The sequence below is a fragment of the Silene latifolia genome, chromosome 9 (genome assembly GCF_048544455.1).
Source record: "Silene latifolia isolate original U9 population chromosome 9, ASM4854445v1, whole genome shotgun sequence".
In the NCBI taxonomy this organism is placed as follows: Eukaryota; Viridiplantae; Streptophyta; class Magnoliopsida; order Caryophyllales; family Caryophyllaceae; genus Silene; species Silene latifolia.
Window position 1 is genome coordinate 39,003,756 of NC_133534.1, and position 72,089 is coordinate 39,075,844.

General features: G+C 36.8%; 4 protein-coding genes across 4 annotated transcripts; 3 read left to right on the forward strand and 1 right to left on the reverse strand.

The window, feature by feature from the left end:
• The first annotated feature begins 15,870 nt into the window (after nt 1–15,870).
• On the forward strand, nt 15,871–19,669 carry LOC141599621 (guanosine nucleotide diphosphate dissociation inhibitor At5g09550-like). Its single transcript, XM_074419692.1, has 13 exons — nt 15,871–16,059; nt 16,431–16,493; nt 16,584–16,667; nt 17,052–17,159; nt 17,271–17,443; nt 17,547–17,658; nt 17,928–18,008; nt 18,086–18,148; nt 18,266–18,367; nt 18,444–18,568; nt 18,672–18,882; nt 19,160–19,234; nt 19,352–19,669. The coding sequence occupies exons 1-13, from the start codon at nt 15,973–15,975 to the stop codon at nt 19,403–19,405; spliced, it is 1,338 nt and encodes a 445-aa protein (XP_074275793.1). The 5' UTR covers nt 15,871–15,972; the 3' UTR covers nt 19,406–19,669.
• A 1,796-nt stretch (nt 19,670–21,465) lies between these two features.
• LOC141599619 (uncharacterized) lies at nt 21,466–24,137 on the forward strand. Its single transcript, XM_074419691.1, has 4 exons — nt 21,466–21,878; nt 22,921–23,092; nt 23,468–23,584; nt 23,759–24,137. Exons 1-4 carry the CDS (start codon nt 21,769–21,771, stop codon nt 23,891–23,893), a joined length of 534 nt encoding a protein of 177 aa, XP_074275792.1. The 5' UTR covers nt 21,466–21,768; the 3' UTR covers nt 23,894–24,137.
• Nucleotides 24,138–24,516: 379 nt separating this feature from the next.
• On the reverse strand, nt 24,517–28,868 carry LOC141599622 (uncharacterized protein At4g38062-like). The gene is made up of 2 exons (XM_074419693.1): nt 28,768–28,868; nt 24,517–27,707 (listed from the first exon to the last, which is right to left on the reverse strand). The coding sequence occupies exon 2, from the start codon at nt 27,643–27,645 to the stop codon at nt 24,697–24,699; it is 2,949 nt and encodes a 982-aa protein (XP_074275794.1). The 5' UTR covers nt 27,646–27,707; nt 28,768–28,868; the 3' UTR covers nt 24,517–24,696.
• Nucleotides 28,869–52,144: 23,276 nt separating this feature from the next.
• On the forward strand, nt 52,145–52,573 carry LOC141600901 (protein FAR1-RELATED SEQUENCE 5-like). The gene has a single exon (XM_074421160.1). The coding sequence runs from the start codon at nt 52,145–52,147 to the stop codon at nt 52,571–52,573; it is 429 nt and encodes a 142-aa protein (XP_074277261.1).
• The last annotated feature ends 19,516 nt before the right edge of the window (nt 52,574–72,089 follow it).

The following is a 72,089-nucleotide window of genomic DNA, read 5'->3' on the forward strand; positions in this document are numbered from 1 at the left end:
TATCGACGAGTTTTAATGAAAGTTAGAATATCTCTTTGATGCATTCGATCCGTCTTGGTGCTCATGCTATTGGGTAGTCTTAATGCTTTATTTGTAGCTAGTTCATCTCGATCAAGTGACAACTTATTGAGGAGCTTAAGGTGACTAAGAAATTAGTCTTAAACCCTTGACCACTATTATTACCCTTTTCTTGTTAGACCTTGTTTCTCCCCCTAATTGCCCTTTGTGAACCCAAAGACCTTAGCCTTCCATCAATTGAATACAATCCCATTTAGTTTAATTTAACTTGTTTGCATCTTAATTTAGATAAATCAACATCTTATTTTGTTTGACTAAACTAAAGACTTAAACAAACCAAGTATCTAACCCCCGCCATCTTCGTGTTCGACACCCGAATAAATACTACTTTTATTTGGTTTTATAAATTGTTTTTGATGGGGCATATTCTGCACCGCTGACCAAGTCAACACATTGAGCAAGGTCAAGGATATCCACAGCAAAGTCAACGACTTAGACAGCCTAGCCGATGCAACCCATCGGCCTGTCACCTGGGTCTCGGCCTGGCAACAAGCCAGCCGGGTCACATATCCGCGTACTCATATCCAAGACCCTCGGCCGGCCTGCCATTGGTCCATCGGCCGAGGGTAGAACGGTCTTTCCACCTGCTAGCCACTTGGCCACTACGTGACAAAAGGTGAAAGTCTATAAATACTCCTCAACCTTCATTGAGGAAAGGATCCATAAATTAACCTAAGAATCACTATTCATCTGGTAATATCTTCCTTATCTCTCTACAATACATCCTTAGACAAGTAACAACAACTTACCCCTCTAAGTTTACTGACTTGAGCGTCGGAGTGAGTACGCTTGGCATAAAGCCAAGCCCTCAGTTCGTTCATTGTTGCAGGAGAGGCCGAGAGGAACGATAGAGACGAGGGATCCAACTCAAGACATCATTCTACAAGCCACGGGTGGTAACAATACTTGCTCTGGAATTACACCCGGAACAATTGGCGCCGTCTGTTGGGAAAGACACTAGAAGCTAGTCACATTCATTCCCAAACAAAAAATATACACACAAAAAACCCACCCCAAAAGCCAAGAAGATGTCGAAACAACAAGAGGTATCCGTGACTGACGAAACCGAATTCTACCAAGATGATACCGTCCACAAACGGAGTTGTGCAACCCTCCACGGTCAAGTGATTCAACCGAGTACGGGATGCCAATAATACCGGACACTCCGCTACTGCCGACCAGGTCACCATCATGGGACATGTGGTTGACGCAAAGAAAACCGAAGATGCTCCTGGAGCTAATTGGGAGTACGCCGGCTCACACTGTCAAGCCGACAAGAGCGGCGGAAACCGTCCAGGAGACCAGGGCCCAAAATGTGACCCCAAGAAACTTGAACGGAGCATTAGGAGAAGCTGACCCTGCCAAGACACCGGAGGAGCCCAAAGTGGTCGTGGTAGGCCTAAGTCCTTCTCGCACTCGTGAGAAGACAGCGTCGCCGCGGCACAAACGAGGCACACCCCGGAGGAGCGAAAGAAGCCCAACTCGTCAGAGTTGGAGAAGAAGCCCGACTCACCAGAGTCGGAGGAGAAGTCCTTCTCGCTACGAGGAGAGAAGCCGGACTAGGAATGCGAGGAGCCGATCGCCGCGTGCCGTTCGACATGTGGTCAGACAGCCCCTCAACGCCTACGTCCTAGATACCCCGGTGCCAACTAAGCTGAAGTTACCACCTATAGCATACAAAGGGGAAGGTGACCCGACCGACCACGTCGAGGCTTACGAATCTCACATGTCAGTATGGGAGCAACCCGATGAGGTTTGGTGCCGAATCTTCCCAACGACACTGCACGGGATGGCACAGAGTTGGTACAAGGGGCTACCCGACGGGTCGGTATCTTTATTACGCCCGACCTAAAGGACGCGTTCCTAACCCAGTATTCCTGCAACAAGAGGAGGGCCGTGGAGACGTCGGACCTCCTGACTATCAGACAGGAGGGAGGCGAGTCTCTCCGAAGTTATGTGAAGAGGTTCGACGCCAAGGTTCAGCAAATTCGTGAGCTAAACAATGAAATGGCAGCCTTCAGCGGCTGATGAAAGGCCTCCCAAGGGGAGACCTAAAAACGAGCTCATCAAAAGCGGCGGCCCGACCTTGACGCCGCCAGAAATTGGCGATCAAGCCATTAAAGTGGAGGACTATCACAAAACCTGGGTAGGCCCTAGCGAGGCCAAACCCTCGAAAAGAAGAGCGCCGGGAGGACAACCCGGATGAAGGACGCCGTGACAATAATCGTTCACGGTGCGGTGAAAGACGCCGCGACAATAATAGGTCACGGTCCGACAAGCCCGCCAGAAAACGAGCTCGGCGGGCGCCGGGGAGCTCGGCACCGTACTACCGAAAGCGATACAATAATCACACCCCTCACGGTCGTATCCGCGCCGAGGTCTTCGCCCGAGCAAAAACGAAGGTCAAAAGTGGGAAAGGCCCCCTAGGGCGAGGAGTGACGGTGACACGAGCCAGTACTGTGAGTACCACGGCCACACCGGCCACTTAACAAACGACTGCCGGCATTTGAAAAATGCCATTGAAGATCTCATCCGAACGGGGAGTCTCGGCAAATACATAGCCGGAGGCCGAAAAACAGATGCCGACGGGTCAAATAAGAAATCCGTTTTTGAGCGGGTAGGAGTAGTCAATGTCGTCGTCAGGGACAACGAGAATGGTGGGTCCGCTCATGGGCACAAACGGCACCTGAATGAGCTATGTCAGGAAATCAACTTTGTGCCCAACACAACAACCCCCGCTTCCAACATCCCCGATATGACCATTGGGAAGAAAGACTACGAGGGAGTCATCGCTCCTCACAGCGACCCACTTGTGGTCCACCTGGACGTAGCCAACCACTTGGTGAAGAGATGCCTGATTGACACGGGCGCCTACACAAACATTATGTACAGAGAATGTTTCCTCGGCCTCGGTCTGAAGGTTGAAGACTTGAGCCCCTACACCAAACCGTTGTACAGTTTTTCTGGGGCCGGCCTGGTACCCCTGGGATCAATCAAGCTGCCAGTAACGTTCGGCGAGGGAAGTGCGGCCAAGAATGTTACGTCCGAGTTCGTGGTTATTGACGGCTCGTCTGCCTACAACGTCCTCATAGGCCGGGTCACTTTGAGCGAAGCCGACGCTGTGATGTCCATCCGGGCCCTGACATTAATGTATGTCTCGGACCGGGGGGAAGCTCATAAGCTCGTCTCGAAGAACGAGGAGGATCCCGGCGTATGGGAGGTTTACACTAACGGCCCTTCCACGACGAATAGCTCGAAGGCCGGCATCGTTATTATCAGCCCAAACGGAGACGTGTTTGAGCACGCCTTGAAGCTTACCTCATTGGCCCCAAACAATGAATCCAAGTACGAGGCGGTGATAACCGGAGTTGAGCTAGCTAAAGCCGCCGGGGCAGAGCGTGTCATGGTGAAAACAGATTCACTCTTAGTGACCAACCAGATCAGAGGAGAGTACGAGGCTCGGGACTACGGGACAATAAAGTACCTAGAGAGGGTGAGAGCTGGCGCTTCAAAATTAAAATCCTTCCAGATACAGTACACCCCCAGATCCGGAAACGACCGGACCATCGGCATGGTCGAAGGAGCAGAGACCGAGGAGGTAGAGATTGATCCGGCCGCACCAGAATCGTTTCGGTGTCAACTCGGAACCAAAATTCGAGCCGACCTCCGGACTCCGCCGAGGAAGAATAAAGATGTTTTCGCCTACTCTCGGCCGAGATGCCGGCGTGAGCCGGGAGGTGATTGTTCACAAGTGAACGTACTCTCCACCGCCGCCCGGTCAAGCGAGAGAATGAGGAACTCCTCGGCCGAGAAGGATGAGGCCATCAAAGCCGAAGTAGATAAATTACTAGCGGCGGGCTTCATCATGCCTTGTACTTATCCTGAGTGGTTAGCCAATGTTGTAATGGTGAAGAAGTCATCGGGGGCATGGAGAATGTGTGTAGACTTTACCAACCTTAATAAAGCATGCCCCAAAGATTGTTATCCCTTGCCTCGAATAGATAGTTTAATTGACGCCACGGCAGGCTACACCATGCTAAGCCTGCTGGACGCCTTCTCGGGGTATCACCAGGTATTCATGGCCGAGGAAGACATGCCTAAATGCGCAGTTATCACTGCTAACGGCACATACATGTACAAAATGATGCCGTTTGGTTTGAAGAACGCCGGAGCAACGTACACAAGGCTGGCGGACAAAGTGTTCCAAAATCAAAAAGGACGAAACATTGAGGCTTACGTCGACGATGCTATTGTAAAAAGCAAGTCTGACAGCGAGCACTTGGCCGATTTACACGAGACATTTTGTTCACTAAGGAAATACAAGATGAAGCTCAACCCAATGAAATGCAACGGTGTCCGGGCGGGTAAATTCCTAGGTGTACTTGTCGGTGCGAGGCATAGATGCCAATCCGGACAAAGTCCGAGCAATCCTAGACTGCGGAACCAAGGAATCGAAAAGAGATTATGATGATGCTGACCGGGAGAATGGCGGCTCTCGCCCGTTTCATCTCTCGGTCAGCCGACAAAAGCACCCCATTCTTCAAAGTGTTGAAGGGGAATAAAGACTTCAGCCGGGGGGAGGAACAGAGCACGGCTTTCAAGCAATCGAAAGCTCATCTTCGACTCTCCCAACTCGTCTGTGTAGGTCTTTGGGGAGACGCTATACCTATATATAGCGATTACCTCGGCCACGGTCGATCTTTGTGATCATCGGGAAGAGAACAAACAAGCAACACCCAATCTACTTTGTCACCATACGCTGTTGCCCGCCGAGAGAAATTACCCACTAATTGAAAAAGCAGCTTTCGCCGTCGTCGTTGCCACGAGGAAGTTAAAACCCTACTTCGACGCACACCCCGTGACGGTCCTAACCGATCAGCCATTGGAGAAAGCTTTAGAAAAATTCGAACAATCCGGTAGGCTCATCAAATGGGCGGTGGAACTCTCGGCTTCGGCATTCAAGTACAAACCAAGGCCTTCGATAAAGGGGCAAGCACTTGCAGATTTCTTGGCCGAATGCACATATCAAGAAGAGCCAAACCTGTGTATGGGAGGTTTACACCGACGGCTCCTCCACGACGAACGGCTCGGGAGCCGGCATCCTTATCATCAGCCCAAACGGGGACGAGTTTGAGTATGCCTTGAAATTCACCTTCTCGGCCTCGAACAACGAATCCGAATACGAGGCGGTGATAACCGGAGTCGAGCTAGCTAGGGTCTTTGGAGCAGAACACATTGTGTTGAAGACAGACTCACTGTTGGTTACTAACCAAATCAGAGGGGAGTTTGAGGCTCGGGACGACGGAATGGTAAGGTACCTAGAAAGGGTAAAAGCCGACATAGCAAAATTGAAATCTTTCCAAATCCAATGCGTTCCCAGATCTGAGAACAACCGGGCCGACGCTCTCTCGAAACTTGCCAGCTCAACCATCAAGAATGTCAGCCGAACCGTGCTGGTAGATATCAGGAATGCAAAGAGCATCACTGAGACCGTCGGCATGGTGGGCAACATGGAGACCGAGACAACGTGGATGACTCCGATAATGAAATACAAACTTACAAATGAGTTGCCGGAGGACCGCAATCTCTCGGCCAAGATAAAAAGGATCGCCGCCAGGTACTTGGTGTTCGAAGGGGAACTGTACAGAAGGTCCGTAATAAGACCACTCTTGAAATGTGTCGGTCCAGCCGACGCAGAGCTGATACTGACAGAGATTCACGAAGGCATCTGTGGACACCACATGGGGGCAAGAACACTAGCCCACAAAGCTCTCCGAGCCGGCTACTTCTGGCCCACCATGCTTCAAGATTCCAGAACAAAGACCAAGAAGTGCACGAACTGTTAGATGCATTCCCCGGTGATACACGCTCCCTCCCGGGACCTACAACCGGTGCTTAGTCCCCTTCCTTTCGCACAGTGGGGGATGGACATGCTAGGGCCGTTCCCAACGGCCTCCGGAGGAAGGAAGTTCTTGATCGTCGTCGTTGATTACTTCACCAAATGGGTTGAAGCTGTAGCAGTACCGGCAAAGACCACAGCGGCCGTCAGAAAGGTAATCTGGGAAAATGTTGTAACTCGTTTCGGATTACCCCAAGTTATGGTATTTGACCACGACCGAGAGTTTTGGAGTGACCTGATAATGAACTGGTTAGAAGAGCTTGGCATCAAGTTCGCATACTCCTCCGTCTGCCACCCACAGAGCAATGGGCAGGCGAAGGCAGCCAACAAAACAATCCTCAACGGTTTGAAGAAGACAGTTGAAGACCTTAAGGGAAGGTGGGCCGATGAATTACCCGGTGTCCTGTGGTCCCTTCGGACCACGGAGAAAGAAGCAACGGGGTACACCCCCTTCCACTTAGTCTACGGTTCCGAAGCAGTCCTACCAATTGAAGCGACGGTGCCAACATTCGTAACGGCTACCTTTACTTGATTGAAAACGAGGATGGCCTGAGAGCTTCCCTAGACCTGGTCGAAGAAAGCCGAGATACAACACGCCTCAACTTGGCAGTATATCAAAACCGGATGAAAAGAGCCTACAACCGAAGAGTCCACAAAAGGGACTTAAAAGTAGGAGACCTAGTCCTAAGGAAGTCGGCTGCCACCAACAAAGGAAATATTCATGGTAAACTGACGGCCAACTGGGAGGGTCCCTACAAAGTGGTTGAAGAGATGAGGCCGGGCACATACCGGCTGGCAGACATGGGGGGCGTGCCCTTGATGAGCCACTGGAACACTGACAACCTAAGAAAGTACTTTGTGTAAGCGGCGGAGGTGTCCAAAACCAATGTCGGCACCCCGGCGCGTGTTTATATCTAATGAAGAAACATCTAAGTTTTCCGTCAGTGTTTATCCCCTCCGTGGTTGAGACGCAAGAAGAAACGTATACTCAGTGCAATTGAGACGCAAATCTAGCGATCAATATGCCCACACAGTTACGAACGCTGTCGCGCCGCAACCCCGATTACCTTGGCCAAAGCCGAGAGCGACGGGGATACGTCGGTCGATACGCTAGAAGAAACGTATACTCAGTGCAATTGAGACGCAAATCTAGCGATCAATATGCCTACACAGTTACGAACGCTGTCGAGCCGCAACCCCGATTACCTCGGCCAAAGCCGAGAGCGACGGGGATACGTCGGTCGATACGCTAGAAGAAACGTATACTCAGTGCAATTGAGACGCAAATCTAGCGATCAATATGCCCACACAGTTACGAACGCTGTCGCGCCGCAACCCCGATTACCTTGGCCAAAGCCGAGAGCGACGGGGATACGTCGGTCGATACGCTAGAAGAAACGTATACTCGGTGCAATTGAGACGCAAATCTAGCGATCAATATGCCTACACCGAGCTATTTAACGCGTCGAGCCGCAACCCGATTACCTCGGCCAAAGCCGAGAGCGACGGGATACGCGGTCGATACGCTAGAAGAAACGTATACTCGGTGCAATTGAGACGCAAATCTAGCGATCAATATGCCTACACAGCGATTTAACATATTGTCGAGCCGCAACCCGATTACCTCGGCCAAAGCCGAGAGCGACGGGATACGTCGGTCGATACGCTAGAAGAAACGTATACTCAGTGCAATTGAGACGCAAATCTAGCGATCAATATGCCTACACAGTTACGAACGCTGTCGCGCCGCAACCCCGATTACCTCGGCCAAAGCCGAGAGCGACGGGGACACATCGGTCGACACGCTAAAGACGTTAAACACAGTTGGGATATGCATTCAAACTGCCTCGGTCATACCGAAGGTAAAAACGAAGGCACTCAATTAATAACGCAAGAAGACAGGTGAAAGATTGTGATCAAAGCCCCGGCCAAGCCAAAGGCCAATAAGACGAACTTTATTGAAAACAACTACAAGGAGAGTACAGACGACGGCCGTCCCCATAGGGATAAGCCTAAACACAACCTACCAAGAGTTTTACAACAAAACAAGGGAAAGAAAAGCAAAAGATTACAAACATATCATTTGAAGCGCCAAAAAATGGCAGGGAGGAAAGGCTCAATAGTTGGCCCCGAGCATTTGAAGCTATCCGAGATGCCGGGTGAGTCGGTGACGACCGCCCGTCTCCCTATGCCTGTTCTCGCCCTCCATCGCAGCAAGCAGCGGCGTCTTGGTGGCCGGCTCAAAAGAGGGCTCGACGTTTTCAAGTGCCTTTAGCCTCTCAGCCTCCTTCACCTTTGCATCATAGGCCGCCTTGGCCTCGCCCTATCCGAGCCGCCTTCGCCGCCTCCGCCTTCTCCGCAGCCCTGCGCGCTTCCGCAAAGATCGCCCATCTCATCCAGAAGCTGGTCAAATTTATCCCACGGGAAGGAGCCGTCGGGGATGAGCTTTTTGATTGCCTCCCTGGTCGCCTCCTCGGCCTGGTCCCGGAATTGGGCGCACATTTTAGGGAGGAGATCATCTTGAAGCATTTCAATATCCTTCTCCTTTTGAGCAAGGGAGGCTGCGTGTCCCCGAGCGCTCCGCCTGGTTATGGAACAGATCCTTCCACTCTTCCCTCTTGGCAACCACGGCGTCATAAGCGCCCTTATACCGGTCCCGCTCCTCCATCATCTTGGCGGTGGCGGCATCAAGCATCTCAACTCGGCCCTCTCGGCCCCTAGCAGCCTTCTCGGCTTCCTCCACACGCTTCTTGGCAAAGCAAGGAGATCCAGCTTAGCCTTCCGGCTTCCCCCTTTGCAGCAGAGAGATCAAGCTTAAGCTTTGCGATCAGTGGCCCAGCTTGGGCCATGGCCTTCTCCTGCTCCATGATGTGGGAGCCGGCTAGTTGGGTCCACTTCGCCAGCCTCTTATATATTTTCACACCCTCTGCCACAAGCTCGGTGGGAGGAATCTTCTGAGCTGAGGAGTCAACGGTGACATTTCTATCACCCGCCTTCTCAATAGCCTTCTCGGTCGCTTTCCTAATTGCCGTTCGGTGAGAACGGCGACCGCCGAAGGTGGATCTACAAAAAATTTACACAGAGCATCCACGTTAACATGCATCGACACATCAGAGAGTCGGTCATCGGGAATGTCCAACGAACCAGCTAAGTCTGAACCGCAAGTTAGATCCGTACCAGTCTGGACCCTCTTAAGCGGAGGGCCGGTTGGGGCAGTCTTCTCCTCGACAACGGTGGAAGCAGACGGTGGCACTTTTCTCTTCTTCAGAGGAGAAGGGTCCTTAGCAACGGTCACCACCCCCTCAGTGATATCGATGACCTCCAAATGATCCTTCTGGACCACTGGAGTCGAAGAGGGGGTTGGCACCGACGCCGCCGCCAATTTGACGCCGCCTTCTTTGTTCTCTTCGCACGCCTCCGAGAACCCGTGCTCGGGCCGCCTCCGGATCCAATGCCTTGTTTGCTTGTCCATCAGTTCGTTGGGAGCCAGTCTCCGATCACGCGCGTCAGCCGTAGGATGCCGTTGAACAATCTTCCCGTCCTTATCAAGCCCTAACCTCTCTAAGGTCCTCTCAGACAGATCCTGGCCAAACCGGTCTGCAAGAAATCAAACAAGAGTTACATAAAGGAAGTAAAACAAAGCTCTAAAACAGGAATACAACAGGCAAAGATGGGCCTCACACCGACCCCACTCACCCTGATTGAGGGCCGGTATGAGGCCGACGCGGCAAAGCAGCTCATTCTGAAGGATAACCGAGTCGGGGCAGCCATCCCTTCTCATCAAACACAGACGCCCGTTTCTCCTCCGCAGTAAGAGGAACCATCGAAGCGTCCATCTTAACCTTACCCCGGGAAATACATTTCTCATATTCTTCCCGGTTCTCACACCGCAAGTAAACAGGGCTCTGGAAGGACCGAGGCAATGGGTAGTCCTCCGACACTTGGACGTACACCCATCGTCGTTGCCAGTCCTTACAAGAAGTAAGCTTGGACACGGAGACGAAGCCTGGCTCCGTCTGCACGCTGTACCACCCCACTTTACCGGTGATTGACGGTCGTAGATGATGAAGGCGGCGGAATAAGTTAACTGTCGGGATCTCCCCCCTAAAGAGACAGAGCCACACAAAGCCGACTATCGTCCTCATGGCCAACGGATGCAGTTGGGCCACAGCGACGTTCATAGCTTTGATGATAGCCATGACGTATTCATTCAAAGGAAACCGGAGCCCATACTCCAGGTGCCTGATATACACGCCGATGTGACCCGGGGGAGGGCAACAGACCGCCTGACCCTCCTCAGGGATAACGATCTTGTACCCCTCACCGAAGGAGAAATGGCCTCCGAAAAGAGTCCCACCGGAACAGCTGGCGAATTTATTAGTCCAGACACGGTCAAGACCAGTCGTGCAGGCCTCGCCATGATCCGGGATAGACGGCCTCTCACCATCAGAAGGAGTCCTCTCACCATCAGAAAGAGTCCTCTCATCATCATCAACATCATCATCCTCATCCTCATCCTCCCACTCCTCCAAAATTGGTGGATCAACCACGGGAGAAGGAGACCTGGGACCCCCAAACCTTATCGGGATGGCATCTAGTATCCCCTCCCCATCAAGACGCGACGGGGAACCCCCCGGCGCAGAAGTGCCAGTCCCAGCGTCAGCAGAAGACATGATAGCAATGATTATTTAACAAAATAAGAAGTGAGGAAATTTGTTTGTTTACCTTGAAGAAAAACACTCGCCGGAGTAACAACTCTGAAAATTAGAAGACAAAGAAGCCCTTGAAAGTTTAGAGAGAAGAAAATTTTGGAGAGAATGAAATTGGTGGCCAATTTCACGGAATAACTGCCCTATTTATAGGGAAAAGCCCATGAAGAAGGACCAATAAGAGAAATGACCCATGAAGCGCCAATCGGCAATCAAAGAAAAAGACACGTGTCAGACATGCAACCATGGAATGTCAATCGTTGCAACAGTTGAACGTCAATCAATGCAACAGTGACCAAGCGTCTTCAACACGCCCATTCACATCTCTTCACCTATTCATCTTCCTCAACAAATTCCTAGGTATCTGCTCTCCGCCGGCCACATGATCAACCAAGCTACATAGCACCGGCCGGGGGCAATCAAAAACAACCGGCACTCTCAACCCTGGTCTCGGCCAGCGTCACTTTCTCTTCCACATCGGATGTCCTTTACACATCCATGCGGAGGGGGGATATATATGGTACGGCCTAAAAAGAACCAGGCCGAGGTAGAAGAAGCCGATGCGGAACATTTTTCACAAATTACTTGCGCAGAATATACGCTCAACATACATCGAAGCCCATACCACGGCATAGACTACGCTGGGGGCAAATTGATGGGGCATATTCTGCACCGCTGACCAAGTCAACACATTGAGCAAGGTCAAGGATATCCACAGCAAAGTAAACGACTTAGACAGCCTAGCCGATGCAACCCATCGGCCTGTCACCTGGGTCTCGGCCTGGCAACTAGCCAGCCGGGTCACATATCCGCGTACTCATATCCAAGACCCTCGGCCGGCCTGCCATTGGTCCATCGGCCGAGGGTAGAACGGTCTTTCCACCTGCTAGCCACTTGGCCACTTGGCCACTACGTGACAAAGGGTGAAAGTCTATAAATACTCCTTAACCTTCATTGAGGAAAGGATCCATAAATTAACCTAAGAATCACTATTCATCTGGTAATATCTTCCTTATCTCTCTACAATACATCCTTAGCCAAGTAACAACAACTTACCCCTCTAAGTTTACTGACTTGAGCGTCGGAGTGAGTACGCTTGGCATAAAGCCAAGCCCTCAGTTCGTTCATTGTTGCAGAAGAGGCCGAGAGGAACGATAGAGACGAGGGATCCAACTCAAGACATCATTCTACAAGCCACGGGTGGTAACAATACTTGCTCTGGAATTACACCCGGAACAGTTTTTGATTGGGAAGTGACGGCAAATCCCTATATCACGTATCTGGTATTATTGGCATCCCGTACTCCGGTTGAATTACCCGACCGGTGGAGGGCTGCGCAACTCCAGAATTGTGGACGGTATCGTCCTGGTAGAATTCGGTTTCGTCAGTCACGAATACCTCTTGTTGTTTTGACATCTTCTTAGCTTTTTGGGTGGTTTTTGTTTCTTTTTTTTTTCTTTTTTTTTTTTTGGGAATGAATGTGACTAGCTTCTAGTATCTTTCCCCACAGACAGTGCCAATTGTTCCGGGTGTAATTCCAGAGCAGTTATTTGTTACCACCCGTGCTTGTAGAATGTCGTCCTTGATTGAATCCTCCTTTCGGTCTCCTGAAACAGTGAACAAACTGAGGGCTCGGCTTTGGACCGAGCGAACTCACTCCGACGCTCAAGTCAGTAAACTTAGAAAGATAAGTTGTTGTTACTTGGCGAAGTATATATTGTAGAGAGATAAGGAAGATAATACCAGATGAATAGTGATTCTTAGGTTAAATTGTGGATCTCCTCCTCAATGAGAGTTGAGGAGTATTTATAGACTTTCACCTTTTGTCACGTAGTGGCCAAGTGGCTAGCGGGTGGAAAGACTGATCTACCCTCGGCCGAGGGACCCATGGCAGGCCGGCGGGCCCTATTGACTCGCCGCCGAGGGGTCTTGGATATGAGTTCGCGGATGTGTGCCCCGGCTGGCTAGTTGCCCCAGCCGGGACCCAAGAGACAGGCCGACAGGCTGCGTCGGTTAGGCTGTCTAAGCCGTTGACTTGCTGTGGATATCTTTGACCTTGCTCAATATGTTGACTTGGTCAGCGGGTGTAGAATATGCCCCATCAATTCCTACGATCGATTATGACCCCTTTGATGGATACTCAAAGCATGAGAGTAAGAGCACAAAATGCAAGGTATAGGTGTAAAAACCGTCTCTAAACGGGTCAAAATGCATGGCAAAGAAGGGGAAAACGCTACCATGCATGTAATTTAGTTTGTCTTTTGTCTCAGAGAACTTCAGTTCCTTGAGAGACCGTTCTAATGTTTTGCATCGAGTTTCTACAGGGTAAAGATGAGAACTTTCATGATTACATGCATAGATGGAAAGATTGGATTCCTTCTCATAACTGTGAATGCATACTCCCAGAACTCAGTGTGTGCCTTACCATCATAAGAGGTATGAACAAAGAAACTGAAGCATAGATTGACTCCATATGTAAGGGAGAGTTTGGTGGTAAAAATACTAAAGATGTCATTTGTTTCTTTAAATGGCTTGCTCTTAAATGCATTAAACCCACTTTTTCGCTGCAGACGGACATGGGTGAACGTGTGGGTGAGACCATAGAACCTATTTGCAAGGAAACAAATGATATTGACGGAAGCATAGAGGAGGAGACCATATACTCAGTTGATAACTCCTTCTTTGCGGTTAATTTAGATCCCCTCTACGACAAATTAAATTTACAAAAATTTATAACTTGAGGCTGTTATGGAGTTAATTATCTTTGTAAGATCTAATCAATCCAACAAAAAAATCATGTTTTTTGACGAAAAAATAACATTGATGTTTTTCGACCAAAAAAAATGTGCTATAAATATTAGGTATTTAGGTAAAAAGAAAATTCATGTGCTTTTTGCAGATGATCTATATATTAAAAATGCATCCCGACAAAAAAAAATCTCTTTCTTCGGATATAAAATAAGGGTGGTGCTCATTCATGGACGGATTTTACTCTTTTATGGACGGAAATGACAATTTTACCCCTTTTATTTCAACTCTCAAAATTTCAATTTTCTCTCCCTATATTCAATTGTCCTCTTGAATTCCGTACTCGCCTCTAACCCCAATCACCCCCGCGTTACTTGTTACAACTCTTCGAGTTATGTACTGTATCACTCATTTCATTCAATTTGAGATTACCTTTCGTTTGTATAAATGATAAATTTATCCTATAAATGATACGCTATTGCATAATATCGTACGATATTGACATTCCGATTTTATACTTTAATTGGTAATAAATGAATCCATGAAGTGAGTTGAGGTGACGAATTTTCCAGTTGTTATGAAATTCCTTGCTTTCTTTGATCTTATGAGGGATCGTAGCGATGGCATGATGGGAATTCCATGGCTTAAAGCTGGATCAAAGTCTGCAAGCCATTGGCAGTGTGTTCATGAGTACTAGTAAATACAATTTTTTCGAGTATATAATTCGATATACCAGTAAAAACGCTTCATTATCTAGTTACAGGTTTAAACAACCCTAATTTAATTAGTGTAAATAAATTGCTTAATTTGATATAATATAATTAATAAAATTAAGAATTAAAACTATTAGTTGATCGATACGAGAATTAGTATCCATAATAATTGTGTAAATTGACGGATTGGATTAATTTTGTAGATTTGATTAATTTTATGAGGGAGAGAATTAGAGAGAATTAGGCAAAGGGCATACTATGGAAACATAATGAAAAAAAAGTCCAGGAAAGAGTAAAACCCGTCCATGAATGAGCAACTACGTAAAATAAATATAAACTACTTATATTAGCTTAAGACGGATAAAATAATTAGCAAATCTCTCTTACTTAACCCGTCGCAAGGTTGCGATATATATACACGTCACAAATAAGAATTTGCACGTAAAATAATAACTAAAACGGATGAAGTCTTACCGTTTTACTTTTTAATAACCCGTGGTAAGAAGACATTAGACCATTCCCAAACAGTGGTCGCGTTAACTAGGTCGCGACCCGATTTTACTCTTAATCTCACCTTATTAACCTTAACCTATTTTCACCCTCCCAAACAAAAGGTCGCGACCTAGGTCATCAATCCAATCATTATCCACTTTACAACATTCTCAATCATTTTCCACATTCTCTACCTCACTTTTCTCTCTCTTACTTTTACAATTATTTTCCCTACATTTTATAAATATACTCCGTAGTTATTTTTCTATTATTGTAAATATCTTAATAAAAAAAACTACCCCAATATTTTACGACTATATTAATCTTATGGTATATTTTACGGAAAAAATACTCCCTCTTATTCACTATATTCTTCCCCTTTCCTTTTTGCACAAGGAATAAGAAACCGATTTTGGACCACACAAAACACACTACCCCACATGTAATTTAATTTGGACCACACAAATCAACCCAAAAAAGGAAATAGAGAAGAAAACCCGAATAATCCGAATAAGAAAATAGGGAAGAAAATGGTGAATAGGAGGGAGTATTAAATAACAACGCTATAATTTTGAAAAGTGATTAGACGATTTCATTAACAATTAAAAAAAATTATTGAAAAACATGATTCGACATATAAAATACCGCATACATTTTTTAAAAAAACATTAAATACTACAAAATGATAAAATGCATTAAAAGCAAATTCTAGTTACGAAAGTTTTCCCAAATTCTAGTTACGAAAGTAGAGTAGAGTAGAGTAATGTAGAGTAGTTTTTTTATTGTTTTATAATTGTTCAACTAATAAGAAATTGACACATAGAAGGTCAATAAGACCACCACTATTGACCAACCTTGGCCACAAATTGACCATTTCTTGTTTTTGGTCACAAATTAACCACCTTTGGTCATACATTAACAAAGCTAATTACTTGATTAACCATGACCAAGCAAGGTCATGACCATGCAATTGACCTTGTTTAGTTGTTTGGGGATGGTCTTAGAAAGGCAAGGAAAAAATGAAGAATATTCGAAATTACACGTGGGGTGAAAACATCAAAAAGTGAGATTAAAAAAAGGTGGAGGAGATACATCACCTAATTCAAGGCACGAGCTTAGAAAATGTTGTGACATTGCAAATAAGAAACGCCAAAATCGTTACACCCTTCACTAATTTTCCTATTCCTACACTTTCGCTATATTTTTGTGTTTCTTGTCAAACACCCAAATTACTTCCATTCATTTAATTCAATTCAAAAACAACAATTTAAACTAATATTACATTTTAAAGATTCAATTGAGGTGTAAACTATTAGATTGTCAAGTTGTTGCCATGGATGAAGAGTACGATGTAATTGTCCTTGGGACTGGCCTTAAAGAATGCATTATTAGTGGCCTTCTTTCCGTTGACGGTCTCAAAGTAATGTTTTTCTCGTTAAATCTTGATTTCATACGATGGTTCATATATGTTGATCACGAAAATATATTTGGTTTGATGGCATGCCATTTGGTCATGTTGACGGTCTGAAAGTAATGCGTCCCTCATAAATCTTGATTTCATACGATGGTTCATATATGTTGATCACGAAAATATATTTGGTTTGATCGCATGTCAATATGTTATGGGGTCATGCTTTCTACGTAGTTTAAATGGTAACTATTTTATGAAATGGATATTATTGTTTATTATCAATATTTTTTTGTTTGTTAAAAAGAATAAAAGATATTGACGTTTTAAGCGATCCCAAATGATATTTGACGTTTTAGTTCATGAACCACGCCATTGTACAGGTATTGCACATGGACAGGAATGACTATTATGGAGGAGCCTCTACTTCTCTTAATCTTAATCAGGTGCCCTTATCATTTTCCTTTATGTGACGAAACGACTTATTATTAGTTACTTAATGACTTATGCTTGTTTTTCTGTGCTTGTATGTATAGCTTTGGAAGCGCTTTAGGGGCGACGAACAGCCTCCAGAAAGCTTGGGTCTCAGCAAGGAGTATAATGTTGATATGATACCCAAGGTACCAACATCTGTACAACATGAAATACTGAAATGTGGTGCAGTGACATATTTGCCTGATCTTTTTCTCTCATTGCCTCCATTCTCAACACTTAACTTATTAACTATGTGCGCGCTTCTTTGATTGTGGAGTAATAGTTGATCGATGTAATTCTAGACGTAAATTGAGGCGAAATGTTTTGAGAAATTGGACGAATATTGTTATTTTGAATTGGATCCAACCCTCGTTCCCTCCGTGTTTTGAACACATGGCTACTCACTTACCTTGTCATAGCCTATAGGCGTAAATTGAGGCACAGGAGTAATGTTGTCAGCTCGAACCAGCAATCACCAAAAAACTGTCTGTTTGCAGCTTTTTCTAACAGTATTTAGCTATTCTTCGCAGTTCATGATGGCCAACGAAGTATTAGTTCGTATTCTCATCCATACAGATGTGACTAAGTATCTAAATTTCAAGGCTGTTGACGGTAGTTTTGTTTACAACAAGGGCAAGGTGAACTTTCATACATCAATCTCCTAGAGCAATTGATATATAATTTTTCCAACCAAAATTCTTTCTTCTGTGACTATAAGTTGTTCAACTTGGTATCGAATTGTGTTTCAGATCTACAAGGTGCCTGCTACGGATGTTGAAGCCTTAAAATCTCCATTGATGGGACTTTTTGAAAAAAGAAGAGCTCGAAAATTCTTCATTTACGTACAAGATTACGAAGATAATGACCCAAAATCTCACGAAGGCCTGGATTTGAACAAAATTACTGCTAGAGATCTTATCAAGTAGATTTTCATCCTTGTTTCAAAATCTATTTCCTACCCTGATGTATGATTATGCTCACTGAATCATGGATAAACTCTGAACTTTTGTTCTCTTTGCGTCTAGGAAATACGGGCTAGAGGATGATACGATTGATTTCATTGGTCATGCCTTGGCCCTTTATCTGGATGACAGTTACTTGGATCAACCAGCTTTGGATTTTGTTAAGAGAATGAAGGTGAATTTTGATCCCCCTTTTCTCCAATGATCACAATTATATATATATATATATATATATATATATATATTGTTTTTATTTTGGGCCGTTCAAAAACAGACTCCGGTGTTTTTAACATGAGGCAAGACTGCATACATCAAACCCCTCCTGTCTTCTTATCGTGTCAAAGACGGTAGTATGTGAGGCACTAGGTTAACGTTGTCGTTTACCACTATTGTACAGTCTTCCTGTAAGACATTCTATCTGATCACATTCCTTCTGTACTAAAGCTATATGCAGAGTCTTTGGCTCGCTTTCAAGGAGGATCACCTTACATATATCCACTGTATGGACTTGGAGAATTGCCTCAGGCAAGAAACTTTACATCTAATTATTTCCTTGATCATTTTTGACCCGCCTCTCACTGTTTAAGTACGTCCTTTGTTAGGGATTCGCTCGTTTAAGTGCTGTGTATGGTGGAACCTACATGCTCAGCAAGCCAGATTGTGCAGTAAGTGGCTTCAATCTTCCGATTTTCTGAAATCATTAAATAGCAAAGCTGTAGGAAACCTGTGTGTACACTTGCAAGTTGCGGATTTGTACTTAGATATCGAGAAACTGTGTACAGGTAGTCTTTGATGATGATGGAAAAGCCATTGGTGTTTCTTCAGAAGGAGAAACTGCAAAATGCAAGAAAGTTGTTTGTGACCCGGGATATTTACCTGATAAAGTGAGTTCAGTAACAAAAATTCAAGTAACTGCTACAATAGTAGAGTTAATATTATTTACTTTTACTGATACAACAGGTACAAAAGGTTGGTAGAGTGACTCGCGCTATTTGTATAATGAGCCACCCTATTCCACACACACATGATTCGCACTCAGTTCAGGTCATTTTGCCACAGAAGCAGCTTGGTCGTAAATCAGACATGTATGTCATTCTTTCTGATATTTTACTGGACATTGAATTTTATCCTAGTTTCACTTTATCATCGTATTGACTGAAAGTTTTGAGCTATTTGTATTTGATTCAGGTACCTGTTTTGTTGCTCTTATACTCATAATGTTGCTGGTAAAGGAAAATACATTGCTTTTGTTACCACTGAAGCGGAGACTGACCAGCCTGAGACTGAGCTCAAGCCTGGTGTCGACCTTCTTGGACCTGTTGACGAGATTTTCTATGATACTTATGACAGATATGAACCTGTAAACACCCCAGAATCTGACGGCTGCTTCATTTCCACTGTAAGTCGCCTTTTGTATTTCGATATTCAAGCATTGCTAGTAATGGTAATATATCTCAGCAGATGTGTAAAGTCATTGAGTTGTATTCGTGAAACCAGTAACATCGAAATTGATCTTGTGCCTCAATTTACACGTCATTCCTCGGTGATTTAATAATAGGAATATCGCAAATTACACATCTTGTGCCTCAAAACACTTTTTGCTTATTACCATTCACATTATAAAAAGACTAGACAAATGCAAAGTAAGACTAATGGTTTAAGTTGAATTTCGACAGAGCTATGATGCAACCACACATTTTGAGTCCACTGTGAAGGATGTGATCGCGTTGTACAGCAAAATAACCGGAAAGGTGACACATATACAATTACCAAATTCAGCTATTGTTTTTATCTCCACTATAATAACGATAGTAAGCATTGTTTTCACGATCATTGTGATCTAAGTTTATGCATCATTTATGTTGCAGGAACTCGACCTCTCTGTTGACCTCAATGCGGCAAGTGCTGCACCTGAAGAATAAATATTTTCAAGACTTTCTTAGTTACTAATGCAAGATTTAGTTAGCATAAGGTGCTCCCAAGAGATAGTTGCTTTTATAATTTGTATTCCAAACTTGCGACGAAACTGTTAAGCGTCCAGTTTTTGTTTAGTTCATTTATGTACTGCAAATTATTCACATTTCATCTTCTTTGCTAGTTTCTGTTGTGATTTGTGAACAGAAAACCTGAAATTCTGTATGCATTGTTTTCATTAAGTCTCACACTGACTTATTATTAGACTACCATAAGGTTTTGTTTCGAACCTTCTGTACTAGAGAATCTTAGTCCAAACTATAGTTAATACTCCGTATCTAATACACCTTTTAGGATTTGAACATGGGATCTTGGGATTAGCATCAACAATACAAACATAGAGTAATTTAGTTCACACTCATTCTCATGAAAAAAAAAAGTCTAGTTGTGTTCTATGTAGCCATTTCGCACGGTACTAGTTAATGCAAAAATTTGTATACATTGCTCACAAATTCGTGCTTAAGACAAATATATCTATTTCAAACAAAAAAGAGTCAAATAATTTTCACTAACTTTATTTTTTGCGTTTTTACCGCTGCCAAAAAAAAAATCACTAACTTTGTCAAAGTAAAAAGGATTTTTTGTTAAAAACTACCTTATATTTAGGGGTATTTGTAAAATTACTACTTTATTTTATTTTTCTTGTTTCAGATTACCTTTGTTTTCTCTTTTTTTTTCTTTTATGTTTTAATCTTACTTAGGCCTGGCATAATGTACTAATGCTTAACTTTAGTAGATGTTTGTAGTTATTATTGAAATGTGAAATTCATACATTTTTCTTATCGTAAGTCAAATTATGGTTTGAATGTGATTGATCATTATTATTTGATGTTAACAAAGACATATAAGATAGGTTAATGTCGCTAAATCGATCAAATTTTGCCATATTTTCGGCATAGGTAGTTATTGACCAAAAAATGAGAAATAAGGTAATCTAAAACAAGAAAAATAATACAAGATAATATTTTAGAATTAGGGTTTTGGATTTTTTGCAGGTTTTGAGAGGAGAAAAATTAAAAAAAAAAAAAAAAAAGAATTTTCCTTTGCTTTGTGCTCCCCCAACACTATTTGTGCTCCCATCGATTGAATGGATTGTTTTTGTAAAGGAATTTTAGAATTAGGCTTTGTTTGGTAAAACTAACTGAAAAGTTAGCTGAAACCTGAAAAAGTAGCTGAAAATTGAAAAGTTAACTGAAACCTTAAAAGGTAACTGATAAGGTAGTTGAAAACTGGGAACTGATAAGGTAGCTGATTATATAAAAAAGTGTTTGACAAATTAATTGAAAAGGTAACTGATTTTGATGAAATGACGTAAAAGGATATGATAATTATTTAATAGTATAAATTGAAGGGGTAAAAAAGGAGAAGCAAATCAAATCAGGTACCTGAAATCTCAAATGCTACTCTAGGTAGCATTTCATTTCAAGTAGCTTATTTGGTTAAATAAGCTACTTGCCAAACGCTTACAAAAAAATAAGGTACCTGAAATTTTGGTCAAATAAGCTACTTTGGCCAAATCAGGTACCTGAAATGTCTTGCCAAACGGAGCCTTAGGGTTTTGGATTTTTTGTTGTTGAAATAGTGGTTGGTCGTGGTGGTGGTCGAATTGGCCGAGGCAGGGTAATCGTAGAAGGGTCGACGACTCGGCATTACGGCGAGGGCGCAGTGAGCAGGCTTTTCAGGCGCTTGCGGTGGTTGTTTTAGAAGAGTTTGCGGTGGCTGTTTGGGGGCAATACCGTCAGTGGTTGCGAAGGGGAATGCAACTTCCGTCGGCGTAGGTGGTGGTCGGCAGTTGGAGGGGTGAGGGTTGGTCGGTGCCGGGAGGGGGTGGAGGAGGTGGTGGTGGGCGGCTGATGGAGAAATCTGACTTCTTTTTTTGGGGATTTCTATTAGCATCCCCCCCTATTTTTTTTGAAAAAAGTGGGAGGGGTAAAGTCGGAATAAAGCGAAAATATGTATTGGATTAAGCAAAATGGTGTGCGAGATTTAGCATGTCCCAGATTTCATTATTTGAGTAACAATTAGTCTCACTATAGATGGATATATCCGTCTAAAGGGAAAGACGGATCAAATATGCTTAAAGTGGTGACATTTTTGGGTCACATCATACAATTTGTTGTTTATCATCATATACTTAAAAGTAGATGAATATTTGACCGTCTATAACTATAGTTAAAATACAGAGTTCTCGGTAATATTTATAGGGACGGGATTGAAAAGGCGTATTGGGTCCGTCCAAGTTCCAAATAAGTGGGTGACCCCAAATAGTGTTGGGGGAGCACAAAGCAAAGGAGTGGAAGAGAGTAGAGAGATGGGAGACGAAAGGGTAAAAATGGAGGCAATGCAAATAATGGGTGTTTTTCAAATCCTTCCTAAATTGGTTGTCTTTGATCTTGATTATACTCTTTGGCCTTTCTATTGGTATTACTCTCCCAATTCCCCTCTCTCTTTTAATTTGAATATTCCAATTATTCTGATTAGTAGTATATGTTTGTTAATTGTTAATGCAATTTCTGGGTTAATTTCATTAATGATTTCTCTGTATATGAGAATTTACTTTCTTTGTTGATTTTTGTTTTTGTACCAAACAAAACTACATCCTCCATCCATAGTCCATACTATAACTTCCTACTCCATTGGCTGCAAATACTAATAAGTTCAATAATATGTGATGGAAAACGAAAGCCCGGGAGAAATTATAACGGTCATAGATAATAGGAAGTTTAAAGATGGGCGGCTCGAAATTTTAATTTGGTAAATGGGGGGTGAATGGAAAAGATGAAGCTTTTGAAATACTCCTTATTACTAATAAAAGTTACGTAGTTATGATTCGATATGCTGAATCTAGACCTCAATATGTTTACAATAAAATTCCATTACAAATTCTCAGCATAACTAAAGTTTGCTTCGTCAATTTTCTGTCATCTGAAGATGCTAGATGACTGGGAAACCTAGATTATGGTAAAACTGAATTTGCATCCAAGAGACGGAAAACACTTGTTTAATACTCGTATACTTTGCTAGTTTCTCTCTAATAGGAGAATCTGATATCTCAGCATTGTTCGAAATCAGGAACTATTTTCTGTACACTAGGTTAATTCCAATTTTCCAAGTGTTTTAACTTTTAATTTGTCCTCAAATTTTGTGTAAAGCATTAATCTTTATAGTCGATTCTGTGCTCTTATTTATGCAGCTTGATTCCTGATATATATCTGCACTGGGTTGTTTTTATAGGCCTCATTATTTTGGAAACCGGAAAAAGACTATTTATGTGAGCTACTGTCTTATGACCCAAGAAAAGGATTTGAGTACCTAAAATCCTTTGCTTGAAATTGTAATAGTTGTATCTTTAAATGAAGAATGGTTTCTGTTGGATTTTTTTCGACTGTACGCTAACTTAGTCACAATGGAGAAGAAGTTACATTACTGCTTTTGATTTACTTCTCAATTGACTTTGTTTTAGTGAATGTCGCTCCAAAAGAGACACGCCATCGTTGTATCCTCATGCAAAAGGCATATTGTATGCACTGAAGGACAAGGGTATTGATGTTGCTATTGCTTCCAGATCACCAACTCCTGACATTGCAAAGACATTTCTTGATAAGTTAGGCATTCAGTCGATGTTTGTTGCTCAGGTGAGTTTAATGAAACCCTCTTTGTTACATTTTCATCTCTAACTTTCTGCCCAGTCATTTGGTAAGCAGTGAAACATAAGGCATATACATAAGGCAAGGGAAACTGTCGCAAATGTTTTGGAACATCCGTTGCTTAACCAATAAGTTATCTGCGTGCTTAAATTCACTATAAATCGTAAGTTGTTGCTAAAAATGCTTGTGCATACTTAACTTCATTTGTGTATGTCTGTGTGTGTGTGTGGTTTGCCTATAAAATCTATAAATAAGAACTGTATGTCCCGTAAACAACATTTCCAGAGATTGCCACTACCATGTATTGAGCGACACATTTTGTTGCTAACGACTAACACGAGCGTGTTTGTTTTCTTATCTTAGGAAATATTTTCCAGTTGGACACACAAGACAGAACACTTTGAAAGAATTCATAGGAGGACAAGGATACCCTATACAGATATGCTTTTCTTTGATGATGAGGATCGGAACATTAAAGCGGTATGGATCCATATCTCACCCTGTATTATACCCTTGACCTTCACTTTTAGATTCTCTCAAGCGTAAGATCGGTGTTTCATAAATTTTTCATCCTATTGCTTAAATTATGTTCATCTGCCTTGTATTCTTTGGTTGCATTGTTTATACTGTAATGTTTATTGACTTAAATTGCAGGTAAAAAATATGGGTGTGACAAGCATTCTTGTGAGGAATGGGGTTAATCAGCAAGCATTTCGACAAGGTCTAGTGGAGTTTTCTCAGAAGTCAGGCGCATCTAGCAAAGCTGGGCCTTCAGGAAAGAACAAGTAGATGTGGAACTATTTATTAAATAGAGAACTAATTTATCCTTGGAATTGAATTAAATTTGAACGGAGGATCATTACCGCATCATGTATCAAATTTATTGACGAGTTGTTATCTCTGACCTGATATTGCTGTAATATTCTGGCATATAGCAAAGGGTTCCCATTGCAATTTCTGAAATGAATACAGTATATTGTACTGCTGCTATATTGCTATATAAATTATTAAATCTATGTTGTTCATTTCTTGTGCGTAACTGGCTTTACCTTCATTTATCAAGAAGACACCGTACTGCAATCTGGTTTAGCCGAAATAACTAAACACTGGAGTACTACTTAACCGGACTAACGGTTAATTCTAGTTGGGTTAGGTTATATCCAGATCAACTGTTATTAGGTCACTTTACATACTCCTCGGTTTTGATCTCTACTGATTTGCTCAGTCAGTTGCGTAGTTTTCTGTTAGTGATTATTTACTGGCCAATTTCAGATCTGAAAAGGTTTTGTCCCAGTTTTATAGGCAGATAATTGGGTCACTTCACATACGCATTTGCTATTTTAAAACTAACAAATGAAAATAGTATAGTTACAACTTACTTGTAGCCAATGCAAAGCCTGCAAACAAATGCGGGAGGGCAATCAGAAATTCCTATTTCTGAAACCGTTCACATTCCGTCCATGAATGTTACAAACAAACAGGTTACAGTACTACAATCTCAACAGTGTTTCCGACAAAAAATTCGGACTGTAAACTTAAATCTATGAAAAAGCGAGATGTTCCACCCGACATCCTGGTAAAGCCACATCCTGCTACTGATTTCTCTCTCGTAATGGTGATCTATCAAGACATGGTTCGACTTCCTTTCTGACATACTTCTGCCCAGAAACACTGTTTTTGTCTGACATTGTTCCATCCGATATTAGTGTAGAATCTTCGCCAGACTTCTGCATCATTTTCGCTAACATGCAATCAAGTTCCACATCTTGGCTGCAATGGTCACCAAACTGCTCACAAACTCCTTCAATGTAAAGGAGAAGACTCTCTCTTTCAGAAGACAAACTATTGATGTTGTCTTTTGCAACCTTGTTTTCATGCTCGAGTTCTTCCACTCTTTCTTTCAATTTAGCTTTACCCTCAACGAATTCCTGTGTTAATTTCTCCATCTCCAGCTTATTAGCCTTTGCTAATGCTTTGAGTTCCTCCACTCTTTCTTTCAATTTAGCTTTATCCTCAACGAATTCCTGCGTTAATTTCTCCATCTCCAGCTTATTAGCCTTTGCTAATGCTTCAAGTTCTAGAATTACTTGGTTTGAGTGAAGCAAAGAGTCATCTTGAAGTTTTATTTTGTCATTTAGATTACTGATCTCCACTTTTAATAGATCAATGACATTGTTCTTCTTCTCCATCTCAACATTCATATTGAAATTGGTCCTCTCTAAGGCTTCTTGAAGCGAAATCATCTCCACCAGATTTTCCAGCTCTTTGCATGATACATAGAGAAACACCTTATCAAAATCCCGTTCCAATGAAGAAGCAAAACCCTGAAGACACCTCAAACCTTCATCCTTTTCTGCAATGACTCGAGAAAATTCCTCCTTTTCATGATCGAATTTGATTTCAGCTTCTACCCTCCTAGACTCACTTGTTGCAGATTCTTTCTTCATCACTTCTAACAAATTCTTGAGGTTTTGAACTTCTACATTGTTTTCCTTTATGATCCTAAACAACTCTTCTTTTTCACCTTCAAATTTGCTCTGCTGATTTTTGAGGCTTTCGACTACTGTATCCTTTTCCTTGAGTAATTGGAAGAGATTTCCCTCTTTCCTTTGTGCTTTTGCCAACTCCAGTTTTGCCTCTTTTGTCATTGCTTCTTTTTGGTCCACCATTTGATTCAACAAATCAATCTTTTGCTGGAGATCGTCAATTTTTTGTCCTTGCACTTTTAAATCATATTCGGAAATCTCATTCTGTTTTCTCAGGCCTTTCTCTATCTCCACTTGCTCAAGAATGGAACTCTCCAATTTCTTGCACACCTCCTGGCTTTGTTCGAGGCAAGTCCTAAAGCTTTCTGCTTTAGATTTCCATAAGAGAAGTTCTGCTCCTGTTTGACTAGCTTCACTTATCTTTTCAGTCAATGCGTTGTTTGACTTTTCAAGACTAGTGGATAATTTTCTAAGTTCAACTTCCATCTGACTAACTTGTTCCTTCAAACAAAGTTGGGATTGTGACGACTCTTCGAGCATCTTTTTGTGCTCCTCAAGCGCATCCTCCAGCACGTTCCCTCGTTTTTCTAATAACTTTAGAGACATAAGTTTCTGGGTTAACGATGCAATCTCCGCACGTGCCTGCTCGAGACAACTTTGAGCTTTTAAAGGAGAGCTATCTGCACTTTCATCACTGAATGCTTCAGTGTGCGCCTCCAAATTATTGAGTTTTGAGTAAACATCGGAGAGTTCAGACTTCAACACCATGAACAATATAGAAGTCTCTTCACCTGAAACCTCTATTGTAGAGTGACAATGATCCAACTGTGTCTTCAATTGGTGCAATTGTTCATTTTGTCTCTTCATATCATTTTCGCAACATTTCAAATCTACTATCAATTTCTCCATTTTAGAGTTCCATTCAACTTCTTTTTCCTCCAAAGTTAGGACACACTTACTGTGCACCTTCTCCAAATCTTTAAACTTGTTTCGAAGCTTAGTGACGGAAGGATCGACCTTTCGTTTGTTTATTTGAGCTTCCTGTAGCTCTTTTACAGTTCCAAGGAGCTCCTTATTCTCTTGCTCAAGATAGGTAACCCTGTATTCCGTCTCTTTCAACAATACCTCTTTCAACCCAAGAGAGTTCCTCAAACCTGCAATATCTTCATCGCGTTTGGCACTAAGGCTTTCGATTTTCTCCTTTACTTCCTCATACTGAGCTAAGACATTTTCAAAGCACTGTTTTGATTCAGACAATTGAACTTCCAATAACTTCCTTCTGCTTTCCTCGTGTACTAGAGCTTGATTGCACATTTTTAGCTGTGATTCAAGGCTTTCGGTGGTTCTAACATAAGAATCCAATTTCGATTGTAACATCGTCATCTCTGCCAACATAGCAGATTTCTCAACCTCCCATTCTTTCTTGCTTAACTGAAACTCATCTTGAAGTCTCCTATGAGCTTCTTCGAGATGTTGAAACTGCTCTTTCTTCCATTTTAACTTATCTTGGACGCTCATACTTTGCTCCTCTAACTTCATTATAACATCCTCTCTGTGCATCAGTTCCTTCCCTACTCGCGCCTTCTCTTCTGCTTCCAGACACTTCCTTTGAATTTCAGATAGCCTCCCTTTCAGACCTTCGATTTCTTCATTACAATTGTGAAGCTTACTTTCCATTTCATCATTTCTAGCTGTTGCTTCCTCCAAAGTCGACACCAACTTTCTATTTTCCCCTTCCAACCTTTGAATCTTCTCCCCACTGTCAACCCGTAGTTTCTCATTCACAGAAGTGACTTGCTTAAGCGATGTTTCTGTTTCCTGCAGTTGAGACTTGACTACCTCATAGAGCTGCCTCAATTCTACAATCTCATCTGACTTAACATTCAGTTCCTTCTCCTGCTTTTCAACCTTCAATATTGCTTTTCGACATTTAGTCTGTTGGTCAACGTGTGCTCTTCTCAGACTTTCAGAAAGTTCTGTTTTGATCCGGAAATCCACCTTCAGCTTCTCCAGCTCTGCTTTTACTTCATCCAACTCTTTGTACACTTCACCCATTATGCTTTCTCGTGAACTGTTATTAGATCCTAAATTCAGCAGTGTTGACAATCGTCACCAACCTATGCAAAAACATTTTAGCCAATATTTGAGTATAAATGTAAAGGGTGTTCATTTAGTCGACGAACTACCAGTCAGAAAGTAGCGAGTCTTACATGTAAGACCGACCAATATACTTGTGTAATTTTTACTTGAACTAAAGTTCAATGGCCTTGTTTCACATATTAGACCGTCTCCTATAAGCGTGACACTTAATGCTCAAATAATATAGTCACAAAGAGGCAGACACAAGCAAGGATGACAAATTTCACAAGTGTCCACTAAAACCCCATCCTTCCACTCTAACTAAATGGATGAAACCCAAAACAAACGAGTGAAAATTGGTTGACGAGTTAATTGGGTGAAGGATCAGATCAGATTCATGTCTTGCAAAGTGGATCGGTAACCTAACCCCATCACCGGAATCCCTAGCATAAACCCCAATGAACGGGGATCAAGGGGGTCGAAAAATAACCAAACCTTACCCTAGAAGTAAAACCCAACAATTTTGTGATCACCCAGGAAAACAGTTACGAACACTGGATAATGCTGAAAGGAAGAGGGGTCTAGCATTTGTTCAGAAACAAAATCGTTCCATTTTAGATGTAGCTGAAAATGACTGATAAAACAAAATGGTTAAGGGTGATTCTTTTTCGCCTTCTCTCTAATTTCAAGTACGATGGAATAAAACAAAATGACTCATAAAATTAGTCCCGATTCTTTTTTGTTGTTGTTGTTGAAACATTTATACAATCGATCAAAAGTTCGCCTAATCTTGTTCAACAAAGATCTAACTCCAATCAAACACGAAAATTATGGGTGTATAATACAATATATTAAGCCGAAGTATGAATTTAATGACATCCTACAGTAATAATCCATAGCAAGAAGTAGACATACTAAGGATGCATAAAATTGAGAGCAGAAAGCGTACAAGACAAGATTATAAAAAGAGAATCTTAAATTAGGGTTTGAATTGGAGTAAAAAAATGCAAAGAAAAGGGGGTAAAATTAGAAATTGAAAGGATGCAGAATATACAGCGCGATAGAAAAGATTAGTGGGAAGAAACGAGGGTGGGATACCTGAATCGTAGATGAGAGATTGAGAGAGACAGAAACACAGAGAGAATGTGTACTGTAAATGTGTACTCAGGAAGCGGGGAACTGCGGTTCAAATTTTAAGCATCGCTTACCAACGGCACTTGCCACTTTTTTTTTTTTTTTTTTCTTTGGAACCCGACCCGATCCGCGCGGAACCCTATAATTGGGTTAATTGAAACAGACCCAACGTGAACCGATAACCGATAGTAGTATTACTTTTTCCAATCAGAACCCGACTTGAACTGACCCGATCCGTTACTCGATATTGACTCAACCCAATGGATCACCTGATAATGAACTAACTTAATAATGATGTAAATTTGACAAAATAGACATTCATCTCAATTGTTTTCACTAAAAATTACAATTAATACAACTACACATTGTTTAAACATAAAATTACCCATTAAAAACTAAATACCTAAGATAAAAATATATGTTGATAACCTGACTCGGTATTGACCCGCTAATGACCCGACCCGACTTGTCACCGCTGATGACCGACCCAAAGATGACCCGACATAAACTGTAACCGACCCGAATCCGATATGGCTCAACCCGCTTTTACTAAATCCGTAACCGACCCGAGTGACCTGATTTGCACCTTTACAGGTGGGGGGAACGGGATTCGAACCTAGGAATTATTATCGAGTATACCTTGTTCTTAGTCACTAGTCTAACTCCTAAGAGGTTGTTTAGTTGCCCTTGTAAAATCATGTGACAAATACGAATTCTCATGAATTATAAAAGCGGGGAAGCGGCAAATAAGCCCCAAACGTTTGCCACTACGTGCAAGTTAGCCCATAACTTTCTATTAATGTAAATTAGCCTCATTAGTTATACCCGATGTGCAATTAAGCCTAACTGCCCAAATGGAGATATTTGGGTAAATTTCTCGCCGGGGAAAATTAACATAACACCGGAAAGATGACTAAGATGTATTAAGTTAAATAGTAATAACTAAAAAAGCACATGGAATTATCACTACCCAATGCTGCTCGTTACTTCCCCTTATTGCTTTTTCCAATCACATGGAATATAATTGGGTTAATTGAAACCGACCCAACGTAAACCGATAACCGATAGCAGTATTACTTTTTCCAATCAGAACCCGACCTGAACTGACCCGACCCGTGACTCGATATTGACTCAACCCGATTGATCACCTGATAATGAACTAACTTAATAATGATGTCTTTGAGCGTATTGTTTATATTTGTCTGAACAATTAGTCGATCCATTTAAAAAAAAAATAGTCTTGAATACATAAAAGTTAGTTGGTTAATGCCTTATTTCTTTGACAATTTTGATTTATTTTCAAAACTATATATTGTATTTTAATTGTTATTTTGATTAATATACTAAAAACTTGTGGTTTTTTTTTTTAAAAAAAAAAACTAGGTTTGTGACCCGTGAAATTCGCGGGTTTATTTGTTTTAGTTTTGATATTTTTATTGTATTGTTAATATTTCTTCGAACAATTAGTTGTTGATCCATTTAAAAATATACAGTCTTGAAATACATAGAACTTAGTTAGTTAATACCTTATTTCTTTAACAACTTTGTTTTATTTTTGTAAATCGAATCCTGCAAGTGACAATGTGGTACCTACTAATTTTGAGAAACTTGCCAATGGAGTAATGACAAAGACGGCTCATTATATATACGTGTGTTTTACTCCGCAATATAATAAAGTGAGTTTTTTAAATATTAAAAGTTGAAACCATCCGTATATAATAAATTCTGTATGGAAAAATCTTCAATAACGACTTATAAGGTTGTAAACTCAATATCTCAGTATAGTCATCTCCCACAAATACTATCCTACAACCAGTTGTATAATAGCATTGTACAACCACCTCAAAGTTGTTGAGCTCTTACACAAAGTTGTTGAGCTATTTTACAAGTTATTGAGCTATTTTACGAAGTTATTGAGTTTAATAATTATTTGTTAAAATCAATAACTTTTTACCATAGCTCGTTAATTTTGGTAATAAAGCTCGACAACTTTGTAACAACGGTCAACTACATTGAATAAGTTGTATATACAACTAGTTGTATAATACATTAACTGTCTCATCTCCAAATTATTTTCAGACCTCTCCATCAACCCTCCCATAGAAATATCTTTGAAGTCTTATCACCACGTGCATGCTTCAAATATTATTTACATCCGAAAAATATTTATTATATCGATAGAAAAATATTAGATACGATTCAACGATATGGTCGATATCTACTCCATGTATTACGAATTAAATTTTCATTTCAATAGCTCAATAATCTAAAAACTATATTCCCTAAATCCGAATTCCAAATGGTTCATAAAATATTTTAAGTTCCTTATTACTATTTCAAGAATTTGATCCATCTCTTGTTATACTTATGTCCACGATCCTATATAAAAATAAAAATAGTATTAAAGACTATACAATAATCTATTCCGGTTTTGAAAAAAAAAAACACATTAACTTAAAAATATACGGATTAGAATTTAGAAACCATACTATTTAATATTTATCTGAAGGTTCACTTTTTATTCCTTTTAGTACGCTTCCTTTTAGTACATGCCTTGATATTAGTTCATATGAAATGAAAAAGAAAAATATATGTTAGAGATGAGTATACTCATGAATACAAAAATAGAAATTCAAATAGGTTGATCGGTAAAGCATAATTACACAACAATATACGCTTAATAACAAATTTAAAGAAATATTATAAGATCTCCATTTTGAGATCAACGATCATCTTATAATGGTTAAAAAAGCATAAACCACTTAAAAAAGTAAAGTAAATTTTATAGAAAAACAATCAAAAAGTGGGAGTTGGAAAAAATTTAAATTGGAAGAGGAAATGACATAATTAAAATGATTATTAGTCATGATGGTTCAAAAAAGTAAATTGTGAAATTTTAAAGATTTTTCATTCAATTATTTGTACTTATTTATTTACCATTAATTATGAGAGTAGGTTTTTTTTTTTAGGAAATTATGAGTGTAAGTTTTATCTATTATTCCTGTTTTGACAAAAAAAAACACATAAACTTAAAAACATACGAAGTAGAGTTTAGAAATCATACTATTAATATTTACCCGAAGGTTCACTTTCGCTTCCTTTTATTACATGCCTTGATAATACATATAAAATGAAAAAGAAAAATATATGTTAGAGATGATTATACTCGTGAATACAAAAATAAAAATTACACCACAATATACGTTTAATAACAAATTATAAGAAATATTATAAGACTTCTATTTTGAGATCAACAATCATCCATTACTTATCAGTTTCTACCTTACGTTTTTTTACCTTTAATTTTACCTCAGTTTCGTGCCTTTTGTATTTCTTCCCTCTTCAGATTACTCACGTGATTGTTTGCCTTATCTGCCTTCACATAGGTTTCATGGTGCTTTAAAGTTATATAAAAAATACATTGACCAAAAGATAAAACATCAACCTGGTAAAACTTGACAAACGAATCAAAACATTGTCACATGTAAGTCACTTAAATTAAACCAACTGGAAAACATGAATTCAAATATAAAGCAAACGATTCATAAAACCAACAACATAATAAATTAAAATATACTTTATTGGACACAACAACAACAACAACAACAATACTCAACAATAATACTCGACAATAATACTCGGCAATAATACTCAATATAATCAAATAAATAAATTAAACCATAAAACACGATTCACAACTTAGAAACTCATGACAAATGGGCATATTTTAAATAAATAAATTGAATAGAAATTATTATAGGTATTATAGGTTTTATAGTCACTACACAACCATAAATTCCTATATTTTAATTTATTTGGTGGTATTATTAAATTAGATAATTAATTGCCGAGGACCTCAAGAGATGAATTAAATAAGACAAAATGTTAATGAAAATTATGGGTGTTGAGTAATATAAGGAGTTTTAATAAAATTATTAACATATTATATTACAAAACTAATTAAATAGGAAAAACTTTTAATTAATTTGGTGGGTGTTAAGTATTATGAAAAGTTTTAATCAATTTATTACCATGTCTAATTTAAAAAAAAGGAAAACGTTAATAATGGTGGGTGTTCAGTAATATGAAGAGGTTTGATTAATTTATTAACAGGTTTTATTTAAAAAATTTAAAAACAATAAATTACGGAGTAAATAGGAAAATATTAATAATGGTGAGTGTTTAGTAATATAAAGAGGTTTAATTAATTCCTTAACATGTTTTATTACAAAAATTTCAACTAAAAATTCAATTTTAATTATAAATTATGAAATTTATTAACACGTTTTATTACAAAAATTTCAATTAAAATGTCAATATTAATTATAAATTATGAAATTTGATGTAAATTTGTAAGGGTTATATAAATTTTGGAAGACAATATATTTAATATATAAAATTAATTTAAGAATAATGATAATATCCTTTAATATTATAGATATAAGTGAATTAAATTAATTTTTAGATAAATGATTTAAATTAATGTCATGTACTAGTAAATTGATAATTCATGTCACATTAATTCGTCATGTCACGTTAAAAATATGCAACATCATATTTAAATATATCACGTCACATTAAATTTTAATCTAGGTGCCTTTTTGGATCCTACATGGCTTTGTCTAGGTGACGTTTATTTGTCATTTTAGGGTAGCATTTTAATTATATTTTATAGAAGTTACCTTTCAATGAGTCCAGTAATTCATGACACCATGTAAAAAAAATTAAATGCTTAAGGTTGCTTTTTGATTAGATTGTATATATTTTGTACTAAATTTTCTATGTAAAAGTTTGAACGTCGTTTTGTTTTTCGGCAAATAAAGTTAGTAAGTAAAGTCGAAAGGGCAAATTAATACATAATGTTAAAATATTTCTCTATTTTTTCCCTTCTTTTTTTGAGAATAATAAGTCTCACAATGTAAGTAGCTTAAAACATATAGAATTATAAGGTTTTTTATCTTCTCAATATTTTAATTGTCATAAATCATATAGTAGCATATTTATGAACTTTAATAAATACTAGTCTTACTATATCATCTATACCAATTTGTCAAAAATTCTAAATTTTATATTTTTGCATAAATGATAAAATGAGTTAAATAATAGCCTACTACAAATCTCATTGCAATCTCTTATGTGTTATAAGACATATGCATTAGATAATATGACATGTACGCATAAATATTAAATAATAATTTACATTTAGCCATTATCTCTGTCAATAGATTTTTTTTGTCCAACTTGTTAATAAGATTGAAATCCTCGCAACTCCAGTTTCATTCTATGAGAGCTATTTTTCAAAGGAAAAATGATGAATAAAAAAGAAACACATACCCAAATAAAACATTGATAGGCTATCGCACACCTATACAAAGATAATTACCCTAGACACAAATTAATGTAGTAATAGGGGTCAAACAAAAGGAGACGGGAATTGCGTTATGAAATGCAATGGAAAGATTTCTATCAAGGTCGATTACGTTTGGTTTGGTTTGTTGGCTGGTTTGATGATTAGCAAAAATAAAGATGTTACCTATATGATAAAAGGAGTCTAGGGGAGTCGGGTCACACATGCAAATGTAAATATATGTTCATGCTAAACGCGGTAATAGTAACATTGTCAATTGTTTAGGCTTAAAGACACCCACCTCACGATATTAGTGTCAATCATAGATCGGGTCATAGAGAAACTCTCGTTTATGACTAGGTCGTCCTACTACACATGCTTAGTCTAATCCGATTCCGTGCCTCTCGACTTATAGAACGAATTAACAAACTTAATCTATGATTACGGTCAATAGCCAAAGATTAAACGTTGTGGCGCAAACATGTGATAGAAACAATTAGACAATATTATATCAACCTAGCTAATTTATCATTTTACATATTTGATTTTCCATGGCTTCCCTAGCCCCTAGACTAAGGGAATTTAGCTACTCATATTAAATTATAAACTATAAACTATGTTGTATGAAATGCTAAGCATGATTGTAGAAATGATATAAACTAAATGATAAAACATAAAATATAAGATTAAATTATGTGATATAATTGAAATGCTAGTGACGAAACTATGAAAACGTAAATGGAAATGGAAATTAAATAAACAAGAATTAGAATTACCGAAATAAGGAATTAGAACTTGAATTGCAAAGAAGAATGAAGGAGAACCAAATGCTTGAATAAATTAGAACCAAATGTTTAGTATCAACTAAAAGCTTAACAATGTTAAAACTAAAATGAAAACTTTAGAAAATTTTGTGTGCTAAAGCTAAGGAAGAACAGAATTATGCAAGAAAAGTATGTGTAAGAGATGTCCCCCAATGACGGATTAAGGCCTCTATTTATAATAAAATAGGGGTATAACGTAAAATCCAAAGGAGGCAACCCCAGCCCCGATCGGGGGCGTGGGTTTACGGATATATTAGCTTCAATTCTTGATTAAATGCTCGAGGGATCCAATGTTCATGTTAAATGTCCCTTAATTCTCCGGTTAATGCCTTGATTAAATGCCTTTGTGGGATTCAATTTTGGCATCCAATGATCTTGATTAATATTTGGAGCTTTATTTAGCAAATCCATAACCCAACTTGTTTTCTTGATGGCTCGGGATTAATTTCTTCCCAAAATGCCCTTGTATAATTATCACTTGCTTCCACTTAGCTTAGTGATCCTTTGGTGCTTGCTAATGTGATATGAAAAAGCCTCTAAATGCTTAGATTCCTACAAAATATAACAAATACAAACAATACACCTAGAACACAAGATTAGCTCTCAAATATACTAATTAAAGTATGATATGCAATCAAAACGGAGCTAAAATGAGGGGTAAAAGCATATATAAAATGAACACATCAAACATACATTTGAAAGTTTCTGAAATACTAAATTTTATTTATGAACCTAAAAATAATTAGTCATTCACATTCATGTAGTCAATTTTGCAGTTCGTTTATAACATAGTATTGAGTGGAATGGAGGGAATATTTGTTTAAGCAATTCTAGTATTTCTCTTCTTCAAATAGTCTTCTTTCTCCAATAAACTATCCCTAAAAAAAATCCACTGAGGGATTAATAAAAAACAAATTGGTGGAATTTGATTTATGTAATATAACCTTATCGTTATTAATTTAAGTTTTCCTTTAAATAATGTAAGAAATAGGGTATTGAATCATAAAGATGTAAGTATATTTACCTATGAATAGCACAACTCCACAAATCTTGATAGTCCCTAAATGAGAACAAAACAACATATATGTGAAGGTTAAAAATGTGAAGATTACTTCATAATCAATGGAACTTAAAAATAAATAAATAAATTATTAATTTAAAACCTTAGTGCACTTGCCTTGATGTTGATAAAATGATAAGAAAGATTATTGACACATATATATAATTCTTTTGGCGATGGGCGTAAAAAAATATTCGCTTGAATTTCGGCTCACAAATGTTACCTTCCATCAAACATTTATAGCCAAATGAGGATGTGTTTTATGACTTTTGGGTTTTTTTTATTATTACCAAATTTAATATATACATAAATATGTATAAATGTTTTATGACTTTTGAGCATTCATTTTCATTGTTAGCAAATTTAATATAGACATAAATATAGAATAATGAGAAATGAAATATAAAAAGGTTACTTTATTTTTTTTCTTTATTTTGTTTACAAAATCCACATTACATGAGAATTGTTCAGGGAGTTATCTTACGAACTAAAAATTGGTAGATATTTTGTCTTCCCTTTTATTTATAAATCATATTTATAGATTTGCATACGTATTCAATTTAATGAAATTGAGCAAGTTTATTGCAATAATATTTAAGGAGTTGCACATATAAATAATTTAAAATTAGAGTGATGTAAATTTTTATTTTTCGTTTAACCAATTGTAGTTTTAAAAATTAAAATGTCAATGTTTAATGTTAAGTATGTTATTATTTGCCCTTAATATTTACAAATTCTTTATTATTTTATAAACGGCGTAAAATTAGAATTATGTGATATTTATTTGTTACTTAAAATATTTTAAAAATAAACGTAGAAATTTAAATTTTATTTTTAATTGTTTTTTAATTTATCTAGAAAATAAAAAGGCCAAAATTTAATGTTTGTTATGCATATTTATTTTTTATGTAAATATTTTTTTTTAATTTGTGTATCGTTTTAAATGGATCATTATACGAACATGAATTGCCCTAAACACGTCATATTACATAGAGGATTGGTGACGTGGAATTTTGGTAATGTAAGGTGGTATTTAGTAATGCGATGTGGTATTGTCTACGCGACTTTTAAGGTTTATCCTTTTAATAATATTTATAGATAATAATAACTAAAAAAACACATGGAATTATCACTACCCAATGCTCCTCGTTACTTCCCCTTATCTCTCCCTCCCTCATATTTAGACCTCCTTCCTCACGCCTATCTATTTTCTCCAATATTTTACAATCCTTATACCATACACCCAGGTGTATGGTATTCATACTCCTACTTTAATTTAGTTTTTTAAAACCCTTAAAACTTACTCCCTCCTATTCTCTAACATCTTCCACATTTCCTAAAACAACAAATTCACTAAAATCTTCCACTTTTCTTATTTGTCTATAATTTGTGGTTCTTATAACTTGTGACCCCACCTTTTCTTCTTTACTTTCATTTTCCTCCATTTTCCTCCAAATATTTCACTCCTCTTAAAAACACCCCAAAAAGCAATGTGGAAGAAGATAAAGAATAGGAGGGAGTAGATTAGAAAAATTAGAAAAATATAAAAATTATACCATTATTCGTGATTTTGATTCCTCTATAATTTGAGATCACATTTGATATATTTTGGTGTTTATTTTAATTTTACTCGCATATTCACATCATATAATTGGCATGTTCATAACAATGGGATATTCACATTACATAGTTGACATATTCACCCAGTATGATAAACATATTCACAAATACATATTTATAGCAATGACAAATATATTCATAGAGGTTATCATAAATATTAATCTAACATAATATAACATATATTCACAAAGTATAACTACATATTCATAAAATATAATTACATATTCACCGCATATAGATTACATATACGCAAAACATAAACCTCATATTCAAAATATATAACATGTGAATATATCACTTATTTATATTTTGTGAATGTCAATATCTTCAATTGCGGACTCGTTCAAATCAACGGAATAATAATCATGGACGTTTTGCTCCATAAACTTTAGCAAAGCGAACAATGCAAAATAATTTGGCCAAAAAACATGAAATTTACGTAATTGAATAGTAATAGATCCGTGATAGAGTTTTTGTATAATACGTAACATAAGTATTAAGCAGTGTAAATGAATTGTTTTTTTTTTTTTTTTGGTTTAAACCATCCGGTAATCCGAACCACATTGGGCCGACTAATCCGGATTTTGGGGCGTGTCCAAGGATTACGGTATTTAAACCCCTCCCAATCGCAGTTGTGGGGGATCGATCCGCAGACCTCCCTACCAAGCGCAGCCTCATGCTACCACTGCGCCAACCAACGATTGGTAGTGTAAATGAATTGTAACATAGTGGGTGGTTATTTTTATAATTTTTTATTCTCTTTATTTTTTATTTTATTTTTCTCAATTACTCCATAAGAGTATCATGCTTCCTACTCCTGAGATTGGGAGCATGATATAATTTACTAATATTTTATCTCATGTTTGTTTGATATAGTCTACAACTAGTTTAGACCCCGTGCAATAAATGCACGATATTTAGAGTTTTTTTTAAATAAATTACCCATATGATATTAGTATCTCATTAATTGTTCATTTTTTCGTCATAATATTTTGCTTTGAGAAAAAGAAAAAAGGTTGTAACTGACAATTAATCAGAAAATTGAGTAATGTGCAAAGATGTATTATTAAAAAAAGTAAAAAAAAAAATAAAAAAAAATTATACCACAAAGCTAATGATTTCAATTTTTAAATTCTCTTAATAATTTTTTTGTCACGAAAGTAATAATAGTGATTTACAGTTTTTTTTATACGTATTATGGGTCAAGTCATTCTCAAATAATAGCATAAATAAAAGATTTAATAATTTATAGTTTTATAAATAATATTTTTTTTAATTAAGATATTATAGTTCAGATTTTAGTGAAAATAATATAATTTGATGAAAATCTTAATTTTAATGAAAAGATAATAATTTAATGAAATAAAATATAATTATTAATTTCTTTATTTAATGAATATACTTAATTGTAGTTAGCTTCCTTAGCTTATTTAAGAAGATGCTTTTTGTAGAGAAAAATTAAGAGATCACTTATTCTTTTAGTAGATAGGGATGTTAATTCCCACATATAGTTCACCATTTTGTAATTGAAAGTTGACCTAAGTACCACCAAAACTGAAAAAAATGAAATTTGGGGAAAATTTAATTTATACACACTCCAACTATATACTGCCATTTTTATGCGATCTCAGCTCGAAAATTAAACGAAGGTTCGCAACAATGGCGACGATGTTCGACGAATTTGGACGTCCATTCATTGTATTACGTGAACAAGAATTGAAGAGTTGAGTTCGCGGAACCGAAGCTCAACAACAATTGAAATTAAAAAACGGTTCTGGGATGAATATAGTAATGAAGAAGATAAACAAGCATGAGATAAGAAATAAGAATGGATGAAAAACCTAAATTTTTGTTTTGAAGAATAAAATCATGTTTTTTTCTTTTTATTATTTAATGTATTCATCTATTCTAGTCATTTTTTCGGTGCCATGTTTATTTTTTCCGGCGAGAAATTTACCCAGATATCTCCATTTGGGCTTAATTGCACATCGGGTACAACTAATGAGACTAATTTGTATGTAGTGACAAACGTTTGGGGTTTATTTGCCACTTCCCCGATTCTCAAAGTGATAGTTGTTTGGTTGGTGAAAATTCCATGGAATTGACTACATACAAAAATGTAGGAAGTGCCCGCAAGGGTGAAGTATAATCGTTAAAATCTTGTAGAGTATTCTTGGACTGAATCCATGCCTTATAGACTTCGAGCATGTCACCCTTGTGATTTACCTGGTACACATGGTTTGCAGGCTATTACATATACCTGAGGGTTTACCTAGTGCGCCCAAAAGTAGCGGCTGCAATTTCTCCCATCTACCAAAAAAAAATGTAGGAAGTTCCTTACCAACAACCCCTTAACTTCCCATGAAATGAGTTCCACATAGATGATCAAGTAAGTTCTAAAAATTTTCATGAATTAAGAAAGGGAGTTTATTTCTCATTATTTTCTTCACCTGAATTTGCACTTTTCGGCTTCGTGTATCAACTGAATGATAGTTTATTTTAGTTTAAATTGAATCAATCAATCAATTATCAATCAATATATATATATATATGTATATATATATATGTATATATATATATATGTATATATATATATGTATATATATATATATGTATATATATATATGTATATAGATTTGAGATCCTGTGAGAACCACTAGTATAATGAGAACCATGAGAACCACTTAACAGCCTTTAGATCAAACTTATAATTGACGGTGTGATGAACATAAACAAACTTTCTAATTTTGTTACCTACGCAGTACGCACCCCCAACCTCTCATAACTCCTTCATTTTACCAAATTGACTTTCTCTCTCTTCGACTATCACATCATTCGACATCATTCTAGCTCCTTCTTTCTCTACGTTCGATCGTCACAAATATTCCGATCAAATTCTTCGACGATCATAATCGGATCCTGGTAATTCGACGAGGTAAACTTTCGACATTGATGATTAATTTCTACGAAATTAGGGTTTATGTCTTTTTTCTCTTAGTAATTCTTTTATTTATCGATTAAATTAGATGAATTTAGCGCTTGATCAATGTGTTAAATGATGATTTATGTTTGTGAAATTAGGGATTTCGTGAATTATATTAGGAATACTGAGAAATTAGAATTGGGGAAGCTGAGAAATTACATAAATTAGTTGAAATCATGAAATTAGTGACTTTGCAAGAGAAGATGATAAAGATTAATTTGATGATAAAGATTAATCTGATGATTAGATTCCTAGTTTAGGTGAAATGTTATTATAAACACAGATACGGAATCTTGATTGAAGATTTTAGATGTGGGTATGGCATATGTGAGAGAGGTAAATATTTGAGAACTAACTAGTATGGGACTATGGGTTCATCCGTTCATGGCAAGGTAAATGCACATGGCTCTGTACATCTATCATGAGTTCAGGAATGCATTTCGTCGGCTGAGACCCTTCTTTGTTCTCTTTATGACTGGGATTGACTCTTGTATCCTACATCTTGCCATATATTTCATCTGTAAAAAGTCCTCAGCAAACTATTGGGGCTGTAATCAAGCACTACCTTTGCAAGAAAATGTCTCTCAGGTAATATTGATAGCACCACACTGTCTGATTGAAGTTTTCAGACTACAGTCTCAAACACTTGTGGTTCTTACTTCTTAGACGTATATTATACGAGACTTGGTGAATTGGTTTCCTTAGTCATTTTCTCTGTCATTAATGATTTAACAGGCCGGATGAAGTGTATCATGTCACTGTGATGCCTTGTTATGACAAGAAGCTTGAGGCCGCTAGAGACGATTTCGTATTTGAAATGGAATATCAAGATGGAGATGTCGTCAATGGCGATTTCTGAGTTCGAGGTGGATTCTGTGTTGACATCTGGGGGTTTTTAGAACTAATACAGGTAACTAACGAGTGCTCATTGCATGTAACTGTGTTTTTCAGCCTAGTAAATCAATCACCAAATCACTTATTGGTTGTTTTGCAGTCTCATTCAGTTGATTTTAGTACCTTGGACGAATCTCCTTTAGATAAAAACGTAAGAAAATTAACTATAGTGCCTGGTATTTGAATTTATTTGAATGTTGGTGACAATCGCTTTCCGCAAACCTCGGGTTGACTAATGCTACGAGATGATGGACATATTTATGGGGTTAGTGGAAGTTCGGAGGGTATCTTTGAAACTGTTTTCGGGCATCTTTGCTAAATCCCTTTATGGCGGGGACATAGAAGGACCGTCGACTTTAGAACTTTAAGAAATTCAGACTTCCGCGAAGTCAGTTTGGAAGTAAGTGCTTGCTTTTTTTTTCTTTCTTTGTATAGTGTTTATATAAGTTGTTTGAAGTAGGCGGAAAATATTTGCTTCTGAATGATAAAATCGATTGCAAGTTTTTTAGCTTCTGGTGCAATACATGTAGTAAATCGTACTGCCTGTGGAAGTTGACTCCTCTGAGTTCTTGCTCAAATTTTCCAACTTCCTGGGTATAGTAACGAAAATTTAGTACCTCCTTGCCGAATTATTCCATTGTCATTTGATTCTGGTCGTCTACTGATATCAACTCTGAACATTAGTAGCTCCTGATTCCAAACTAATGTTTTACAGCAGCACTTTCATTAGTATTTTGCATGTGTGAGTAGGGATCATTAGATGACTTGAACAAGCATCTTAAGGAACAGATACCGATAGACCGTTTTCGAGCCAAGTAATTATTCATGTGTCCTTAATTAACTTTGCATTTTTGTTATATCTAGCATTATTCTATTCTTCAGGTAAACCTGATATCGATTTTTGCTTAGTTCTGTATGTTTCAGCCGAATTTTCTTTTGCTTTCATCCAATTTTTGAAATTTAGACTAAATTTAGACTGATATAGTGATATGGTTGCTTGACTACTTAACTTATTTATAACGTATTATAAAGGTTATTAGCTCAATGGTAGAGCGATGTGCATATTTTGCACAAAGGTATGGGTTCGAATCCCATATAGCCTATTAAATAACAAATCCCATGATTTTAGGATAGCCGTCCCATGTACATGCATGAAATAAGGTCCTATGTGCATGAAATAAGGTCCTATGTGCATGAAATAAGAGTTCTACGTACATGAAATAAGGTTATATGTGCATGAAAAAGTTCTTATTATGATACTAATTACTGTTGGTTAAGGACATTAATTTTATATGGGCATGAAATAAGATTCTATGTGCATGAAATAAGGTTCTATGTGCATGAAATAAGGTTTTATGTGCATTAAAAAGTTCTTCAGTTGCACTAGTTGGTTATATTATGTTACTAATTATTGTTGGTTAAGGACATTAATTTTCATTATATGTGCATGAAATAAGGTTCTATGTGCATGAAATAAGGTTATATGTGCATGAAAAAGTTCTTATAATGATACTAATTACAATTGGTTAGGGACATTAATTTTGATGGGTATGAAATAAGATTATAAGTGTATGAAATAAGGTTCTATATGCATGAAATAAGGTTCTATGTGCATTAAAAAGTTCTTCAGTTGCACCAGTTGGTTATATTATATTACTAATTATTGTTGGGCAAGGACATTAATTTTGATTATAAGTGCATGAAATAAGGTTCTATGTGCATGGAATAAGGTTCTATGTGCATAAAACAAGGAAAATGTCTGTGAAGGAGATTTAATATATTTATCGGCCTTTTCAAGGCATTTTAGGCTTATGCATAGAAACTACCAGTCCTTGGCAATTACAATGTAAAAGAATGTAAAAGAAACACCGGTATTTGCTAGCCAATGTGGGAATTGAACCCACATCTTGTGCAATGCACAATGCTCTCCCGTTTGAGCTAATTGGCTCTCGAAATAAGTAAAATTGATATACTAGTCCTTAAGGAAACCGTTTCTTTGTTTGAAAGCAAGGGAAGGGAATGAGCCAACAAACCCCCAGTATATAATTCCTGTCTCTAACGCATAAATAGTAAATGAAATCTGAGGTATCTTAAGAGTCTGGAAACCAAGTATTTGAACAATTGTGGCAAATTTTAGCAAAATTGGAATTTCAGTATTTCACCTACATGTAGTCATCTAAAAGAACAACCCATCACCTACAAATCACTATAGAATAGCACGATAAATTGAGAACAATCGCAAAAGTTTGCACAGATTATTGACTAGTTTGATGTATTGGAAAAAGCTTGAAATTAAACCCGAGTATAATTCAATGGATTTTTCGCAACTCGATGATACAAAGCTCAATGTTCGCTTTGAATCACGGATAAGCCGCACTTTAGCGTTCTCTCCCGAGAATAACATATTTATTTTCTTTGTCCGGACCGCTTGCAAAGAGAGTTTGTCAAGTATATTGTGGTTTAAGTAGTAGAGCAAACCTAAGCAACAAGGGAACTAAGATCATAAAAATAGACTAAAATTTATCTTTGCTTGCTTTTGCCATTTTCAGTCCTTGTGTGATTACAGTTTCTCTTCTAAAGCCTGCCCAGTGCGCACATTTAGAACCAAAGGCGTTGCTCCTAAAACTCATCACATTTATTTAGTTTGCATCAAGGTTGCTTGTTATTTAGACAGTTACTCTTAAGGTTCTTTTGGGCTCCTTAGATAGATAAAGATTACTAGTACAGGATCCGAAGTTGTTCAACCTCACTTGTGTGAACTATGAAGTTGTGAATCTGTAGGTAGCTATTTACAAGTTTCTCATGTGTTTGAGTAGTGTTACCAATCTTCCATGTGCTAGTGTATGGCGTTAAGAGTAATGCTATCAATCTCCGAAAGAGTACGTTTCTCTCCGTCGTGATGTTAAAAAGTAGATAAACAATTTTGTCAATATGGTTGTTTAATAATTAAGGAGATGAAAATAGAACATGACAAAGATACATGTTCGTACTCTTTAAGTTTCTCTTGCCCTCCTCAATTCCTATATTACCTACTTAACTTTGGTTCTAAATGTGCCCAATCCGTATACAGGTCATGGTCGATGCAAGTACAATATTAGTAGCAATAAATTGAAAAACGCAAGGGTACATATTAGAAAAGCCAATAGTTAAGGGGTACCCCATAGAAAAACCCTAAAATCAAATAGGTGAGGAGGCAAGAGAGACAGACATACCAGAACTTAAACTCGAGAATGCGGTTAACAAAGGTAATAAAGTCATGGGAGGATAATTTATGGGCGAATAAAGCTTCAATACGAGGCTGAAAATCTATGATTCGACCATCGGGAGCCCGAGAGCGTGGTGTGAAACCGGTCGAAGCGGCGGAGGCACGGGGAGTAAGTCGGGAGACACGGGAAACAAGTAGCTTATAAGGTGGTTTTTCCGCAACTCGGTGATACAAAGCTCAATGTTCGCTTTGAATCACGGATAAGTCGCACTTTAGCGTTCTCTCCCAGAATAACATATTTATTTTCTTTGTCCGGACCTGCCGCAGTAGAGTTTGTCAGTATATTGTGGTTTAAGTAGTAGAGCAAACCTAAGCAACAAGGGAACTAAGATCATAAAAATAGAATATATAGCAAAACTAGTACCAAAGATTCAGCTTGTGGATCGCTTCCGCTTGTTTTTTGTGAAGTTGAATTGATTCCACCGCACAAACCTTTGTCCGCAGAGATGGTAACGATCACATTTCTCTTCACATCAACACCTATGAGTCAACAACAAATTATTAAATAACCTTTAGGGCCCTTGCTCCCCTAGCAAAATCAGAAAAGCTATCACAATGCCATTAGCTAAGATTTCAACAAGCATTAACTAGTCACCAAATAGACCTGAACCTTTAGCCACAATTACGCCTAGAAGCCCTAGATTCACTACCCAACGGATAGGGGAAAAAAATGAACAGAGCCTAAAACACAACAGCAGCAATTTTAAGAAATGACTAAAAGGCCATCTCAACACTCAACTAATATAGAAACTGCAGAGATCTCCACACTTTACCTCTAAAGCTTCAATCCACATTCTACCGTAATAAAAATAACAGGAAGTGTTTTTAATACATATAAAATGTGAAATTATAATTCCGCAAATAAAGCAAGTACAAAACCATAAGTGAACCTATCGGACACGGTGACGTAACTACTACATAGCTGCGTAAACATATCAGACATTCAGACAACATAGTATCCTAGGACAGGGCAATAGATGTTCTAGAAAAAGTAATCAATGTAACGAAACTGGAACCAATAATTGATTATGAATACAACCAAATCAGACGGACCATAAATAGCGAAATTTTACAAAGAGATTGATCTTTCAGTATGTGACGATCGATCAAAACATAAACGTTAATTTCACAAAAAAAAATTAATCATCAATTTCGAAATTTTACCTCGAATTAGTAGGCTCCATTGATTGAAGCAGAGTCGAAGAGGTACATCGTTGAAGAGATTGATCGTTCAGTATGTGACGATCGATCAATCAATCGAGAGAAAGAAAAAGTTAGGGTTGATGTTGTTAGTCGAAGAGAGAGAAAGAAAAGAGAAATGGAAAATGACTGGGATTGAAAAATTGGAATTCGTTTGATTTTTTCAAAAGTAAAGTCGTCCGTATTATTTATTATTAGAATCAATAGTGGTTCTCATGGTTCTCATTATACTAGTGGTTCTCACCGGATCTCGACCCTATGTATATATATATATATATATATATATATATATATATATATATAGAGAGAGAGAGAGAGAGAGAGAGAGAGAGAGAGAGAGAGAGAGAGAGAGAGAGAGAGAGAGAGAGAGAGAGAGAGAGAGAGAGAGAGAGAGAGAGAGAGCAAAGTTCTCCTAAGTCCCTTACATCTATTGAGTCCCTTAGTCCTATTATGGGCCTTTGGATGAAAGGGATGGAAGGAGGAGATTGCATCTCAATGGAGGGTTAGAAATGAATCTAGCTAATCCCTCTCCCTAATCATTCCTAATCCCCTCCTGATTCTAATCCCCTCTCTTTACCCACTCCCTCATCCATCACTAATCATTCACTCTCACAACTTTCATTTCCTCTCATTCTCTCTCAATAACAAAACCATAAAAAAAAAACCAAACAAGAATTCCCCTCATCTCACCCTCACCCCAAACCCGACACCTACCACTGCTACCACCAGCTACCCCGACACCACCCAGCCATCATCTCGACATCTCCCCCGACACCGCCTCCCGCCGCCTCCACCAGCGCACCATTCACGACCACAGCCACCGCACCCTACTCGCCTATCTCATTCTCCCTCACCACGACTACCACTGATCACCTTCTCCCTCACTCGCGGCCGCAACAACATCCACCACGACGATGCAACCACCAACACCCCGCCTTACTTCCTCTTGTCATTCCGTTTTTGTTTTTTTTTTTTGGTTTTTGTTTTGTTTTTTAGTTCACATCTGTTTATTTCATGTTTTTGTTTGTTTTGTTTTTTTGAGTTTAGATCTCGGTGTTGGTTTTTCATTTTTAATGTTTGATTTCCGTTTTTGTTTCATGACTTTTATTTGATTTTTTCATTTTGATTTTCGTTTTTCCAGATTTATTTTTCCAGATTTTTTGGTTTTTGAGTTTTTTCCAGATTTATTTATTTTTTTGTTTTTTTTTTATTTTATTTCGGTTTTTTTATTATTTTAGATCTAGTATTGTTGGTGTTTATTTTGGTTTTTTATTTTTGTAATTACATATTAATGTTGTGGGTGTTGTATATTTTTTTTCTAGGATATACGGACTATATTTTTTCAGATTTGGTATTTAAAATGTCGTTTTATTATTATATTGTCTTTTTTTAGTTTTATTATATTGCCTTATTAATATCCGTCTTCTTATATATATTTGTCAATTTTCGTATTTAAAATTTTGTCTTGGTATTGTGTGATTTAGGATCGATTAAAATTACACTTTTTTCTGTTAAAATTACACTTTTTTTTCGTTAAAATTACACTTTTTCCTGTTAAAATTACACTTTTTCTTGTTAGAATTATATTTTTTTCCTTTAAAATTACACTTTTTCCTGTTAAAACTACACTTATCTCTATTAATAACTAAAGTTACACTCTTGGACTAAAGTTAGACAGACTAATTTGGACTATTTGGACAATTTGGACTAACTAATTTAGACAATTTGGACTATTTGGACTAACTAATGGAGTTATTTACGACTAAATTGAATACAATATTTACAACTAAATTTGGACTAAAATTATACAATTTTGGACTGAAAATACAAAATTTGGACTAAAAATACATTATTTACGACTAAATTTGGACTAAAAATACAATTTTGGACTGAAAATACACTATTTACGAATAATTTTGAACTAATAATACACTATTTACGACTAAATTTAGAGTAAAATTACACAATTTGAACTAAAGTTACACAATTCATTTATTTTGAGTCATTGAGATTGTGCAATTTCAATCATTGTCCACTAAAGTGTAACTTAGTAAATTGATAGTGTGTGTATCTTTTATCATTTTATGAGTGTAATTTTAGTCCACAAAAGTGTAATTTTAGTCCAAAAAAGTGTAATTTTAGTCTACAAATGTGTAACTTTAATCCACAAATGTATAACTTTAGTCTATAAAAGTGTAATTTTAGTCCACGGAAGTGTAATTTTAGTCCATAAAAGTGTAATTTTAATCCAAATTGTATAACTATAGTCCAAATTTGTGTATCTTTAGTCCAAATTGTGTAATTTTAGTCCAAATTTGTGTAACTTCAGTCCAAATTGTTCTAACTTTAGTCCAAAAGCGCAACTTTAGTCATTGAGAAGGTAACCTTAGTAGAGATAAGTGTAACTTTAATAATAGATATAAATGTAACTTTAATAAAGACAAGTGTAATTTTAAAGGAAAAAAGTGTAATTTTAACAGAAAAAAGCGTAATTTTAAAGGAAAAAATTGTAATTTTAACAGAAAAAAGTGTAATTTTAACGGAAAAGTGTAATTTTAACCGGAAAAAAAGTGTAATTTTAACAGAAAAAAGTGTAATTTTAACGGAAAAAAGTGTACTTTTAACAGGAAAAAAGCTGTGATTTTAACAAAAAAAAAAAGTGTAATTTTAATGGAAAAAAGTGTAATTTTAACGGTAAAAAGTGTAATTTTAATCGAAAAAGTGTAATTTTAACCGAAAAAGTGTGATTTTAACGGAAAAAAGTGTAAATTTAACCGATAAAGTAATTTTAATAGATCCTAAATCACACAATACCAAAAGAAAATTTTAAATACGAAATTTGGCAAATATATATAACAAGACGGATATTAACAAAGTGATATCAACAAGAAAAAAGTAAAAAATGAGATTTCATAACTAATAGATTTAGTACTAAAATCAAACTATAATTTGTAAGAATGTCAATAATCGGAAAAAAAAAAGACCAAAACATCAAAATTGAAAAAAAAAAACAAAACGGAAATGAAAAAAAAAACGGGTCAATGAATATTGATTTATTTTAGTAGATCTAAGATTAAAATAAAAAAAACTCACAAATTTGAAACAATATTATATAGCAAGACGATATAAGGAGAAAAAAACAACAAAAAAAATAAAAAGAACACCCAAACATCAAGTTTAAAAAAAAAAGTAATAAAAAAATGACGTCGGGGCGGCGGTGGCGGCGGCGGTGGTGGTGGCGGCGGCGGTGGCGGTTGGCGACTGTGGTGGTTTTCGGTGGGTGGTGGTAGGTGGATGGTGAATGAGGAAAAGATGAGTAAATGATTTATTTGAATTTTTTGGGTTTTTTATTTGTTTGGTTTTTTGGGTTTTTTTTTTCTTGGTTTTTTTGGAGAGAATATGGAGAAGTGAGATATAGAGAGAGAATAAGGAGATGTGATAATGAGTTGATGAATGAAAGATGAGGAGGATTAATGTAGTTAATGAGAAAATTAGAGGAAGATAGCAAAATTAGAGCATTAACCTTAATTTTTTTGTTCTCATCTTAGCCCTCCATTTCCAAAATCCAATGACCCATAATGGGACTTATAGACTCACATGTAAGAGGAGGACTCATTTGATCTTATATATATATATATATATATATATATATATATATATATATATATATATATATATATATATATATATATATATATATATATATATATATATATATATATATATATATATATATATATATGTATATAGTATATAGTATATATATAGACAAGATCCGGTGAGTTTGACACTTTTCGTGAGTTTTCCCCGCATATATAAGCAAATGAGTTGACAAAACCCAATTATCAAAATTTGAGCCGTCATAATCTTCCCAGCTTTTTCTCTCTTTTTCTCCCCCTTTCTCTCTCTACTGATCAAACACTCTGTTTCATCTCAAAACCACGCGAAATTTTTTCATCAGTTCTTCAAATTTTGATCAACAAATTTGATCAACAAATTCATCAGTTCTTCAAAATTTGATCAACAATTCATTCATTATTTTGATTTTTTCAATTAAAACTATCAATTTGTTCATCAATTTTTTGAAATTTGATCAACAATTCTCCGAAAACCCTAATTCTTCAAATTCGACTGAAGGTATTGATATTTCTTTCGATTTCTGATTTAATAATCGAATAACTTCAGTAATTGAATCAAATAACAAATTCTGACTTGATTTACGTGTTTTTTCCATAAATTTCAGCTTCAACGATGCTGAATTCAGACGATCAAACGTTTACTCTGCTTGATAATATTGCTGTTAATCAAACAACGATGAATTCAGGTGTAAATTTGTGACATAATGCTGATATAATAACCGTTGTTATTAGGTTGATAAGTTTTTTGTAAAAATTACTGATTGCATGAAGATTGTTTTCATATTGTTACTCATTTTTTCATTATAATAACAATAACAACTACATAATATAACAGTAATTGCATGTAGGTTTTCATTCATGATATCATTAAATATCTAGTATTTGAATAACTGGATTACAATAATACAATAACTGCCTTACAATATTAAAATAGCTTTGATACTTTATAGGATCTGACAAAAAAATCCTTACAATAACTACTCTTTAATAATGAAATAACTTTAATACTACATTAAAATAACTGTGTGTGCATTGTGGTGGACTAGGCTACCAATTTCATGGTGGACTAGGCTACCAATTTCACTAAAATCCTCCCCTCTCTTATAGAATAATTGCATTTGTATAATACAATAACTGCATTATAACGTTAAAATAACTGCTGTAGCAGAGATTATTTTTTTCATAATAAATACTATTTTATAGGATCTGACAAAAAAATCCTTACAATAACTACTCTTTAATAATGAAATAACTTTAATACTACATTAAAATAACTGTGAAGCGTTGTGGTGGACTAGGCTACCAATTTCACTAAAATCCTCCCCTCTCTGATAGAATAATTGCATTTGTATAATACAATAACTGCATTATAACGTTAAAATAATTCTTTGTAAAGAGAGATTGTTTTTTTCATAATAAATACTACTTTATAGGATCTGACAAAAAAATCCTTACAATAACTACTCTTTAATAATGAAATAACTTTAATACTACATTAAAATAACTGTGTGTACATTGTGGTGGACTAGGCTACCAATTTCACTAAAACCCTCCCCTCTCTGATAGAATAATTGCATTTGTATAATACAATAACTGCATTATAACGTTAAAATAACTGCTGTAGCAGAGATTGTTTTTTTCATAATAAATACTAGTTTATAGGATCTGACAAAAAATCCTTACAATAACTACTCTTTAATAATGAAATAACTTTAATACTACATTAAAATAACTGTGTGTGTATTGTGGTGGACTAGGGTACCAATTTCACTAAAACACTCCCCTCTCTGATAGAATAATTGCATTTGTATAATACAATAACCGCATTATAACGTTAAAAAAACTGCTGTTGCAGAGGTTGTATTGTTTTGTTTTGTATAGAATCTAAGATATTGAAATTAATAATACCATAACAGTTCTCCTGTTTTAATGTTTCCAGGCATTGAAATTAATACTACCAATGCAACAACTTTTTCTACACCTACTGTTGTGTCTGAAACAGGAGAAAATACTATCCATAATCTGGGATTGAGATATACTTCAGGTGGCAGTGAGGAGTGGAATAGGATGGTAGAAAATGGTTTCAAACCTGCTCTGGGGTTAATGTTTGTAAAGCTGGAGGAGGCAATAGAGTTTTACAATTTATATGCTGTGGCTTGTGGTTTCATACCAAGAAAGTACACACAAACAAGATTCCGTGATGGTTTGATAGACAAAAAATAAATGGTCTGCAACAGACATGGATTCAAAGAGGATCGCAAAAAACTCAAACCTGTTGTTGAATTTGAAAACACAGAAGAGAAAAAGAAGAGGAAAAGGTCTGTAGAGCCAAAGAAAACAAAAATAACAAGATTTGGTTGCAAGGCAAAAATACGGTTTTGTGCTGTATTCAATGACCTTAAGGAGCTAATAGGGTATGCTATTGATACGTTTTATGAAGGTCATAATCACGGACTCGCTCACTCAAAGAACGGGAATTCAGGAAAAACGTAAGAACACTTAACCTTTACATGAAACAGACAATTGTTAACAATTGTAAACTCAACATCGGGGCTACCAAGACTTTTAGAATTCTGGCGGAACAATCAAATGGGTATGCAAACATTGGTGCATCTCTCACAGAATTCAAGAACTTCAAAAGAAATATTAAATGTTATATAGGTGAGAAGGATGCTGACATGATTCTCGATTATTTAAAGGCGCTTTCTGAATCACAAGATGGCTTTTACTATGCTTACCAAGTTGATGAGGATAATTGTTTGGCTAAAATCTTTTGGGCAGATGCACAAGCAAGAATGAATTATTCCTTGTTTGGGGACACCATCACCTTTGATCCTACTTACGGTACTAACAAGTACCACATGGCCTTCACCCCATTCACTGGTGTTGACAACCATAAAAAATCGGTGACTTTTCTTCTTTGCACTTGTCGATCATGAGAACGATGGGTCATTCATTTGGGTGTTTAAGAAGTTCCTTGATTGTATGGGCAACAAGGAACCTCAGTGCATTCTTACTGATCAAGATCCGACAATTAAACTCGGGGTGCGTTCTGTATTTAAGCAATCAAGACATCGTTACTGCATGTGCCATATAATGAAAAAACTTACCGATAAAGTTGAGTCACAGATTTGTAAGGAGACTGACTTTGTTGAGCGGATATGCGGAGTTGTTTGAGATACTGACTTGGAACCCATTGAGTTTGAAGAAAAATGGACTCAAGTGATTAATGACTTTGAGTTGAATGATAATACTTGGTTGACATACATGTATGGCAAAAGGCACAAATGGATACCTGCTTACTTTAGGGATTTGCCTTTAGGCTGCCTTTTGAAGACTACACAAAGATCAGAGAGTCAAAACAGTTATTTCAAAAGATTTGAGAGCATAGATGGCACACTTGTAGAATTTTGGTTGCGTTTTCAGAGTGCAATGGAACAACAACGCTATAATCATAGATTTCTTGATGCTGCAAGTGACAGCACATTGCCACAGGCTTCTTCTAAGACAATGATTGAAAAACATGCCTCTAAAATCTACACACATACTGTTTTCTATGAGTTCCAAGAGCAAGTGCAAATGGCTCCCTGTTCGTGTGCCGTTAGGGGGTTTTCTGAGCAAGGAAACATGCACATTATAAATGTTGAAGATGCCTACAGGAAGCATAGAATATTTCAGGTTATTCAATTTTATAAACATAATTGTCTTTTTACTTTAACATACAATAACTGTGATAAAAGAATACAATAACCGTGTTTTACCATTAAAAAAATCATGTGAAAACTATACAATAATCACAATTATGCTTTACAATAATTGATGTTGAGTTTATTTGCAATTGTTCTGATTTTTTTCCATAAATATATTAATTTGATAATGCTTTACTGAGAATTGATAATGCTTTACACTTGCCAATTTGTTACAATAATCAAGGATATGCTTTAAAATAATTTGGGAAGAGCTTTACAATAATCAGATACATGAGAGCTTTAAAATAATCAGAGGTATGCTTTACAATAATTGGGAAAACGCTTTACAATAATCAGCTACATGAAAGCTTTAAAATAATTGCATTTGATCATTTGAATAACTTAATAATCATGTGAAAACTACTTTGTAACATTATATTAAACATAAAAAAACTGAAGGACTTCTACCTTGGTGTTAATTGCTAGTCTGCATAAAATAATTCATGTTGAACTATATAATAACTATGTTTGCCTTTTAAAATAACTACACTGTAATGCAGGTTGCTCACAATAACGAATCAAAGGAAACAACATGTACGTGCAAGATGTTTGAGAGGAAAGGAATCCTTTGTAAACACATTATATGGATTATATCAGGAAAAGGACTGCAAAGCATACCGGAGCAGTACATCGAAACTAGATGGACGAAGAAATCATATAGAAAGCCTTTGTATGGACTGGATGGAAAGTTATTGCAAGACTACGATCCCACTGATTTGAGAAAGTTGGAATTATCAAGGGTATGGTCAGAGTTTTATGCAACAATAAGTGTTCTTAACTCGATGCCTGAAAATCAAATCAAGGAGCTAAGTTTGATGCTTTTACAATTCCGAGAGAAAATAAATCCAACCAAAGAGAGCTTGACAAAGGATCAAGAACTGGAAATGCTCTTAGGTTGTTCAGCAAAATCAAATATTATTGTTCTTCCACCAAAGATTGCAAAAAACAAAGGAAGCGGCATGAGAATGAAATCAAACAAGGATAAGGCAATTGAGAAGGCGAGCAAACCGAAGAGGCTATGTAATAACTGCAAACAAATGGGACACCATGACAAGAGAAACTGTCCAAATCCGTTTGTTGAGCATGCTTTGGAGGAAGAAGATGAAGAGGAAAATGAAATGGAGGATGAAGATGAAGAAGAATGAAAAATGCATTACGCTTTAAAATAATCAAGATTACGTTTTAAAATAATCCATATTATGCTTTACAATAACCGCAAGATTGCAAAATAATTGTGTTAGACTTTTTTACAAATAATCAGGGGTATACTTTACAATAAGTGTGTTAGACTTTTACAATAATCAAAGTTATGCTTTACATTAATTGATGTTGAATTTTTTTGCAATTGTTTCGATTTTGTTCATTTAATAATACCTTGCGCTATTACAATAATCATGTGAAAACTATAGCATAATCACAATTATGCTTTACAATAATTGATGTTGAGTTTATTTGCAATTGTTCTGATTTTTTTCCATAAATATATTAATTTGATAATGCTTTGAAGAATTGATAATGCATTACACTTGCCAATTTGTTACAATAATCAAGGATATGCTTTAAAATAATTTGGGAAGAGCTTTACAATAATCAGATACATGAGAGCTTTAAAATAACCAGAGGTATGCTTTACAATAATTGGGCAAACGCTTTACAATAATCAGCTACATGAAAGCTTTAAAATAATTGCATTTGATCATTTGAATAACTGAATAATCATGTGAAAACTATACAATAATCACAATTATGCTTTATAATAATTGATGCTGAGTTTATTTGCAATCGTTCTGATTTTTTTCCATAAATATATTAATTTGATAATGCTTTTCAGTAATTGATAATGCTTTGCACTTGCCAATTTGTTACAATAATCAAAGATATGCTTTAAAATAATTGGGGAGGAGCTTTACAATAATCGGATACATGAGAGCTTTAAAATAATCAGAGGTATGCTTTAAAATAATTGGGCAAACGCTTTACAATAATCGATTACATGAAAGCTTTAAAATAATTGCATTTGATCATTTGAATAACTGTCTAGAGATATTACAATAATGACTTCAAGGCATTACAAAAACACTAACTTGTTGATCAATCAATAACATGACTACATCAAATTTGTTCTAATCAATCAATAATGACTATCTAAAACATTAGATTATCCAACAAATCCATCTAGAATTGTTTGCTAAATCCATCTATAATCAATCAATTGTTCTTTTATGTGTTTTACGAGAAGGACCGAGAACGGCCGTTGTTTTAACCCTTTTCCTCCCCGATCTTTGTCTTTTAAAAGTTCTTTCTCTACTTCCAATATACTCCGCCTCAAAATTTCCACTTCTTCCAAAAGAGACGCTCTTGACTCGTTGACATCTGACATCAACAAAATAGCCACCATCTCAAGCCATATAGGAATCCTCTCAACTTTCTTCTTAACCGCATACAATCCTTGCTCGTGCTTCCCTTCATATGTGAGCATGTGAAACATGGTGAAAAATCCCGATTCCTTATCAGCCTTGACATTCGCTTTCCATTCAAAATCAACATCCACGAATGTAAATGTGTTAATGAGAACTCCTTCTTTTGCTGTTTTCCTTGTATCCAAAAAGTCAGAAAAACAATCAACCTACAGCATGTACAAACAAAAAAAAGAATTAGAAAGCACGACTATACAATAACAAGTTTAAAACAATACAATAACTTTGTTACAACAATACAATAATTCCGACTGAAAATAACATTTGTATATGATCAGGAGTTAGAAAAACGTACTGCAATCTTTGCAAGTCTGTAAAAATCGGATTTTTCCCAATCTTTATGCGACGTATGGTCCAGCACATCAACCGTCTTTTTCATAAAGTTCACACAAACACAAAAGTAGTACTTCTCTAAAGACAACAGGATGAAGACAAGGTCCACATCGATCTCAGAGTTTACAACATTTTCACGTAAATAATTGGACCAAAACTGCACAACCTTGTCTTTCTGGCTGTCAGTTACATCATCAATATCCCCTCCTTGCTCTAGCATGTCTTCAAAGATTCCCTATAAATACCATAAAACTGTGAAGAAAATTAAAGATAAATGATTAAACATTCTACAGTAACTGCACAATGAAAAACATATCATACCATATGTTGTGTCCCAAGGAACATCATCACTGGCGCTTCTTTCTCCTTAACCTCCATGAAATTCAAGACAACTGACCAGGCAGCTATTATGCACAACTCAGTGTAATTTTCGGGCTTCGTAGAAAGAATATCAGACCTATCCAAGATAGCATTGCCCGCAGAAAACAAAAGTTCACTGCAAAGGAGTAAAAAAAAAGCTTAGTAATATTTTAAAAACAATATTTAAAAAATAACTACAGCTACAATAATCGAGTTTTTCATAATACAATAACTATGTTAATGTAATACAATAATCGATTATTGTACTACATTAACATAGTTATTGTATTATGAAAACTCAGTTATTGTAATTTGTAAAAAAGATAGAATAATTGAACTTGTAGAATACAATAACTGCAATACATTATTAGAATAATCACACAAACTTGTTTCTCATTGAGTTTAGAGAAAAATGAACATACTCATTTGCAAGATTGTAATCATCCAAGAAACAATAATCAACAACTTGTTTCTTCTCACTTGGCATAGCGCGTGTATATCTGCTGTTAGCCCTCATAACTTTTGAAACAACAACAAGATTTGTATCTGCCTTGCCACGCTTTTTATTGAGCGACCAAGACCATCAGAGTTCGGTCTACTACCTCGGCCTGATCTAATCATCCCGGCGCTCATAGGTGTATCAGACATACTCTTTTTCCCAGGCCCCGGAGTACCTACACCATCATCCGGTTCCTCTGCGATAACCCTAAATGACTTCCAAAGCATCCGCTTCACCCTTGCCGCTTCCAACTCGGCCTAGCTTACACTTCTCAAGCAAAACAAAAAGCAAAGGTGCCTTTGTCTTTGTAAAATCATCAACCAAATCCAACAATTGTTTCCTAATTTTGTTGATATCGGCTAAAACCAAGATGGCGGCTATCTCACTCTATATATGATCCTTTTCAATGCGTCATGCAACTCGATTTGAACAACTTCCCAAAGATAAAACATCATATGAATCATGACAAAAACACCACAATCCAAATTCTGGGACCCTTCCGATTTCCACCCAAAAGCCACATTTACAAATTTGAAATTGCGGACCTCACTGCCTCTTTCAAAACCTTTCTCGACAAGATAACTACCAAATATTTCAACCTGGTTACATTTTTAAATCAAAATTCATCACTCAAGAACAAAAAACATAACTAAAAGAAGTAGATGAAAACAAAAACTTATAATAAGGTACATACAATAGAGTTGGTAGTCAACACCCAGATACTATCTTCAAAATCATCATATACACGATTGTCAAGATAGTCCATAGTCTTCCCCACAAAATTAACAACAACACAGAAAAAATGATCTCCAAAATGAACATGGATAAAAACCTGGCATGATAAAACAGGCGTACATAAACCTTTGCTGTTCTCAACAATAAAATAATCAACAGAAGAAAGAAAGAAGAGAAAGGATTGGAAAAATTACCAAATCGGCACCAATGTCAAGAGAACCTTCGCTGTTCTCAATGACAGTGTCCCAAACATTATAAATTTCCTTTCTGTATAAATCTTTCTCATCTTCAGCAGCTTTGATAAGCTTAAACAAAGAAGCCTATGAAAAATATTACCACACTATAAGCGAAAATGAAGTATCACAATTGAAAAAACTTGGTTAACTGAATACAATAACCACTATTCTGCTTTACAATAACTATCACAACAATAACAGCTTTCATAATACAATAACTGAGTTTTCATAATACAATAACTATGTTATTGTAATACAATAACATTGTTATTGTAATACAATAATCGATTATTGTATTACGATAACATAGTTATTGTATTATGAAAACTCAGTTATTGTAACTTGTAAAAAAGAGAGAATAATTGAACTTGTATAATACAATAACTGAAATACAGTATTAGAATAATCACAGAAACAATAAACAAAATTGAAGAATACGAAAATTGAAGAATAGGAAAACTGTTTTAGCTGAATAAAATAACAACTAATATACTTTACAATAATCAAGTAACTACAATAGAATAACTGTCATAACCATTGTAAATTTACTGATACAGAAATATATATAAAAAATTTCACATACCGATTGACTTGTACAAAAAAAACTTCTTGTGCGGGATAACCCTTTCCCAGCCTTGACCAGCATGTCATTAAGTAAGAATGACCAGCAATCAATCACGTTCGATGTGATCATAGTCTTAACAGACAGTGAAATAATGTCATCTCGAGTTAACATGTGATGAAATGAAAACACAACCAAATCCTCCCTGCCACATGGAAACAAATTATATAGTAAAGACAAAAACCCAAAACAACAATAAAAACTTTTAAAAAGTAGATATATTAGCAAAAAAAGAAAAAAAAAAGAGGGAACAAAAAACATATAATGCTTACCCAATTCGTTGGTCATGATCGTGCAAAAAACAGTAATCAAGTACAGCCTTCTTCCGCATTAAAATAGGAGCAAAAAGCTCCTTGTACTTGCACAAAAAAACAGAAACTACAACTGCATCAGAATTGGGTGATTCACAATTTAAATCACACCCTATACCACAATTCCCAAAAAACGTATGCTCAGGCATAACGTCTGAATGCAGCAGGTAAGCACTTATAATAGAATTATCTTGAATTCTATCCCCAACAACAGCCTCGTTGACAACTTTGTTAACAACGTCATCCACACTACTCAAGTCCACAACTTCATTCTCAACATCAATATTATCAATGCCGTCATTAGTTGGAACCTCCTCATTCGGTTTCTCAACCGCTACATCAGGGACCTTATTTTTACTTTTCTCCCGAGAATAAACCACCTTATATTTTTCTGGATCAAACGCTAAACCCCCATTCCTTTCATCTTTTCCCTTTTCATGCTCCCCCTTTTCATGCTTCCCCTTTTCATGCTCCTTGCAAAAACTTTCATACAACGACAGTTTACTTCCCCCCTGTTTCATTTCCTCAGCTTTTTCACAAATAAAATTGAAATATTTAGTGAACAAAGAATCATCGTCACTAATGAAAGCAGGAGTCGAAGAAATCAAGTGGTGTCGAAGAATCTTCAATCGTTGAAGAACCACACTCCTTTCCCATCGCTTCCTTCCGTTGCGTGTACAAATGGAGAAATATCTCAACATCCCTCTTCATCATCAAAAGATGTGCTTGGGAAACCTAAGAAAAAGAAAAAAAAAAAAAGAAAAAAAGAATAATTATACTAAGTCTTTACAATAATTATACTAAGTCTTTACAATAATTTACAATAATTGAAAAAATAACTGCTACAAAGCTTTAAAATAACTACACTACACCTTTACAGTAACTACACAAAAATGATTGAAAGAATGATTGGAACTTACATAAGCGGCCTTTGCTCGAATAACATCATCAGTATCAAAACAGTCAGGCAGTTCCAGATACTTTTTCCCAGGTTCAGGTTTACCAGCTTTTGCTTCTCTTAAGAGTTTGCAGACAGGATACACACCATTGACATATTCCCCATTCCCTAGTGAACCAGAATTGAGCTCTGAAATACCCCTACTAACAAAAAATTTCTCATCCCAGTGCTTGATAAGAGGAGTCTCAGAAGACATTGTATCTTCCTTAAAACGCATACGATGGAAGTATGCCACCATAACAACAAGTATGCAACCACGCAAAGTAGAGGACCCAGTTCTACACCGGTCAACACCTTCAACTAATTTATCAAACACATACCCACACCAATCCAAATGGTGGATACGTGAAACATCTTGCACCGCTTTAAGAATTGAAAAGTCAATTCCATAATTTGAAGGGGGAGCAAGGACAATGGACATAGCATAAAGCACAAACAGCCTCCGAAATTCATCTCCCCCATCATCCCCCAAATCAGTAATTGCATTATAAACAGCAGGGATAGTAACATAATTTGTCCCTTCTACTTTAAACTTCTTCCGGAACTCAGCTTTCAACGTTTCTTGTGAAGACAATACACTATGTCCAGTGTAAACAATCTCAACCTTATCACCACCATTTGGCAATCCAAAAACATCATACACATCATCTTTTGACTGAAAAAATTTGACATCTCTTGCTTTAAAAATATGAGCAGTAGCATTAAAGTGTTTTACAAACAATGGTATAATACCCAATGGTATACTGTTCACTTTAAAATCAAGCAAACCACCAAATCCGATCTCAATGACAGCCTTTCGCTGATTTGGACCAAGTTGTTTTACTAGATTAACCAAACCATTAGGACGACAACTCACTTTAATGTTTGCAGCACTGAAAATGGAAAATCAAGCAAAAAATAAAAAGAGTAACACATCAAATAAAGAGAAACTCATAACAAAGGGGCAGGACACATATACTCACATGTTCAATCTTGGAGTTCCAGGAACCTTACTGAGCTTCTTTTTTGGAAAATTTTCTTTTGAGCGTTTCAAATCATCTTTATTACCATCTTCAGGCTCCCTGCTACGTTTAGGACCCATTTGTTTTTATCACTGAGCAACAGAATACAAAATTATCAGAATAAACACAAAAAATATGACAACTAATACAATAACTGAGTTTTAATAATACAATAATCAAAGATACAAGAATACAATAACTGGACTTGACTAAAATGATAACTATATAATACTACGTATAGAATAACTAAATTACTATATTACAATAACTATCACAATACATTACAATAATAAACATCACTATATTACAATAACAACATCACTATATTACAATAACAAACTTTTAATATTAAAATAACTGGACTTGACTAAAAGCTGACTTAAAAACACTAACCAAAAGATCAATAACTAAAATAATAGTCATTACAATAACTGAGTTTCTACATTACAATAACTACCACAATACATTACAATAACAACATCAATATATTACAATAACACAAATAATTCCAAACACACACACATTATGTTCATTAGAATTATACGAATTCACAACAAAAAGAAAAACCTCAACAACAGATACAAAAATGAAAAATCAATTACGAAACCCTAAATTATGCAAAGACAATGAAAAATGTAAATTAACAACAAAACACAACAAACTAAACTATATACTAAACAAAATGAAGAATAAACACAGAAAACAAAAAAAATCAAGTAGAAAACAAGAAGAAGAACATGCAAAATTGAACAAAATCAACGAAAAAAATAATTTCAGCTCATTGATTACCTGTTGAGAAGGACGAACAAACTGAGAACCACGATTATGAGATAAACGACGATAATGAAGTAGAAGAACGACACAAATTGAGGACAAATTGAAGTAGAAGGACAGCGAAGATGAACAAAATCAACGAACGCACTGATATTTTCAGAGGGAAAATATGAGAGAGAGAGAGAGAGAGAGAGAGAGAAAGAAAGAAACTGTCGAGAAAATGGGAGGAAAAAAGAAGTCAAACCATCAAAATTGGGTTTATATATGAGATGTAAAATTAAATCTCAGCCACATATCTTATGTTAGATGAATGGTCCAGATTTAGAGGGGTAACTCATCAAAAGTACCCTAACTCATTTGATCCTATATATATATATATATATATATATATATATATATATATATATATATATATAGAGAGAGAGAGAGAGAGAGAGAGAAAGAAGAGATCATGTAAGTCCATGTATATGTATTGAGTCCATAAGTCCTATTATGAGCCATTGGATAGAGGGAGATGGAGGGATGAGATGAACCCACCCAAAGTCATTATAAAGGCTAATTTACAAACCTTACTAATCCACCCTAATTAACCATTAATTTACTATATATTTGTTTTCCACCAACCTATTTATCTCTCATCTCACACATTTCACTCTTCTCTTCTCTCAAAACCTCAATAAACCCAAAAAATCCAAATAAATAAAAAAACCCAAAAAATCCAAATAAATAAAAAAACTCAAATAAACCATTCATTCCTCTCTTCCTCATTCACCACCACCCACCATTATCCCACCCGACACCACTCACCACCCACCTCCACCGCCAGTCCGCCACCCACCACCAACCTCCACCACCGCCGTCGGTAAATTCTATAAACTCGTTTTTTTTTCCAGATTTTGCGTCTCGGTTTTTTTTTTTTTTTTTTTTTTTTTTTTTTTTTTTCAGATTTTGTGTTAAATTTGTTGTTTGGGGTCAGTTTGTTTTATTTGTTAATTTTTGTTGTTATTTATTCTTTTCAAATCTCTTCTTGTTATACGTTTTTTTTAAATATCGTTTTTTTTGATGATATACTTTTTTTCATCTAAGATCTAATAAAATATTTTTCATAAAATTTGTTGTTTTAATCCTAACTATATAAAAATTCTTATAATTTGTTGATTTTTAATCTTATATTTCACATTTTTATATAAAAATGATATAAAATGACTAAAGTATACACAATTATGGACAAAAGTTATACTGTTATGGACTAAAGTTATACAAAAATGGTCTAAAGTTATACAAAAATTGACTAAAGTTATACAAATAAGGACTAAAGTTATACAAAAATTGACTAAAGTTATACAAATAAGGATTAAAGTTATACAAATAAGGACTAAAGTTATACAAAAATTGACTAAAGTTATACAAAAATGGACTAAAGTTATACAAAAATGGCCTAAAGTTATACAAAAATGGCCTAAAGTTATACAAATAAGGACTAAAGTTATACAAAATTTTTGTATAATTTTAGTCCATTTTTGTATAACTCTAGTCCTTATTTGTATATAATTTAGTCCTTATTTGTATAACTTTAGTACATTTTTGTGTAACTTTAGTCAATTTTTGTATAACTTTAGTCCTTATTTGTATAACTTTAGGCCATTTTTGTATATATATATGTATATGTATATATATATGTATATATACATATATATATACATATATACATATATATATATATACATATATATATATATACACATATATATATATATATATAAAGTATGAACTTTTCGAGCGATATTAGAGAGTCCAACTTTTTTAGAATTCCTATATATAAAATAAATGTATATAAATTTATTATTATTATTCTTATACTAATAAGTGTAGATCTAACTTTTTCCTCTTAATAATTTATGAGAAAATTATCCTAATCGAAGTAGATCTAATAATTTATAAGAAAATAATCCTACTAGAAGTAGATCAATAATTTATGAGAAAATAATCCTCCTAGAAGTAGATCGATAATTTATGAGAAAAATAATACTAATAGAAGTAGATCTAATAATTTATCGATTATTCTTTACTAAAATAATAATAGGAAAATAACTTATAAACAATATTTATTTTAAAAATATATTTAAAACGCAAAAAAGGTCATATAATAAACGTATAAAAGTGTTAAAATTGCATATTTTATACATACAATTACTCCTTATGAGAAAAAAAAAACAAAAGAGATCCTACCAAAAATCTAAGTTGTTCGACTTAAACTACTTAGTGAAACCTGTGTAGTAATAAAGATAATTTTATTTTAAAACTTTTTTGAATATTTAAAATACTTGCAAAATATTCGAGCTGTTAATTACAATGGCATCTCCGCCACACTCATCTTTTGAATGTGACAATGTTTCACGGCTCAGCACTCGAAGCCGTAAAGTAAGGCATGCCTAATCGTCGTGCGATAAAATTTTTTCTTTAATCCTTGGGTATATCTTTATCGCATAAAAACCCTGTAGCACTTTTCCATTTCAACCATCTCACTTTAATTTTGTGAGCCACATATCCGTCTAACTCCCCATCTTTTTGAATAAATAATTAGTAATTTGAAGCCATTTTCTTAAAATTGAAATTCTTTTCTGAAAATTTGTTCATTTTGTTATTATAAATAAAGAGTAGAATAATAATGTAAGATAATGATACTTAATTTTGTTGATATATAAAATTTCAAATAAACAAAAATGAGTTATAATTTTAATAAAATTAATCTAAAACTAATCGAGTTTAAGGGTAGTATCCTAATATCCTACAATCCACACAAAACTCTTCATTTGCTTTTTAGAGGTCAGACTTTGAAAATTTTGATCGTTAATTCACTCAAGAATATATCCCACATGTACAAAATTAGATGTCGTATTATATATTTCGCATGAAGTTCATAGGGAACAACCAGTCTTAATGGTAGATAGTAAAAAACAAATTTATTTTTTAGAGATCTAACAAAAATCCTCCAAACAGTTTACATATATAATTGAGATACCCGTTATTTTGCGTACCACCATTCAACATTTAGACTGTCGTATGCTTACAAAATGGAATATATTGGTAGATGTTGTAAGTTAATCTAATTTGTGAATCTTATAAAAGTCAGTCTCAGTTATCACATGTTCATTTTAAATAATTAAACCACATTTTTGGGAATGCCGTTTTAAATTGACTAAAATCTGTGATGCGTACAACAATAAAAATAGGTAACTACATAATCACAAATTCTCATTTCAGACGAACACTATCCGTCTAAAGCTGTAAACGGATACCGTCCCTCTCACAAAATGAGAATGAATAGTGCAAATGGGTAGGAAATGGATACCCCCACTTGTATTTTGTGAGAGGGCCACTATCCGTCTACAATGAGACGGATTGCTAAATAATATAATTAACGTAAACAAAAAAGAGTATCTTTTATGTAAATGGAGTGATGATCCATCAATAATCAACTAAATCAACCCATTAATTTTGTGTGTTCCGATTTTTAACATAGTTAGGCTTTTTTTATCAACTTAATTGACTTCTACAACCAAACCATGACAATGTAAACCAACATTTGCAATCTATTGTTCAACAAATTCTTATTAACATTCTGATGCGTAAAGCGGAGCGGAAGACTTATTGTGAATTCAAATGAGGCGAGAGATCCGAATGCACTAGGTGCAACCCGACCAAATCGTTTCACTTGAGTTGAATAATGAAGGATATTTGGGTTAAGGTTGTTTGTTTTTTGTATTTTCTTTTGTGCAAAAATAAAGGGATATTTGTTTCGATATCTTGGGAAGAGATCGAACCAATGGAATATTTGCTATCGTTAGACCTATAACGATAACAATGGGGGAATTACTCGAAAGCGCGTCAAGTAATTCAACTCAAACTTCGGAACGCGTCCTTGGTCCAAGGCAAGACTCGAACTCGTCGATTTTAAAAAGATTGAAACAATGAGTTTCTCTCTCTAGAAAGGGTTTTTGATTACAACTTGATGATTACAAATGAGGGAGTCTTGGTCCTTATATAGGCCGAAATGCCTTGGCCTCCAAGACTACATTAAATGCATTTTTGTGAGTTCTAGGATGATTGATGCATAGAACTCACAAACTAGACTAACTTTTTCAAACCTTATTCAAACTAGTTGAAAATACTAAAAACTAAGTTCATTTTCCCTTGACTCCTCTTGGTACCGCTGACCCAATGCCCCCACATGGTTTCAAGTCGGTTCCCATGGGTCTCGAGTCTTGATTGCACATATTTCCCTTTCCTTAATTGAGCCCATCCATATTTTATGTGTAAATAATGCATTACTTGGGCTTGGGTTCACTTGGTCTTCTAAATTGAGCACAACCTCTTCTATGGGGTCGAAATTCGCATCATATCCTCTCCCTTGAAAAGGAATTGCTCTCAATTCCTTGATCCCATCGTCATCGACATAAGGAGATAGGTCACCGATGTTGAAGGTAGCGTGCACACCATAGTCTCCGGGTAGCTCGATCTTGTAAGCGTTATTGCCTGCCTTTGAAATTACCTTGTAAGGACCTTCCGCACGAGGCATGAGTTTGTTTTTGCGCTTGTTCGGAAACCTGTCCTTCCTTAAATGCAACCATACTATGTCTCCTTCTTTGAAAGTCCTTGGTTGGCGATTCTTATTAGCCTTGCGCTTGTATATTTCATTGATTGTCTCGATCCTTGCCCGGACTTGTTCATGGAGTTTGATCATCGATTCCAACTTGGCCTTCGCATCCTTATGCACCAATTCGCCTTCGGGTAAAGGACTAAGGTCGAGCGGTAGGTAGGGATTCACACCATACACGATCTCAAATGGGGAGTGCTTTGTTGCGTATGTCGAAAACCGATTGTAAGCGAACTCGGTGTGAGCGAGCTTTAAATCCCAATCCTTTTGAGTCTTGCTCACGAGACCACGCAACAATGTACCAAGAGTTCGATTCGTCACCTCTGTTTGCCCATCGTTTTGTGGATGGTGAAACATACTAAACAATAGCTTGGTGTCCACTTTCCTCCATAGGGTGTTCCAAAAGTAGCTTAAGAACTTGGAATCTCGATCGGAGACTATCGTTTTTGGAACTCCATGAGGACGAAGTATCTCTCGAAACTACAAATCAGCCACGTTGTTAGCGTCGCCCGTCTTGTGACAAACTCTTTGAGTACGAGGCAAAGCAACAATAAAATCCATAGATATATCCTCCCATGGCCGGCAAGGGATAGGTAACGGGATGTATTTTCCCGGCTTGAATGTACTTTTCACAACATGACAAGTGACACGTTTCCGGACCATATTCTGCACATCACCTTGCATTCGAGGCCAATATAAATGTTTCTTGAGGACCTCCAAAGTCTTGTTGATGCCGAAATGTCCACCAAGTCCTCCTCCATGAGCTTCTCGGATTAACAATTCCCGAACTTGATGCTTAGGCACACAAGGCCTATTTCCTTTGAAAAGAAAGTCATCTTGAATGGCAAACTCGCCTTGTGTTCCCGATTTGCATTTCTCGAACAATTCCCCAAAATCGGGATCATCGTCATAATAGTTCTTCAAGATCTCGAATCCAAGTAGGCGAACGTCGAGCACATGCAATAGAGAATAGCGCCGGAAAAGAGCATCGGCCACCACATTGCTTTTGCCATCCTTATACTTGGAAGAGAAGTTTAAGGATTGTAGAAACTCCACCCATTTGGCATGTCTCGGATTCAACTCCTACTGCCTGTTAATGTACTTCAATGATTCATGATCCGAATGTAATATGAAGTGATTCGGACGGAGATAATGACTCCAATGATTAAGAGCTCTCACGATCGCATAGAACTCTTTGTCGTATGTAGAGTGGTTGAGTCTAGCACTACTCAGCTTCTCGGAAAAGTATGCGATGGGTCTCTTTCCTTGTACCAACACGGCACCAATTCCAACACCTCTTGCGTCACACTCCACCTCAAATGGTTGGGTAAAATCTGGAAGAGCCAACAACGGTGCCTCGCAAAGCTTTTGAATTATCGTCTCGAAGGCCCTTTGAGCGGCCGCGGTCCATACGAATGCTCCTTTCTTTAAACACTCGGTGATGGGACTAGTGATGGTACTAAAGTCCCGAATAAACCTCCGATAAAACGAAGCAAGTCCATGAAACGACCGGACTTCCGTGATGGACTTAGGGGTAGGCCACGACTTGATTGCCTCAATTTTGGTTTGATCGACCGAAACCCCGTCTTTAGATACCATATAGTAGAGAAAGATTACACTCTCGACCAACAATGAATACTTCTCCCTCTTTTCATAGAGTTTCTGCCCTCGAAGTGTGCCGAACACCTCTCAAAGGTGTTTGAAATGCTCTTTCTCAGTTCGACTGTACCCCAAAATGTCATCCAAATAGACGACAACAAATCTGCTCAAGAAAGGTTTGAGTACCTCGTTCATGAGTCGCATAAAAGTACTCGGAGCATTGGTTAATCCGAATGGCATGACGGTCCACTCGTATAACCCATGTCTAGTCTTGAACGCGGTTTTCCACTCGTCCCCTTCTCTCATTCGTATTTGGTGATAACCACTCCTTAAGTTGATCTTAGAAAAGATCTCGGGCCCATGTAACTCATCAAGCATGTCGTCAAGCCTTTGGGATAGGAAAACGATACTTGATAGTTATGTTGTTCACGACTCGACTATCAATGCACATTCGCCACGTCCCAGCCTTCTTTGGAACAAGTAGAGTAGGGACGGCACATGGACTCAGGCTTTCACGAACATAGCCTCTATTCATTAGCTCCTCAATTGGTCGTTGCAACTCTTTCGTTTCTATTGGATTGCATCGATAAGCCGCTTTGTTCAGCAATGAAGCTCCGGGAATGAGATCAATTTGGTGTTGGATCCCAAGAATAGGGGGTAAATCCAGTGGTAGATCATCGGGGAAAACATCTTCGAATTCCTTTAAGAGCGCTGCCAATTGGGCGTTTTTTACGCCAACACTTGGCGCCTCGTTGACCACCATTAAGTAAACACAATTGAAGAGTTTATGGATTCAAGAACCTAAGTGTGGACAATAGGCGCACGGGGGCGCTTGGGAAAGAACAAACGTTTGCATTTGTGGAGTCGCCAACAATTTATTGTGGAAAATTGGAAACCGTTCGAATACCTCATGCCATGTCAAGACACAAAGTAGTGACATGAACACCAAGAACTCGTTACCCTTAGCATTCTATGTCTAGAATGACTCTCGTGGATGCCAATGAACACGGATGTTCACAGAGATCTGGAGTAAGGTGTGAGGGTACGTATTAGGAAGCTCTTTTGATCGAACACCTAATCCCGCCCGCCTCGATAGCGGCCTCTACTAATGATTAGGGAAATTGTCTATACTCGATATATTGTCGATTATATGCATGCAATGCAACATCCAACGTTTTAATCCTAACATGTGAAGAATTAGACTAAGTCGGTAAACACGTAATTTAACATGCATTTGGGTCAAAGTTGGGATTTAAGTTCAATTACATGTGAAAACATACAAGCGAAATAATAAAAGGAATACAATTATAGATACAATAATGAAAAATTACAATAATTACATCGGGTTAAACGATTTATGTCGAAAATACCTTTAAAATGGATAATTTGGGAAAAGAAAGAATAAAGGAATTAACGAACAGGAATTAAGGGTGATAATACGACTAATAGTTAATTAAATGCGTAACTAATAAACTAAGTCAAGGCAAAACGGGAGTTCAGAGACAGAAATCAACCAGGAATAGGCGCAGCAGAGCTGCGTCCTTTGGAAGAGGCGCAGCAGTCGCTGCGTCTGTTCCTTGGCTCAGTTCTGGCTGTGAAGCCGGAATTGCAAGTAGTTAATGTTCGTTGGTGAATTTAATGATTGATTAATGATATTTACTCGGATGGAAGTGATTAATAGGTTATTTACATATGATTGACGGTCATAAAAAGCGATAAACATGGATGAAACTAACTAGAACGAATTAATACAAGATTAATGAGAGTTAATAATTAACAAATTAAGGAACTAATTAGGTTAAATATGATGGATTAATGATAAACTAATGATGAATATGATAATAAACAGATGGAAATATATCAAAGGTCGAATTCCAGAAACCCAACATGAATGAATCGAATTTCTACAACCCGGTTTGACTTTAACGATGAAAACCCGCAAATATTGGTTATTTGAGATTTAAGTCGGGAATTTATGACGGATTATATGTTAATGATGATGAACGATATGTTAAATTATCATGTGAACGAAATAAGAACAAACAAAGACGAGAGAAAACAAGAAAGACGAAACCAACAGAAGACGAAGGAAGAAGAAGAGAAGCAGGAACGACGGCAACCTCAAGAAAAGGCGCAGCAAGTGCTGCGTCCTTTCCAAGAGGCGCAGCAGTTGCTGCGTCCCTTCTCGACGTCTGTCTCCTGTTAATCCGTAAAAAGGGTTTAAACAAAGGGTTTTAGAAATCGGTTTTAATTATATTTTCGACATAAATCTTACAATATGATTACAAAAATAAAGAACAATAAATAAAAGAGAGATTTACACCCTCAGACTTACATGTTTGACGAAACGAGATGAACTAAGTTTACGATTAGTGATGCTCGACTCGAATGTAACGAAAGTGCCCTCGTAAGAGGAAAACGATTAAGATTAATTAAGGTTGATTATTGTGGAGTTGGTCAAATTGGTCGGTCATGCAAAACGAGGCTGGTACTCAGAAGGATCCGAGCTAACGTGGTCGAAAGTTCAAGCACGTAGACGCCAAAAAGTAAGAACGTGGTCTAGAATGCAAAGGGAGAAGAGAAGGGAGGACACTCGCGTGAGAAATATGAGAGACTGAAGGTCTCTATTTATACTAATCACACGGAGGAAGTAGGGTTTTCGGAGAAACTTTGGAAGTGAATCTCGAAAAGATATGAAAAAGATACGAAAAATACGCAGAAAAGGACTTGGGAAGAGGCGCAGCAAGCACTGCGTCTCTTGGAAGAGGCGCAGCACTTGCTGCGTCCTTTCCCAAGTGGTTTCCTCCTGCGGAAGAAAGATTTCCGTGTTTAGTTTATGGAATAACGGAATAATTTGGTTTTCCTTAATATTTTGTGTGAATATTACAGGAAATTGTTTACCAAAGATTAAAATATTGTAAAATATGGAATAGAAATATCCGAAACATTCCAGAACATTCTGACTCGGTTTCAGAAAATGAAGGCGGTTTTAGGCCCGGACTCCAAATGTACTCTAATTATTGTCAAAACGACTGTATCGACATGTATAGATGACAATTAAGAGGTAGACATAAATGTTTGAGCGATCACTTGACGATAAACTTACGAACTGTCTCAAAGCGTTCCGCGTACCAAACATGCGGCCCGATCATCACCGGGTGGTTTGCGGGAGGTGCAGAAATGAGGTATCTACAGAGCCCCCACTTTGACTGAGGCTTGGACAAGGCGAAAGTCAAAGTATAGCCATCAGGTCAATCGAAGATTACAACCTGACGACTATGGCGACGCGAGGCGGCTCAAGGGGTCTGAGCCAAGGACCTGTCGTCGGGTACATTTTAGAGTCTGTCGACTATCGGGGAGGGTCGTTTAAAGTCCATTAGACTATGTAAGGAGGCTCGCCAACCATAAGAAGAGACCATACCTGAAATTCCTTGAAACTCTAGGGGAAACAAAACGCGATATTGGGATAAGACAGCAGGACACAGTCACTGATGGGAGAAATCTGCTTGTGTTCAGCTTCAAACAAACTTCGGAAAGATTTGGGGTCGATGTTGATCTCCATGTCTCGAGAGGGAATGACTGTCGGCCGTGAACTCTCGCTAGGGGAACATAATCGGGAACTGATCTCCATGTCTCGAGAGGGAAAGTCTATCCGTGTACTCTCGCTGGGGGAACATAATCGGGAACTGATCTCCATGTCTCGAGAGGGAAAGTCTATCCGTGTACTCTCGCTGGGGGAACAGAATAAAGGTATGTCGAAACACCTGTCAAAGAAGAAACGCTCGTTGTGACAAACTAGGTCTAGGATAAGAAAGGCGATAATTTGCTGTTGGCTTGGAAGATGTGGATACGGGTGAAGAATATACGTCAAACGGTCCAAATATGCGATGTAGCATCAAGGAAGAGGCGCACCAAAGATGGGCCCACAAAATAACGAACTCATAACGAATTTTTGAAAATTCATATGAAGGAAAGCTAAGGAAGAGGCGCAGCAAGAGCTGCGTCCCTTAGAAGAGGTGCAGCACCTGCTGCGTCTATTCCTGGGTGTGGCAATTCTGCGTAAAAACCCGATGAAACAGGGGTTTCATTTCATTTGTTCGAAACATAAAATCTCAATTACTCTCTCAAATTCCAACCATTTCCG

Coding starts and splice junctions, on each gene's coding strand:
- LOC141599621 (XM_074419692.1), top strand. CDS start 15,973: ATGGATGAAGAGTACGATGTAATTGTCCTTGGGACTGGCCTTAAAGAA. Junction 18,009..18,085: donor GACTTGGAGAATTGCCTCAG/GCAAGAAACTTT, acceptor GTCCTTTGTTAG/GGATTCGCTCGTTTAAGTGC. Junction 18,149..18,265: donor TCAGCAAGCCAGATTGTGCA/GTAAGTGGCTTC, acceptor AACTGTGTACAG/GTAGTCTTTGATGATGATGG.
- LOC141599619 (XM_074419691.1), top strand. CDS start 21,769: ATGGGAGACGAAAGGGTAAAAATGGAGGCAATGCAAATAATGGGTGTT. Junction 21,879..22,920: donor ACTCTTTGGCCTTTCTATTG/GTATTACTCTCC, acceptor ACTTTGTTTTAG/TGAATGTCGCTCCAAAAGAG. Junction 23,585..23,758: donor AGGATCGGAACATTAAAGCG/GTATGGATCCAT, acceptor CTTAAATTGCAG/GTAAAAAATATGGGTGTGAC.
- LOC141599622 (XM_074419693.1), bottom strand. CDS start 27,645: ATGGGTGAAGTGTACAAAGAGTTGGATGAAGTAAAAGCAGAGCTGGAG.
- LOC141600901 (XM_074421160.1), top strand. CDS start 52,145: ATGAAACAGACAATTGTTAACAATTGTAAACTCAACATCGGGGCTACC.